This window comes from Arvicola amphibius, chromosome 8, assembly GCF_903992535.2.
Source record: "Arvicola amphibius chromosome 8, mArvAmp1.2, whole genome shotgun sequence".
Lineage (NCBI taxonomy): Eukaryota > Metazoa > Chordata > Mammalia > Rodentia > Cricetidae > Arvicola > Arvicola amphibius.
The window spans coordinates 67,109,594-67,181,682 of record NC_052054.1 but is presented as its reverse complement, the minus strand read 5'-3'; the positions used below and the strand labels follow the sequence as shown (position 1 = coordinate 67,181,682).

The following is a 72,089-nucleotide window of genomic DNA, read 5'->3' as shown; positions in this document are numbered from 1 at the left end:
TTTTTTTTTTTTTTTTTTTTTTTTTTTTTTTTTGGTAAGTGCTAGAGATGATTGAAGCCAGGGCCTCATGAACATGCTATCATTAGAGATTGAAGCCAGGGCTTCATGCATGCTAAACACATACAACCACTAGGGATTGAAGCCAGGACCTCCTGACTGCTGTACACACACCACCACCAGAAGCCAAAGCATCATGCATGATATGCACACACTACCAGAGATGCCAGGGTATCACACATGCTAAGCACACACTACCACCAGAGACTGAAGTCAGAGTCTTGTGCATGCTTTGTATACACAGCCCTAAGGATCATCAAAGTCTAAGAAGTGCAGAGAGCAGAAGGAAGAGGGAAAAGATGAGCAAACAGCCAGGCAAGGAGCTGGAGTCATTCAAAGAGTCTTAGGATAGTTGAGGCTGAGGTGCGGTGGTGCACACTTTACACCCCAACACTCAGGAGGCAGAGGCAGGCGATCTCTTATGAGTTGGAGGCCAGCCTGGTGTACAGAGCTACTTCCAGGACAACACATATGTACACTGGTCTACAGAGCTACTTCTAGGACAACCAGAACTATATAGACCTGTCTAAAAAAAAATTCCTGGACCCTCTGAATGTGGCTGACAATTGGGGTAGACTGAGAAGCCAATGATAATGGCACTGGGATTTGTCTCTACTGCATGTACTGACTTTGGGGATCCTAGTCTATTTGGATGCACACCTTCCTAAGCCTGGATGGAGAGGGGAGGGCCTTGGACTTCCCACAGGGCAGGGAACCCTGCCTTCTCTTAGGACTGGAGGGGGAGGAAGGGAGAGACGGTGAGTAGGGGAGCAGGAGGGAAGTGGGAGGAGGGGAGGAAGTGGAAATTTTGATTGGTATTATTTATAAAGTAATAAAAATAATCTTGCTGAAAAAAATTCCAACTGAAAACTAGTAAAAATGAGGATATCAAGTTGGAAGGAAGACAGGTTTGGGGCCTCAAGGTGACACACGAGAGGCAGAAGGGAGTGAATATGATCACGATACCCTGTGGACATATGTGAAACATTCAAAGAATAAAAGCATTAAAAAGAAAAAAGTTGCTGTTTCTTAGAGCTGAGGAAAACAGATGCAGGAAATTGTAAAATGTTTGTATGCACTAATTTCTTTTATTTTTTTAATTTCATTTTAAATTCTACCCACAGTTCTCTCCCCTCCCCCACACCTTACTTTCCCTCTAGCCTACCCCACCACCCACTCCTCCCAACCGGTAAGGGCTCCCATGGGGAGTCAACAATGTCTGGCACATTAAGTTGGGGTAGGACCAAGTCCCTCCCTCCCACATTAAGGCTGAGCATGACATCCCATGATAGATAACGGGCTCTAACAAGCTAGCTAAGGCACCAGGGATAGATCCTGGTCCCACTGCCAGGTGCCTCAGAGACAGTTCAAGTTTCACCACTGTCTCCTACATGCAGAGGGCCTAGTGTGGTCCTATGGAGGCTCCACAGCTGTCGGTCTAGAGTTCATGAGTTTCCACAAACTTGGTTCAGCTGTCTCTGTAGATTTCTCCATCATGATCTTGACCTCCCTTGCTCATATAATCCCCCCTCCTCCTCCTTTTCGAGTGGATTCCCAGAACACCAATTTCTTTATATCTATCCCCCAAATAACTCAGATGAAATACATCAGAATAGAATTTTTCTAATAACTCAGATGAAATACATCAGAATAGAACTTTTCTTTAAAAGTATATCACACATCTTAGCTGGTTTGAAGTTACTATGTAGCAGAGATTATATTTTCACTTTTGACCCTCCTGCTCAGTGCTGGAATTACAGGCAAGTGGTGCTGGGGATTTGAGGCAAACACTCTACCATCATAATTATCACCAGCTCAGCACCTCCTCTGCAGACCAGGCTGGCCTCGAACTCTCCTGCCTCTGTCTCCCGAGTGCTGGGATTAAAGGCGTGTGCCACCACCACTGGGCTCAAGTACCTCCATCTAAAGTTAGGAACAAGATAAGCAAAGTCAGAGGCTCTCAACTTGTGGGTCACAACCCCCTTCCAAAGTAAAATGACCCCTTCACAGGAGTCATATCCAAAATCCTGCATGTCATATTTTCACTACAATTCATAATAGTAGCAAAATTACATTTATGAAGTTGCAAGGAAAATAATTTTATGGTTGGGAGTCACCACAACATGAGAAGCTGTATTAAAGGGTTGCAGCGTTAGCAAGGTTGAGAACCACTGAGCAAAATGAATCCAATTTACATCCTCTTCATTCTAAAAATATCAATAAAATAATTAGAGGTCACTAAACTTTTAAGTTACCTTGGGGTTGGGGAGAACTGTGGGGGCTGGTGAGTCGGCTCAGCAGGTGAAGGTATTTGCCACCAGTGACTTGAGTTTCACATGATGGAGAGAGAACAAACTCCTCAAAGCTGTCTCTTCGCCTCCACATGAACCACGTCACTTAGGTGCCTCCCCTCCCCCATCCACACACACACACACACACACACACACACACCAGCATGCAGTGGTGGTGCATGCCTTTAATCCCAGCACTTGGGAGGCAAAAGGTGTCTGAGTTCGAGGCCAGCCTGGTCTACAGAATGAGTTCCAGGACAGCCAGAGCTGTTTAATAGAAATGCTGACTCTCAAAAACCAAACCGAACAACAAAAAGACAAACCCCAAACAGCCAAACGAAGAAACAATGGATCTGGAACTGGTAAATGTGAGAAGCAGTGTGAATACTTTTCAGAGTTCTCATCCACAAAGACCACCAGCAAGTTCAAGTTTCTTCAATAAGCAGAAGATTGAGCAAATCATACAACTGTCTGTGGCTTCCATCTACACCTGACGTCATTAACAGAATTAAGGAACATGGGGAGTGTTTCTTGCCTTACTGAGCTGAGTGTGCCTTCAACGCTGCATAAGACACCACTGTTGTGGTCCCTGTGAAGAGGAGCCCCCTACTCGGGGTAAAGGGAAACAGGTACCACCCCCTCAGGGAACTGGACAACAGAACTTGTAAGGGCAAACATCACGAGCAAAGACCACTTAGGACTTGATCAATGCCACATGGGTTCCTTGAAGCCATGAGGCTCTGCACCCTTGGAACACACCCAGCTGGAAATCATCAGAAAAGGGAGCCTCAGTGTGTAGCAGGCTAAACAGGGGTGCAGCAAAGCAGAGAGCCTCTGGGAGATGATTAACACCTGCTAAGGGGCATGGGGAAAATGAGATGGGCCAAGGATAGGGAGAACTCTTCATCCTCATGTCTGTTGATTTTTAAGACACACCAAAAGGTAATCCTAATTTAACCATCATTTTAGTAAAAAGCTAACAGAAATAAACACCATTTCACCAAGATGGTTTATTCCTCACAGCACTGATAACCATTGAACATTGGGGTTTACAGGACTGAATGCTCGCTGAAGGTAGTAGCTCACACCTGTAATCCCAGGAACTGAGGAGGCGAGGTGGGGTGAGGTAGGGGGTGGTGGAAGCAGGCGGATGTTCTGACTTTCAGAGCAAGACCTTGTCTTTAAAAGCCAAGACAAACAGATGAGAACAAACAAAGAACAGACAAATGAAAACCCAACAACCCCCTAGAAAGCTAGGAGAAGTAAACTTTTTCTAGGGATCACTCAGTAGGAAGAATGTTGACTACAGGGTGATTATTAAGGAAAAAAAATTAGCCTGGTGTGGTGACACATGCCTTTAATCTCAGCACTTGGGAGGCAGAGGATCTCTGAGTACCAGGCCAGCCTGGTCTACACAGAGAGACCTGTCTCAAAAAAATTATAATTTAAATGGTTATATTTTTAGTAAAATTAAGATTTTTTTCTAGAAATTTAAATATAGAGATCAAGAAAGTTAACCAGGAGCAAACAAATCTCCCAACCATTGGGTGAAAAGTTCAGTCTGAAGTCTAAATGTCACATTCACACAACTTTAGTTAGCTAGACATATATCCTGCCCCTGGCGTTCCCTCTGAAGGGCTGAAGAGGCAGGAGACCCTGGGTAAACACATCAGCAGGCAGAAGGCATGGGAGCTTTACTTTTTAGAGTGATCTGACCAGCAAGGTCTTCTCCCAGGAAGGGACTCTTTCTTGGTGTTTCTGTCCCCCACCTTGGGGGGAGGGTTTTTACAGTATCTTATTTAATTCCACGTAAGCACGTAAAAGAATTCTGTCATCCAGGGTTCAAAGCCGATGTTCTTGGAAGTCAAATACATGACTTTATAGCCTGGGCTAATGTACTTGAAGACATTCCAAATTTTCTAATAGATCAGATTCCTCCTCCAAGACACAGTAGAGGAAACAGATTTGGCTGAGAAAGCTTTTGGGAAATATGGGGTGGGGAAGTACGGAGGACCCCAAGCTGCTGCGGCTGTTTTCTGCAGAGTGAAGACTCTTATCCAAACAATCTAGCACATTTCTTTTTTTTTTTTTTTTTTTTTGGTTTTTCGAGACAGGGTTTCTCTGTAGCTTTGAAGCCTATCCTGGAACTAGCTCTTGTAGACCAGGCTGGTCTCGAACTCACAGAGATCCGCCTGCCTCTGCCTCCCGAGTGCTGGGATTAAAGGCGTGCGCCACCACCGCCCGGCTTCTAGCACATTTCTTTAGCCTGTATTTCTACTCTCATTCCTGCCTCCCAGACACACCCGTTTGTTCCCAAGTGTCTGGAATGACAGAAGCAGCGAAGACTTACGCCTACCGCCAAGCCTGAGGACCCAAGTTTGACTCCAGAACCCACATCGTGGGAGGGAGAAGCAAATCTTGCATGCTGTCCCCTGACCTCCACATGGGTGCTGTGATGCGTGTATACACAGAAAATAAGAGCTTCAGATTGCTTTCAAATTGGTCAATTTGCCACTTGCTTACCTTTGACTCAGTTTCCTCACTTGGCAACCGCAGCAAACAACATTCCCGTTCATACGGCATCTCACGGACCATAAGTCACAGTAGTTCCAAGTCACCCCGTTAACCCAGCAACACCTCACACTCCTGCAAAGTGTGGTCCAGACATCACCCCCCCCCCCCCCCCACCTCCTGCCTGGGGCATGTCTCCAGTTAACAACCAAGTCTGGGAATGGCGAGGGACCTTCCTAAATGCCCCCAGGTTAACTTTTTTGAAAAACAAACTTGGGGTGATATTATCTTCTTTTCTCATGAGACCCTTTGGCCTCTTAGCTCTCCCGGGTCTAAAGACAGAAGCGGGGAGGGGTCGTGTATATTAACTGGTCCTAGAGCAAAGATGGCAATGCAGAGACCCGGCTGGGACTAAGAAGTTATCCAGAGCTCACCTTCAGCCACAGAGTCCATTTTCTGCAAACTGGCAACCCCCGCAAAAAGAGAGCCAACTCTGTCCCCACTCCACACCCAGGTGGCGACAGCCTTTGAAGAGGCTCACGCTAGCACGTGCTTAATGCCCATTGGCTGCCAGTTCTGACTGCCCTTCCTGAAGTAGATTGGGAAAAGCTGCGCGGGCTGCATGGGCGAGCGTTGGCCTCCGCCCACTCTCGCCCAGCAGCTGCTCAGGGAAAGGCTCATTCCCCGACCCCATTAGACTGTACTCAATATTTTTAAGATTAAAGAAACCCTTAAATTATGTGTGTAAGTATGGAAGCCAGAAGAGAGCCTGGGATCCTTGGAGTTGCATCAGGCAGTTTTGAGTTGCCTAATTCGGGTGCCGGGCATCAAGCTCAAGGACTCTGCTAGACCCAGGACTCATAACCATTGATTCATCTCTCCAGACAAGGACTCTTTCTTCCATGCGGCAGGACCTGAGATATGCTCAACCCCCACTGGGTGTTTCTGAGCAGCGTATATTCAGGGTTCTCACCTTTAAAAAAAATTTTTAAATATAGTACTTGGCATTAATTTTTTTAAATTTTACTACAGGCTGACCAATCATAACTCTGTGTATGTATGAAGTACAAAATGACACTAAATATATTCATTGTGGAATGACTACATTAAGCTAAATATCATTTTCGAATACTTATGTTTTAGGGGTGAATTTGACGTTTATCTTTAGCAAGTTTTGAAATCTTTTTTTGGGGGTGGCAGAGGTTTCAAGACAGGGTTTTGCTAGGTAGCCCTGGCTGTCCTGGAACTCACTCGGTAGACCTGGATGGTCTTGAATTTAGAGAGCTGCCTGCCTCTGCCTCCGGAGCCCTGGGTGTGTGTGTGTGTGTGTGTGTCTACGTACGTGTACTTGAAGGTGCCTGTAGAGGCAGTGATCAGCCTTGGGTGTCATTTCCCAGGTTCGTTCTGTCTGTCTGTCTGTCTGTCTGTCTATCTATCTATCTATCTATCTATCTATCTATCTATCTATCTATTTGGTTTTTCGAGACAGGGTTTCTCTGCAGCTTTAGAGCCTGTCCAAGAGCTAGCTCTTGTAGACCAGGCTGGTCTCGAACTCACAGAGATCCACCTGCCTCTGCTTCCCGAGTGCTGGGATTAAAGGCGTGCACCACTACCGCCCGGCACTATTTATTTTTTTAAGAATTTATTTATTTTATTTTATGAATGTATTCTGCCTGCATGTGTACTCTCTTTGTGTGTATGGTGGCCAGAAGAGGGCATTAAATCCCCTGGAATTGTAGTAATAGGTGGTTGGGATCTGCCACATGGGTGATGGAAACTGAACTCAGGTAAGTGTTCTTAACCACTGAGCCATCTTTGTAGCGCCCATATATTTTTTCTTTTGGACCTAGGGCCTTGGGCTTTCTACCACTGAACTAAATCTCCAACCCTCCCCCATATTTCTTCAATGATAGTGTCTCTGACTGGCTTGGAGCTCACAACCCTCTTCTTTTTTTTTCCATGGGTTGTAGGGCTTGAACTCAGGTCCTCAGGCTTATACAGTGAGCACTATGCAGACTGAACCATTTCTACAGCCCCTACAATTTATTATTCTTAATTTTTAAAAATTTACATTTATTTATCATGTTTGTGTGCATGTGCCTGTGTGTCACTGTGTGCATGTGTATATGTGTGTGCTTGTGCATATGTGTAGTGATATTTCATTTGTATTTTAATAAATAAAGCTTGCCTTAAGATCAGAAAGCAAAACAGCTAGTCACTAGCTCTTACCTCTACCTCAGTCTGAAATAGCGATCCTGCCTCCACGAATCCTCAGAACGAGACCGTTTCTGAGAGTTTCCTCCTCTCTAGTGCTGGGACTAAAGGCATACATCACTACCACTTGGTTCCTATGGCAAACCAGTGTGGCTACTGGGATTAAAGGTGTGTGTCACCACTGCCTTGTCTGTAAGGCTAACCAGTGGGGCTGTTTTACTCTCTGATCTTCAGGCAAACTTTAGTTATTAAAATACAAATGAAATATCACTACATATGTGTGCATGCATATGCATGTGAGTGTATGTATGTATGTCAGAGGACAGTTTGTGGAATTTGATTCTTTTTTTTTTTTTTTTTTTTTTTTGGTTTTTCGAGACAGGGTTTCTTCTGTAGCTTTTGGAGACTGTCCCGGAACTAGCTCTTGTAGCCCAGGTTGGCCTCGAACTTACAGAGATCCGCCTGCCTCTGCCTCTCGAGTGCTGGGTGGAATTTGATTCTTATCATTCTCTCCTTCCACCATGTGAGACCCAGGGATTGAGCTGAGGTCATCAGGTTTGACAGCAAGCACCTTTAACCCACAAAGCTATCTTGTCAGCACAAATTATACCTAAATACGGTTGCTTCCTTGTACAACAGTCTTCCTACTTACTTGAAACATTATACCTTCTGCGTTCAAATTCCTTTCTCCCTAGCCTCTGCTAACTCCATTCTGCTTCCAAGCCCAACTTTCTTGGTGACATGCATTGTCTGTCTTTCTGTGCCTATTATACTTCATTTAGTATCACGTTTTCTATAAACAGTTCATCCATGCCAGGCAGTGGTGGTGCACATCTTTAATCCGAGCACTCAGGGAGGCAGAGGCAGGTGGATCTCTGTGAGTTCGAGGCCAGCCTGGTCTACTGAGTGAGATCCAGGACAGCCAAAGATACACAGAGAAACCCTGTCTCAAAAAACCAAAGGGAAAAAAAGCCCACCACCACTACCAACAACAAAAATAAGTTCATCCATGTTGTTGCAAATCACAGGGTGTTTTTCTTTGTTATGTGTACCACAATTATCTATCCACCCACCTACTGATGGAGACTTAGGTTAATCCCACTTCTTGGCTATTATGAATAATGCTTAGCTATTAGCATATAAGATATTGTATATCATTATGCCATTAAAATTTTTAAAATGTGTTTATATGTATATGAATGTGCCTGTACTAACCTATATGTACTGTGTGAATGCAGGTGTCTGTGGAAGCCAGAGGAGGGTGTCAGATCCCCAGAGCTGGAGTTAAAGCACTTGTGACTCTTGATGTGGGCGCTGGGAGCCAAACGTGGGTCCTCTCAAGAGAGGCAAATGTCCTTAACCTCTGAGTCAGCACTCCAGCCCTCCACGCCCTTACTGAGCAGAGTACTTTAGTAGATTCTCGTTCTCCTTCCACCTTTATTTAGTATGACATATTGATTATCTTGACCTAAATCACTACACAGTGAATTTATAGAACATCACACTCGTGCTGTACACGCTGACCATAGTGACATCTGGTGTCTTTAATATGCTAATAGCAGCTTGACTGCAACAGCTCAAAGGAACTCAAAATAATCAATAAAAAAAGGGAAAAGTTACTTCAATTATTTAGCTAAACTAATGTCAAAACTTTCTGTAATTCCTTTATTTTGTGCGGTCATATGGGATAAGTGAAATGTGTGTTCTGTTTTGAAAAGGGGCTGGGGAGATGGCTCAGTGCTTGCTGCTCTTGCAGAAGATCTGTGTTCTGTTCCCAGAACACACCCAGGGTGTCTCACAATCACCAGAAACTCCAGCTCCAGGGAGAACTGGAACCTTCTTCTGGCCTCTGTCAGTACTCATATACACAACCCTCCCCCCCCCCCCCCGCCTCCGTGCGCGCGCGCGCACGCGCGCGCGCACACACACACAATTAAGAATAAAAAAGTACCGGGTGGTGGTGGCACACCCCTTTAATCCCAGAGGCAGAGGCAGAAGGAACTCTGTGAGTTCGAGGTCGGCCCAGTCTACAGATCTAGTTCCAAGAGAGCTAGAGCTGTTATACAGAGAAACCCTGTCTCAAAAAATTAAACAACAACAATAACAACAGAAAGAATAAAAAAAGTCAAAAACTAGATTGCTTTATACTAATGAAGCAATTGGGCTAAGGGCGTAGCTCAGTGGTAGCGGGCTAGTCTAGCATACATGAAGGCCCCTGTTTGATCCCCAGCATCTCATACAACCAGGCATGGAAGCACAGAATCATAATCCCAGCACTTAGTTCATAGAAAGAGAAAAATCAGTAGTTCAAGGCTAGCCTGGTCTAAATGAGCAGGTGGTCAAACTGCCTTTGACATTTATTTACTTATTCATTCGTCGATTGGTTATGTGTGGGTGTGCCCATGCCATGTGTGCACATGGAGGTCAGAGGGTAGGAGTTCTCTCCTTCCACCATCTTGGGGATGGAACTCAGATCATCAGGTGGCAAGCACTTTGACCCACTGAGCCATTTTTCTGACCCAGACAACTCTACTTAAAATATAATTGCTATGCCAAGTGGTGTTGGCGCACGCCTTTAATCCCAGCACTCGGGAGGCAGAGGCAGGTGGATCTCTGTGAGTTTGAGGCCGGCCTGGTCTACAGAGTGAGTTCTAAGATAGCCAAGCCTACACAGAGAAATCCTGTCTCAAAAACAAAAAGTAATTCCTAGTAAATTGGTGGCTAGCCCAGTTTAGTTATCAGAGAGGTTTCCTCTGGCAGCTGATGGGAGCAGATGAGACCCCAGCCAAACATTAGGTGGAGAAAGCCCAAACAGGAGATCTCCATGGGCTCCCTCTCCTCAGAACTCAGGGGACCCTATGGAAGAGGGGGAGGAAGAATTGTAGGAGCCAGAGGGGTTAAGGAGAACAGAATCAACTAAGCAGGGCTCATAGGGGCTGACAGAGACTGAAGCAGGAATCATGGAGCCTGCATGGGCCTGTGCTAGGACCTCTGCACATGTGTTATGGTTGTTGGCTTGGTGTTTTTGCAAGGTTCCTAACAGTGGGAGTTGGGGGTGTCTCTGACTCTTTTGCCTGCTCTTGGGACCCTTTTCCTCCCACTGGGTTGCCTCATCCAGCCTTGATATGAGGTTTGTGCCTAGTCTTACTGTAACTTGTTCTGCCACGTTAGGTTGTTATTCCTGGGCTGTTCTTTCTGAAGGGAAACAGAGGAGGAGTGAATCTGGGGTTGAGAGAAAGGGGGACTAGGAAGACTGGAAGGAGGGGAAACTGCAGTTGGGATGTATTGTTTGAGAGAAGAATGGGAAAAAAAGGAAGAAAAAAAATGCTAGATCATTTTACTGTGGCAGTTCATGAGCCAGGTCATGGGATCAATAGATCTTGTTTATCCATTTTCTTTATCTGTATATCAGTATGGGTGAAGGGTCCTCAAAGAATAAACTACACTATGATGTAATTGCACTACTTCTGAGTACATAAACCTGGGACCCAGGAGGAGGCTGAGGCAGGAGAATGGTGAGGTGGAGACCAACAGGCACTTTACCCTCTGAGCCATCTTGGCAGTCCCATGATGGAGTTCAGTGGCCATCAACATGGACACACAGGTGTCTCGCTGTTTACATGCTTTGTTAATGTCTCAGGTAGGTCACACACAGTAGTAACACCTCACTTTCGTAGAAGCCCTTGGCCCCTGTGTATCTCTGCCTCTGTTTGTGTGACTCTGTGGGTCCCTGTGTCTTTTATGGGTGTGTCTGTCTGTGTCTTCTACTTTTTTTCTTTCTCCCCATGTGTCTTTGTCTCCCCATCTCTGCCTCCTCACTTGTCTTTCTGTTGTGTCTCTTTACATGTCTTCCATTTTCTTGTTTTTCTGAGTCTTTTTAGCTCTCTGTCTCTGTATCTCTTTGCTTGTGTAGCTCTATATCTCTCTGTCTCTGCGACCTTCTTAAACACCCTGGAGTCACTTCCCTTGGAAATCTCCTATAGCAGCCAACTTTCAGACAAGGAACAGGTTTCTTTCTTCTGAATAGCGTATGTGCCAGGCAACTGGTAAACGAACACTTGCTCACACTGCATCACTGCACACACATATTTAATTTATTTCTCCCAGCAGGTAAAACAGGCATTTCCCAACCCTCTTAGCCACCTGGTCCCACTTAAGTGTCTGATCTGCTTATGAACATAGTGATAGCCCCTAACCTGGAGGGGGTTGTGAAGGCCACGCCCACACCACGCCCCAGCACAAACTGGGCTGTTCCAGGCAAAGAAGGCCCTGCAAACCAGGGCCTGCTTCAGTTTTAATTAGAAAGAATGTGTCTCAAGGGCCTCATAGCATTCTGAGGTAGTAAGAGTTCCAGTCTTCCACGATCTTCAGATGGCCACTCTCTACCTCTGGACCCTTTAGTCTTGTGTACATGTTTAGGCTTTCATTTGATTTCTTCTTCCTGGGAAGGGCACAGAAAACAAGGCTTGGTATTTGACATTTAAGACTGCAAAGTAGCTAGGCGGTGATGGCGCACGCCTTTAATCCCAGCACTTGGGAGGCAGAGGCAGGTGGATCTCTGTGAGTTCCAGGCCAGCCTGGTCTACAGGAGCTAGTTCCAGGACAGGCTCCAAAGCTACAGAGAAACCCTGTCTCAAAAACAAAACGAAACAAAACAAACAAACCAACAAAGATTGTGAAGCAATCCCGGAAAAGCCACAGAAAACTCTAGCACAGGAAGTTGCCACCCAAGAGACCAGTGTGAGGCCAGAACTAAACAAACACTACAGAGACTTGGCTTTTGTCGTGGCCTGGGCTTTTCATCCTGTCACCCGGGATGGGAGGGGTGGGGGGCAGAGGGGACGATCTCTGTGAGTCTGAGGCTGTGTCAACAAAAAATCCAAAACAGTTCTGGGCCTGACGTCCTGTGCAGTGACCCACCTGCTTGGGACACATAGTAAGCAGTGTCCCATCCTGTGCCCCCCGCCCCCCATAGCCCAGGGCCTAGCCTGCCATTCACATCCTGGTAGACCAGGGCTGGCCGGAATGGCCAATAGAATAAAGCAGATGTACAGGGTGCACACCGAAAGTTATAAAGGTCTGCTGCCTTCTGGCTTTTTGTCTATGTGTGTCTCTATATGCGTGTCTCTGTCTCCTTTCTAGCTCCATATCTGCGTGTCTGTCTCCATGTGGCCGTCTCTCTATGTGTCTCTGTGTATATACATGTCCCCATCTCTGTCTGTCACTATATATGTGTCTCTATCTCCCTGCCTCTGTGTCTTCCTCTGTGTGTTGTGTTTTATGTGACGCCTTTTTGCTCTCGGCCACTCTCTTTGTCTCTATGCATCTGTTTCTCTGTCCTTGTCAATCTGTCTCTCTGTGTGTACCTTTGTGAGTCTATACAGTCTCACCCTGGACATATGTTTCTATGCATATCTATTCCACCTCTTTATGTCCTTGTGTCTCTCTGTGGATATCTCTGGCTTTTTCCCATGTATTTCTGTGTCTCTTTCTCTATGACTCTTTATGCACACCTGTGAGTCTCTACCTCCATGGGTCTCTTTCTTTGTGTCTCTGCATCCCTGTCTCCATGTTGTTGTCTCCCTGTGTGTCTCTCTGCGTGTTTCTGAGTCTCAGCTCCATCCATCTTTCCCCGTGTTTCTATACATCTCTATCCCTGTGTGTCTTCCTCTATGCGGGAGCCCATGTGTGATTCAGTTTCCATTTGGAGTCAGTTTTGACTTATAAGTCATCTGAGTTCAAGCTTGCCTGCTCTGCTTTCCCCAGTAATCTCAAGGACTGTGAGAGATTTCTGATTTAGCTCATGGGAAAGAGCATTTTGCCTACGAGGAAAGAACACTCTATCTAGCAGAAAGAACATGGCTGACACCAAACCTCAGGAACATCAAGTTAGAAAGTGAGGCTGTGGGCTGGAGAGGTGGCCCAGTGGTTAAGAGCACTGACTGTTCTTCCAGAGGTTCTGAGTTTGGTTCCCAGCAACTACATGGTGTCTCACAACCATCTGCAATGAGATCTGGCGTCCAATTCTGACCTGCAGGAATACATGCCAGCAGAACACTTCATTCACAATAAATCTGAACAGCAAGCACATGTTAGCTGGAAGACTGCTCACCCATGGACAGGAGTGGTTTTGTGGACAGACACTGACTGACCATCTGTGCTGTGCTTTGTTCTGCCTTTGTATATAAGCAAGTTCTAAAATAAACTCTGGATTGTTTGGCTGTTTTGGCATGACCAAACAGCCCTCCCGGTTCTATCCTGTGTTTTCTGTCTCAGTTTCTTTCATCTGACATTTTCTTAGCCTTTGCGTTCCCCCAGTCTAGGAACCCTGGGATCAGGCTCCTGTATAGGCCCTGTCTCTGCTTGTCTCCTTCTGTGTCTCTGTATGCATGTCTGTCTTTCTATCTCTGCCTCACGTGTCTCTGTTAAATGTCTTTCTCTGTGTCTGTCTCTTGGTTTCTGTATCTCTTTGCATCTCTCTGTTGTATATCTCTGCCTCTGTGTTTCTCTCTGCCTTTCTTGGTATCTTCGTATCTCTCTCTCTCTCTCTGCATGTTTCTCCGAATCTGTTTCCATGTGTCTGTCTCTCTGTGTTTCTGTACATCTCTCTTGTCATGTATTCTGGAAGAAACTAGCTAATGTCATGAGTTACCCTATAGAACAGCACAGGCCAATGGCCACATGTGTGGACAGCAGATTCCTGTCCTCTGGCCAAAGGCCACGTGTGTGGACAGCAGATTCCTGTCCTCTGGCCAATGGCCATGTGTGCGAACAGCAGATTCCTGTCCTCTGGCCAAAGGCCACATGTGTGGACAGCAGGTTCCTGTCCTCTGGCTAATGGTCATGTGTGTGGACAGCAGATTCCTGTCCTCTGGCCAAAGGCCACGTGTGTGGACAGCAGATTCCTGTCCTCTGGCCAATGGCCATGTGTGTGGACAGCAGATTCCTGTCCTCTGGCCAATGGCCACGTGTGTGGACAGCAGATCTCTGTCCTCTGGCCAATGGCCATGTGTGTGGACAGCAAATTCCTGGTCTCTGGTCAATGGCACATGTGCGAATAGCAGATTCCCTGCTCCCATCACATCCTAGGCAACAGCCTCACTGAGACCTGGTGAGACACCCTGATCTGAATGGCTGGTCAGACAGCTCTGTGGCTTTGCCCATCAGAAGGTCTGCTCATTGCTTTAGGTGAAAACATATTGAGGTAATTTGCTGCACAGTATGGGTGCTGAAGGCATCGGTTGCAATGACACCTGCACCCACATCCACCCCTGGATGACAACATGTCAGTGCTTGGTCTCTCACATGTACATTCCCCATAATAATCCTGAAATCTCATGGATGAAGAACCCACTTGAATTCTACCTACAGACAGGGACACTGAGGCACAAAGGCAGACAAGGTGATTGGCAGTCACTCAGCTGGTGAACAGTATAAGTAATACTACAATAATAACAACTCAACAAGTCTTAAATTTGGGATGAAGAGAGGGGCATGTTAATTCATGCCATATCATCCTGGTGCTCAGGGAGCTTGAGGCAGGGGGAGATGAGGCTGAAGCCACCCAGGGATACATAGAAACAAAAAGGAACAAAACCCAGAAATAATTGAAGGAAACAGAAAGGAAAGGATGAAAAGAGAGAGCATAGCAGTCAGGAGAACACAGACCCCTTTCCCATCACACAGGAGGCTGGTCTAAATGGCACATGAAGGGGGCTGGGAGTTCCCAGGAACCGGTTAGACTTCCAGCCATACCCATGGTGCATCTCGCTCTACACAGGAGATGTTGAGTTGTGTTTATGCATAGGAGACCTACTGAGGCCTGTAAGAAACAGAGCATTACTGTCCATTTGTTTAGCGAGCGCTCACTAGAGAAGCAGATAAAGGGGGCCCTGATGCCCTGCCTTCTTAGCTGGCAGCAGATAAAGGGGCCCTGATGCCACGCCTTTGTTAGCTGGCAGCAGGTACCTGCTTGCTGTTTAGGTGCTCTCAGTTCATCCTAGGGTTGGGAAATCAGCCATCTGCCTAACCTGACATCAGAAAAGGAGGATGTACATTAGAGGAGGCCCTGTGCCCTGAACCAATAGGATGGGGGAATTTAGGGAGAAAGCTCCGCTAGACATTTGGAAGCGAGCTCCCTGGAGAACCCAGTCACTGAGGAACTCAGGGAAATGAGATCACAACTACATTAAACACTATTTTGTGACAAAATGACATATTAGCTTTCTGCATTTTCTTTGAGGTAAAAAAAAAGGGGAAAAAAACCCAACAACCTCAAGGCCAGCCTGGTCTACAGAGTGAGTTCCCAGACAGGCTCCAAAACCACCAAGAAACCCCGTCTTGACATACATGGATCCTTCAGGGAAGGGGAAATAGACAAGATCTCCTGAGAAAATTGGAAGCGTGGGGTGGGGGAAGGGAGGGTGGAAGAGGAGGAGAACAGAGAAGGGGAGGGAGAAGAGAACTTGAGGGAACAGGATGGTCAAGATGGGGGAAGGACAGAGAGGGAGAGCAAGGAAAGAGATATCTTGACTGAGGGAGCCAATATGAGGCCAGTGAGAAACTTGGCACTAGGGAAATTCCCAGGAATTCACAAGGATGGTTCCAGCCATCCAGGTACCATAGATTCTAAGCAAGAGTGGAGAGGGTGCCTGAACTGGCCTTCCCCGTAATCAGATTTATGACTACCTTAATCGTCACCATAGAAACTGATGGAAGCAGAGGCAGAGATTCACAGGGAAGCACTGGGCCAAGCTCCCAGAGACCAGCCCAAGAGGAAGGAGCAATAACACGACCAGGGGTCAATACCGTGATATGGATACCCACAGAAATACCTGACCTGAGCTAGTGGGAGCTCAATGACTCTGGACTGACAGCAGGGACTTGCTTAGGACCAAACTAGGCCCTCTGAATGTGGGTGACAGATGTGTGGTCGGGGCAGTCTTTGAGGTCAGGATTTATCCCTAGTGCTTGAACTGGCTTTTTGGAACCCATTCATTTTGGAGGGATATCTTGCTCAGCCTAACTATAGAGGGGAGGGCCCTGGTTCTGCCTCAAAGTGATGTGTCAGAAGGCAGGGGAGTGGGAGGAGGGAAGGGAGTGGGACTGGGATGGGTATGTTAATGAGAAAAGATGGTTTTAAAAAACAAATAAATTAAAAAAAGAAACCCTGTCTCGAAAAACCAAACCAAACCATACAACAACAACAAAACACCCCCCCCCCCCAAACCAAGCAAACAAACAAAAGAACCTCTTCCCAATGGCTACTGAGTCTCTGGTACTCTTATTACCAAACAAGGATCATTTGGTTCTCATGGAACTTACAGTACGACCTCTTCTGCCCGCCTCTGTCTGAGGAACTCCACGGCCAAGGTCAGCATGCCACTGATTCTGATAATGTTCTTGCTCAGGTCCAGGTACCTCAGCTTCCTGTTTCTGCAGAGCATGGATGCCAGAGCATGACAAGAGGCGGAGGTGAACCAACACCGTTCCAGCCTGTGGGGCAGAAATAGAAGGGCTAGGCGGTGGTAGCACACACCTTTAATCCCAGAACTCGGGGAGACAGAGACGGGCAAATTTCTGTGAGTTTGAGGCCAGCCACACGCACACACAGAAGTCACCATGTTTCACTGTCTGAGGGCTCATCTCACACAGAGTGCACAGACCCGAATCCCGCCACAGATGAAGCAGGCTGCATGTCCCTGCTATGCACCAGGGTCTGCAGGGCGATTATTCAGGGGAGGGAACGAGGGTCTAGTGAGATGGCTCAGGGAGTTGAGACTTCTCTGGGAAAGCGTCAGACCCTTAGCAGCTGTTATCTTACAACAGACATGGCTGCAGGAGTTCCTAACCCCAGGGCTGGGGTAGAGACAGGGAGATACTGGGAAAATTGAGGCAGCTTACTCCAGGACCAACAAGTTGCAGTCGGCATCTGCCAGAGCTCCACAGAGTAGGATGATCCCGTCGTCCATCAGGCTGTTGAAGCTCAGGTCCAGACTTTGCAGGATTTTATTGTTCTTGAGAGATGACATTATATATTGACAGCATGCTGAAGTCAAAGAACACTGCCTCAGCCTGTCAGGAGACACCATCCAAATCACTCTTGGACTGTACTTATTTCTTTCATGGTTTTGGTAATTAGGACATCTTGGTTAACTTCTCAGAGAACATGGTGGAAGTGGGAGGGGGGGCAGAAGTAAGAACTGGAAGATGGGAGGGGTGTCTGCCCTCTGGCCACGGCACAAAGACTGCTCTCCTGAACTCACAGCCTCTGCATTGGCCCACACAAGATCAAGCTAGAAATTCAGCACAGAGTTGGGAGGGGCTCACACAACCCCACCAACCAAAGAGCTAGTGGCAGTTGATGGCAGAGGGAGGGAGAGGGTGAGTCATTTTTCTTTGGGTGTGTGGTCGCTAGAAGGTTGCCAATGTTTTAATGGAGGGCCACACACTCATGTGCTTAAATAGCACTAATTGGAGGCAGTGGTGTGTGTGTGTGTGTGTGTGTGTGTGTGTGTGGCAATGACATAACATACATGTAGCGAGGTCAAAGGGCAATTTGCAAGACTTGGTTATCTCCTTTAACCACGTTGGTTCCTGGGCTCAAACTCATGTTGACAGGCTTGCCATCTTGCCAGCTGAATCGTGAGGTTTTAGAGTCCCATTTCCTGTCAGCTCTGTGGTTCCTGCCTAATGACCCAATGTGCCCTTATATAGCAGCCTCATGCGCCTGCTGCTATGCCTTTTCCGTCAGGTTAGAAAAGAATGTAGATTCCCCTCAATCATGAGCCACAATGAGCTCTTGTCCACTCAAGTATCTTCTTGTTGGGAATTTGGTCACATCAACACATCTAGGAGAAAATGACCAATATGGACTCTGAGGAAAGCCATCTAAGGAACCCATGCTTGTGTGAGATAAATGGCCAACAGACTATCATTTAGAATGTATTCTGGCTGGGTGATTGGGGCACATGCCTTTAATCCCAGCACTTGGGAGGCAGAGGAAGGTGGTTCTCTGTGAGCTCGAGGCCAGCCTGGTGTACAGAGTGAATTCCAGGGCAGCCGGACCACACAGAGAACCCTGTCTCAATGCCCCCTCGCCAAAGGAATGCATTCTGGTTCCCAGCAGTGTGTGAGAAACAAGACATTCTTCCTATGGCAGGAAGCCAGGTCTCATGGCACTGTTTTGGTCTTAGAGGCAGACAGAGCACTCACTCAGAACACAGGAGATGGGGAACACAAGTTCAAAGGTTCCTAAATATTCTCGGTTGGCGCCAACCTTAACACTTGGTCACTATTTTCAGGACGAACCTTTTCCCTCATTTAATCTGTAAGATCCCTGTCATCATGACATCACCACGGAAAACACAGCTTTGCAAATACATGATATCTCCAAGGGGAATTGAATGCAATCTAGTTTTCAGACTCAGTGACCTCCAGCTAGCGACTCCTCCAGAGGTAAATATCTGATACTCCTCCATGTCCCTCAAATCTGAGAATTTCCACTCTGTGGCTTCACACTAAGTTTGGAATTTCATCTCACCTCAGAGAACTGGGTTAAGGACTAGATCATTTGCCTCCAAAATGGAAATAGTAACAACTTTGCTCTTTACTGGGAACTCAGGTACCATCTCACAGCAGCCATGGTTGCCTGCATAAGTTTAGCACAAGGTCAAGCCAGCCAGCACTCCAGCACGCTAGCCAGTATCACCCTCTGAGTGAGTACGGTGCCCACTGCTGTGTTCACTTCCCTCGGCTGTGCTTCAGGGAACATCTAAGTAGCTGGAACCTGAAGCAGCTAGTCAATGCACAGTCAAGAAGAGAGAGAGAGAGAGAGAGAGAGAGAGAGAGAGAGAGAGAGAGAGAGAGAGAGAGAGACAGAGAGACAGAGATAGAGAGAGAGACAGAGATAGGGAGAGACAGAGACAGAGAGACAGAGAGACACACACACACAGAATATAAATGCATGCTTGTATTCAGTTCACTTTCTCTTCTTTTATAGAGTCCACGACCCAAGTCAAGGGAATGGTAATACCCGTTTTCAGTCTGAGTCTTCCTAAATCAATGAGCTCAATCAGACAATCTCCCACAGACATGCCCAAAGGCCCACTATTTGATCTAGACAGTCACTCATTGAGAGTCTCTTCTCAGCTGACTACACATTATAGAAACACTAAATCATCACAATACTTAACATACTGCATAAGTGAATCCATAATAGAGTCTCCTGATTGCCCCCTTCTAATCCCCCCAGAGTTTCAGGAAGAAAATTCTTGCAGACTTACACCAGTCTTTGCAAAGGACACATTAAATGTTCCAGAGCATTCCAGATATGCCTTGATCCTGCATCCTTCAAGTCATTCTCTGCCAGGCTCAGGTGGGTCAGCAGCTTACTGTGCCTGAGAACGAAGGCAATTTCTTGACAAGAGGCCTCAGTGAGGTTACAATTCTCCAGCCTGTGAAGAGAAATGCACAGGCAAGGGACAGTTTTTAATGTACATGCATATATAATATATGTTATATATGTATACATACATACACACATAAATATAAATTTATTTATTTATTTTACTTCCTGGCCAAAGTTTCCCTTCTCTCTTCTCCTCCCTGTCTCTCTCCCACCTCCCTATGTTTCTACCCTCCCTTCAACTCCTCCTCTGTTTCTGTTTAGGAAAGGACAGGTCTCCCATGAGTACCAACAAACCATGGTATACCAAGTTGCAGTAAGACTAAGCACCTCCCGTGTATTAAGGCTGAACAAGGTGACCCAATATGAGGAGTAGGATCCTAAAAGTCAGTAAAGGAGTCAGAGACAGCCCCCTGTTCCCATTATTAGAAGTCCCACAAGAAGACCAAGCTACAAAATTGTAACATATATGCAGAGGGCCTAGGTCAGTCCTGTGCAGGCTCCCTGGTTGTTGGTTCAGTCTCTGTGAGCTTCAGTGAGCCCCAGTTAGTTGATTCTGTGAGATTTCTTGTGGTATCCTTGATCAGTCTGGCTCCTACAATTGACAAGGGACAGTTTAAATTCATTTCCACAACTAGCTTTTTTGTTTTGTTTGTGTGTGTGTGCACGCATGCATGCATGTGTATGTGTGTGTGCATGTGTGCATGTGTGCATGTGTGTGCGTGCATGTGTGCATGTGTGTGCATGTGTGTGTGCTCGCGCATGTGTGTGCATTGTGTGTGCATGTGTATGTGTGTGTGTGCTTTGCTGAGGAACAGTCACTTTAACCTGAGCTTTCCTTCTAGAAGCAGAAAGCTTCTTATGGTTCTGTCACTAGCTCTTAGGACTTTCAAGTTTTGTGGAAGAGAGGATAACAGATTGAAGGAATAATGGGGTCAGGAAAACTGTATGACAGAGAGGGAAATAGAGAGAGGGCTCAGTAAGTCAAGCACACTGGCTGGTCTTCCCGAAGACTTAAATTTGGTTCCTAGCACCCACATGGTGGCTCACAACCATTAACTCCACATCCAGAGAATTCACTGCTGCTTTCTGACAAGCATGTTGCATGCAGACATATATGCAGGCAAACACTTAAGCATGTAAAATAAAACTAAGCAAATCTTTACAAAGAGGACAGCAAAGGTGACCGACTCAATGAGAGCTGACCCAGGAAGAGACACAATTCCAGATGTTAGAAATGGAAAGACACACCAAGTGCAGAGATCAGGGCTAATATGACGAATAGAAAGATTATTGGGCCAATGAGATGGTTGGAAGGCAAAGGTTCTTGCTGTCAAGCTCAATTAGTTGAGTTAGAGTTTGGGATCAGCATAGTGTTGGGAGAGAACTGACTCTTGCAAGTTGTCGCCAAACCTTCACGTGCGCCATGATATGCGTGTGCGTGGGTACATACATATGCATTGGAAATACACACATAAAAATAATTAAAAATAAGATCATTCAGAAAAATGACAAAAGTATCAATTAAAACAATAAAGTGCCATTTGCTGCTCAACAGGTTGACAAAACCTGACTAGAGTCAGCTGAGAATTTCAAGTCCTGGGAACTTTGCTATGCAATGACAATAGGCCTGAAAATGTGCATGGCCAGCCACAAAATCTTACAGACTGAAGACAAGCCCTCTTCAACTCTGAAATTCTGCTTCTAAAATGTCCATTTAAAACCTGCTTGTGTGAGCCAGGAGGTGGTGGCACACACCTTTAATCCCAGCACTCAGGAGGCAGAGGCAGGCGGATCTCTGTGAGTTCGAGGCCAGCTTGATCTACAAGAGCTAGTTCCAGGACAGGCTCCAAAGCTACAGAGAAACCCAGTCTCAGAAAACCAAATTAACCAACTAACCAAACAAACAAAAACGTCAAACCAAAAAAACCCCAAAACCAAAACCTACTGATTGAAAAGGAAAAACAGCAGATGCTACCGTCTACATAAAATGTAAGATAATAGAAACCCATGTGCCTGTGTGCCATCCTGCTTAAGGATGTGTATAGTTCTGCCATGGAGTTAAAAGTTTCTAGCCTGTTCAGTTGCATTCAAGACAGTTGATAGGCACAGAGAGGGGAGAACACAGCAATGATAATACTGTTTCGTTCGTTGGACGGAGGACACACAGAGCTCATAATGATATAGTCTATGGTATTAGGTATAAGTATATACTTGTCTCAGGGGTTCTATTGCCCTGAAGAAACACCATGACTATGGCAAGCATTTAATTGGGTCTGGCTTACAGTTCAGAGGTTCAGCCAATTATCATCATGTTGGGGAGCACAGCAGTGTGCAGGCAGTTATGGTACTGGAGAAGGAGCTGGGAGTTCTCTCTCTTGATCCACAGCAGGAAACAACTGGCTTGAGTCTCTGAGACCTCAAAGCTAGCAACACACCTCCTCCATCAAAGCCATACGTATTCCAACAATGCCACACTCCCTATTGGCCTATGGGGGACATTTTATTCAAACCACTGCAATACCATTAAAAAGATTAATTTTATTTTTAAATTATGCATATCTGTCTGCATGGGGGGATGTGTACAAGAGTTCAGGTGACCATACTGGCCAGAAAAGGTTATTGGATCCTCTGGAGTTGGAGTTAAAGGCTCTTTTGAGCTACCCTATATTGGTAGCTAGAGGCTGATCTTGGCTCTTCTGCTAGAATGGCAAGTTCTCTTAACTGTTGAGCCCTAATCAACAGGGTAGGTTTCTATCACTTTGATAAATTCCTGTTTCCAAAAGCAACTTGGGGATGGAAGGGCTTATTTCACCTTATACCCTCCAGCCCATCATCCAGGCAAGTCAGGGAAGGAACACAAAGCAGACCCCATGTTAGAATGTTGCTTACTGGCTTTCTTCCCATGGCTTGTTCAGTCTGCTTTCTTATAGACCCCAGGACCATCTGCTCAGGGTTGGGCACAGTGGAATGGGCTCACACACCAATCATTAATCAAGAAAGTGCCCTACAGACTTGCCTATGGGCCAATCTGATGAAGGTATTTTTTCTCCCCAGAGATGTCTAGATTTGTGTCAAGTTGACAAAATCAGCCAGTACAGGTATTCCTTATCTTGTGCTCCCTCCCTCTGTCACACTTCTTTAATTTTCGTGGCTGCTCATTTGTATACCCACACAATTGCATCAACTGTAAGACTTCCACCCGCTAAATACATCTACCTTCTCCTATTGTGGCCCAGGATTTCTTTAGGGATGCCCTAGAGCTACCAACTGATAATGACAGGAAGAGAATTTAAACTTACATCAGTTCCCTGAGGTAACTCAGCATCAGGTACTTCACTGCATAAATGTTTGGGGAGCTTGCTGTCATTAGCAGAGCCTTCAGGTGCCTGTTCATTTGAAGATTGTTGGTAAGATGAATCCAGTCTTTAAAGCTGGCCTCACAGTGCTTCAGTCTAGAGATGACACACAGAGATGGCAAGCCTTACTCCTGGAGGAAATGGTACCCCCAAAGACCCTTCCCTCTACCTCATATTCTTCTTCAAGGAAGGATAATTCTAGGAGTTAGTTCTAGCTTCTCAGCCGTAAACTGGAGGAGACTCCAGCCAGCTGAGCAGCCTGGAAGGGAACTCTCTAGCGCATTGAGTTCCCAGGAGCTGTGCAGTGAGGTCTAAGGTGCCAGTTTCTGTGAGCCCATGCTAGGGCGGGCTTTCAGTGATAAAACTGGCTTTGAGATGTCTTGCTCCCGTAAGTAGCCCCTCACCTATACAACTGTAAGTAACTCTGATAAACTCATTGGCTCACTGAGTTGGACTTCAGTGCTATTGTTATTTTGGTTTGCTGTCAGTTCCCTGTTTGGGGTAAATGGACATCATCGCTCCCAGGAGCAGGGTCATATAGCAGTGGGGCCAAGGAGGAAATGTGCAGAAAGCTATGTGAAAATGTGGAATCCAGAACCATGGACAGCAAATGCATGCCAGTAAGAATTTAGGAAAAGAAGTCCGAGATGACAGAGTGGTTAAGAGCACTGCCTGCTCCTGCACAGGACCTGGGTTCATTTCCCAGCACTCACATGGCTCACTACCATCTGTAACTGTAGTGCCAAGAGAGCTGATGCCCTCTTCTGGCTTCTAAGGGTACTGCCTGCATGTGGCGCAATACACATAAGTAGATAAAACATCCAAACACATAAACAAATCTAAACATTTTTTACAAAAGAAAAAATCTAATAAATATGCCAAAAATGAACAACTTAGCTAATGTGAGCCAGTGATTCCATTTCTGGGCATTATACAAGGTAAATATCATCAGATTATACTGTTAAAGTTAAATAAAGCTAACAGTAGCTGGACATAAGGAAGCCAGGCTGGCATAGAGCACCTGACCATTCATTCTGCAGAGACCACCCATCCATGTGCTATCACCAATTCCAGCCTCTGCCTTTACCTTACACACTGCAGAAGACACCGGGGTGATTTCGGTGCTATGCACAGGGATTTCATGGCCTCCTCCCCCAGTTTTGTGCGCTCTGCTCCTGGCTGTCTCAGATGCTGTTTTTCACTCAGAACACAGAGGAAGTGACTCACATGCCTCAAACTGGATGACGAAGCAGTACCCCGTTATCAAGGGACTTCAGTGATCTTCGTGTGTGTGTGTGTGTGTGTGTGTGTGTGTGTGTGTGTGAGAGAGAGAGAGAGAGAGAGAGAGAGAGAGAGAGAGAGAGAGAGAGACAGAGACAGAGAGACAGAGAGAGAGAGAGAGAGAGAGAGAGGAAAGAGAGGGGTCAGCACTGGATGCCTCCCTCAGTTACTCTCTACCTTACTTTTATAAAGATTTTATTTTCACTCATGGAAGTATGCGTGTGGTTATGGGTACGTTCACCAAGTGTTTGCCGGGATCCCAGGAGGCCACCAGCGAGCATCGGATTCCCCATGCAGCTAGAGCTCCTGGCACTGTGAGTCACCCAGTGTGGGTGCTGGGAACTGAACTTCAGTCCTCTGCAAGAAGCAAGTACTCTGAACTGCTGACCCACCGCTCCAGCCCTTCTAACTGATTTGTTTCTTTGTTTTTGTTTTTGATTTTTTTCGAGACAGAGTTTTTCTGTGTAGCCCTGGCTGTCTTGGAACTTACTCTGTAGACCAGGCTGGCCTCAAACTCACAGAGATCCACCTGCCTCTGCCTCCTGAGTGCTGGGATTTAAGAGGTGTATCACCACCACCCAGCCTCACTTATTATTTATTATTATTTTTTTTGAGACAGTGTCTTTCATCAAACCTAGAGTTCACCAGTTTGTGCAGACAGACTGGTCATTGAGCCCCAAGGATCTCTGGGATTAATAATAATAATAATAATAATAATAATAATAATAATAATAAATCCTATGGGTGCCAGGGATTTGAACTCAGGTAGTCTTGCTTTCAGGACAGGCACGTTACAGACAGACTTCTCTCCCCAGTTCCTACCTATACCATTTCTGTAGTCATCAGACTCAAAAATCATGCCATCTGATGCAACAGGAAGGGTCTTGGGAGACAAACTTTAGAACAAAGTCACTTAAGACAGGCACAAAGGCAGTCACTCAGTGCCGTGACTGAAAACAGTAAGCAAGAATGAATGAATAGCTTAGAGAAAGCATGAAAAATGCTTTGCACCTGCTCTCATCTCTTCCTTCAACTTCCTCAGTAGGAGGACCTTGCATAAGTTGTTCAATGAGCATGGAACATTTTCCCCTTGCAGTACATGTGCAAATTTACCTACGTGATCCCAGCAAAGCACCCAGCATCCTTTTGTGTGTATGCCTGTATGAGTACCTGTGTATGGAGGCCAGAGGTTGATGCTGAGTGGTGTCCTTGATCACACTCCACATTTTTGAGACAGGGTTTTTCTGTAGAGCCCTGGCTGCCTTGGAACTCACTCTGTAGACCAGACTGGTCTCGGACTCACAGAGATCCGTGTACCTCTGCCTCCCTCAGTGCTGGGATTAAAGGTATGTGCCACCACTGCCTGGTGCCATATTTTTAAAACATAGAACCCTTTACTAAACCTGGAGTTTACTGATTGGCTAGACCAGCTGCCCAGAGAGCCTAGTGAACGCTTTTGTCTTCCTTCTGTTTTCCACTGCTGGGATTGTAGGTGTGCCTGGCCCTGCCTGGTTTTTATGTCGGAGCTGGGACTCAGAACTGAGATCATTGTGGTTGTGTAGCTAACACTTTCCTGACTGAGCCAGCTCCCCAGCTCCCCAACTCCCTCAGCATCCTTCTTGTGCTATGGTAGGCATTCAGTTCATGGGAGCCAATAATAGCGATTGCATGACCTTAAGTGTCTTTTGGCCATTTGGACTTCTTCTGTTGAGAATTCTCTGTTCAGTTCAGAGCCCCATTTTTTAATTGAATTAATTATATAAGGAACTCAAGAGACTAGACTTTAAAATGCTAATTAACCCATTTAAGGTCATGCTCAACCTCCTTAGCTATCAGGGAAATGCAAATCAAAACAACTTTGAGATATCATCTTACACCTGTCAGATTGGCTAAAATCAAAAACACCAATGATAGCCTTTCTGGAGAGGTTGTGGGGTAAGGGGTACACTCATCCATTGCTGGTGGGAATGCAAACTTGTGCAATCACTTTGGAAAGCAGTGTGGCAGTTTCTCAGGAAATTCGGGATCAACCTACCCCAGGACCCAGCAATTCCACTCTTGGGAATTTACCCAAGAGATGCCCAATCATACTACAAAAGCATTTGTTCAACTATGTTCATAGCAGCATTATTTGTAATATCCAGAACCTGGAAACAACCTAGATGCCCTTCAGTGGAAGAATGGATGAAGAAGGTGTGGAATATATACATATTAGAGTACTACTTGGCGATAAAAAACAATGACATCTTGAATTTTGCATGCAAATGGATGGAAATAGAAAACACTATTCTGAGTGAGGTAACCCAGACCCAAAAAGATGAACATGGGATGTACTCACTCATAATCGGTTTTTAGCCATAAATAAAGGACATCGAGCCTATAATTCGTGATCCTTGAGAAGACAATAGAAGGTGAAACCAAAGAAAAACCATATAGTTATCCTCCTGGATATTGGAAGTAGACAAGTTTGCGGGGCAAAAATTGGGAACTTGGGGGTGGGGTGGGTTGGGGGTAAAGGGAGATGGGGAGAGAAAAGCATGAAGGAGAGGATAGGGAGAGCTTGGGGGAATGGGATGCTTGGGATATAGGAAGGGTGGATATGGGAGCAGGGAAGCATATATCCTAATTAAGGGAGCCCTCTTAGGACTATTAAGAGACTTGACTCTAGACGGGTTCCCAGGTATTCAGTGAGATGCCCCCAGCTAGTTCCGTGGGCAGCTGAGGAGAGGGAGTCGGAAAATGCCAGATCCTATAGCCATACTGATGATTATCTTACATATCACCATAGCACCTTCTTCTGGAGATGGATCGAGGGAGACAGAGCCCCACATTGGAGCACCGAACTGAGTTCCCAAGGTCCTGACGAGGAGCAGGAGGGAGAACATGAGAAAGAAAGTCAGGACAGTGAGGGAACCTTCATCTGGCGATGGATGGAGATAGAGACAGAGCCACACATTGGTGCACCAGACTGAGCGCCCAAGGTCCAAATGAGGAACAGAAGGAGGAAGAACATGAGCAAGGAAGTCTGGACTGCGAGGGGTCCCCCCACCCACTGAGATGGTGGGGCTGATCTATTAGGAGCTTACCAAGCCCAGCTGGACTGGGACTGAAAAAGCATGAGATAAAACCGGTCTCCATGAACATGGCGGACAATGAGAGCTGCGGAGAAGCCAAGGAGAATGACACTGGATTTGGATCCTACTATGAATACTGGCTTTTGGCGGGGGGGCCTGACCTGTTTGGATGCTCACCTTCCTAGACCTGGATGGAGGGGGGAGGAACTTGAACTTCCCACAGGGCAGGGAACCCTTACTGCTCTCTGTACAGGAGAGGGAGGGGGAGGGGAGGGGGGAGGGGGGGTAAATTGGAGGTGGGGAGGAGGTGGAAATTTTTAATAAATTAAAAAAGAATGACTTTTAACTCCTTCTCCTGCCTCCACCTGCCAAGTGCTACAATTACATGCTGCCATGCCCAATCTTGAGTGTGTGCAGTGTGCTGTCCAATCTTGAGTGTGTGTAGTGTGTGCTGCCATGCCCAATCTTGAGTGTGTGCAGTGTTTTCTGGCCAACCTTGAGCGTGTGCAGTGTGCTGCCCAATCTTGAGCATGTGCAGTGTGTGATGCCCAATCTTGAGCATGTTCAGTGTGTGCTGCCATGCCCAGTCTTATTCGTGTGCAGTGTATGCTGCCCAATCTTGAGCGTGTGCAATGTGAGCTGCCCAATCTTGAGTGTGTGCAGTGTGCTGCCCAATCTTGAGCATGTGCAGTGTGTGCTGCCATGCCCAATCTTGAACATGTGCAGTGTATGCTGCCCAATCTTGAGTGTGTGCAGTGTGTGCCATACCCAATCTTGAGTGTGTGCAGTGTGTGCTGCCATGCCCAATCTTGAGTGTGTGCAGTGTGTGCCATGCCCAATCTTGAGCATGTGTAGTGCATGCTGCCATGCCCAATCTTGAGTGTGTGCAGCTTTACTACAGTTCTTGATACCCATAGCTCTGCAGCTGCACGCCTTATCTTTTATTTTCATCCGTGAAATGGGGTTCCAATTTAGTATAGTTGTGAGTTTTAGGAGTGCCCCACACAGGCAGTTACTATGCCATAAAACTTTGCTGCTACAGTTTGTGTGAGCGAGGGCTGATGTGATTGTTCAGTAAAGGCACTTGCTGCCAAACTTGATGAGCTGAGTTTGAACCCAGGTCAGAGATGGGGAAGGATAGAACTGATTCCAACAGGCTGCTCTCTGTCCTCCATATGTGCACATGCATGTGCACACTTACACACACATACTCTTGCACACACACACACTCTCTCTCTAACACATGCACAGACACAGTATAGTTTGTATGACTGAAAATGAAGTCATGGTGATGCTCCTGCCCATTTCCCTGGCTGTCTATGTATGGATTTAAGTAGGATGGAATAAAAGAGGAAACTTTTGGGAGCCAGGGATACATGCATTTCCCATTATAACAGCTTGCTAGGCTGTAACCATGATCTGTTTCATCCTATCTCCTCCTCTGAGAAGATCTCATGCTTGCCAGCGCAGCTCCTTGGTGACCACATGTGGGCAGCTGCTGATGCTGGTGCAGTAGAAAGGCAGGGTGTAGGGACGGGAGATGAGCTCTTGAACTGCTAGGGGGCAGCAGTATTCTCTAGTGTTTATAGGTAGTTGATCACAGACTTGAAATTCTTCATTTGTGTGCATATGTGCATGTGGGTGTGTTGTGACGGTAAATGCACATAAGGGTGTGATCACAGAGGACAGAAGGGGCATTGGCCTCTCTGGAGCTAGAGTTACAGGCATAACAAGTTCTAGAATGATACACTCCTTCTCTTGGGGATGGTTCTGTGGGCTCGACTGTATAACTATTTTAACCTTCTCATCATCATTATTAGCCTTGAAAATGTATTACTATTATTAAAATGTTTATAGTAGTAGTAGTAGTAGTAGTAGTAGTAGTAGTAGTAATTTTTGTTTTTTTTTTTTGAGGTAGGATCTCACTCCCCTGGCTGGTCTGTAATTCATCATGCAGAACAGGCTGGCCTCTAGACAATAGGGATCTACCTGCCTATACATCTTGAATGCTGAAATTAAAGGTATGTACTACCACACCTAGCTTTTGTTATTTTATTATTATGATGTATGTTTGCATTCATATGTGTTGAGAGTGCTAGTGTGCGCATGTGTGTTGAGTGAGTATGTGAGTCTGTGTGCATGCTTGTGTTGAGTACATGTGTGTTGAATGTGTGTGCTTATGTGTTGAACATTGTTGAACATTTGTGTGTGGTGCATGTGTGTTGAGTGTGTGTCCCTTCATTCACATGTGTCATGTGTTGAGTGTGTGTGTGTTGAGTGAGTGTGTGATGTGTATGTACATGCATGCACATGTGCAGGTACCCACAGAGGCCAGGAAAGGACATCTAATTCCTTGGTGCTGGAATTATAAGTAGTTGTGAACTGCCTGATATGGGTTCTGGGAACTACACTCAGGTCTTCTGCAAGATCAGTACAGCTCTTTCCTGTCACAAGCCCACAAGCCTATACAGAGAATACACAGCAGACAGACCAATAGACAGATATATATGTCCATATGGAGAACCCAATGGCAGAGCTTTGGGAACACTTGTCTTTTGGATAAATTGCTGTCAATTCTGTAAAAACCTTGTGAATCCTTGACTCTTCTCCCCTTCAAAATGGGATTCGTTCCCAAACTACCTCAGCCTAGTAACTTCCTCCTATACAGGCAATGGAGTGACCGTCCACTGGGCCTTAGAGTAATGACATTCACTCTTTGTTCTAATAGTCAAATCTACATAAAGTCAACCTCTCACAATTACCTTTGCTAATAGATCACATAGAAATTTCAAAAAGAGAGGAAGAAAGGGTGCCTGCCCTTACGGACAAACAGGAGTTCGGGAGGAAGGGAGTGGGTGGGTCCAGGGTTCAGGGATGTCTAGTGATCTCCTCTAATGGTTTGGAATGTCAGCTGTTTCCACTTGGATGCTGGCCCTTCCTGGGTGGGGTCACCTTTTCTTGAGCTGCTTTGCCAGGTTCTACCTGTTATTTTGTGATTCTGAAATGCTGTTGATGTCATTGTTTTCGTCTGTGAAATTTTTTAAACTATTTAAAAACCAGGTGGACATCATCCCTTCTCTCTGCGTCTTCACCCAAAGAATAAAGAACATGCAGAGGTAACGTGCTTGAGTTAATTTATTTACCCTGAGACCTTAGGAGTCAGATTTTTCTCTTGTTGGAGATGTCCTGCTCTGAGCCCTGAGGTGGTGCTGAGGCTGGTACTCAAGAACCCTGACACTTCCCCACTGAGCCACTGCTTCAGCCCCCATTATCATCCTTTTATGGATGTGGGCACACTGGCACACAATAGAGTATATTAGCAGAAACCCAGTATTCCATTGTACCATCTATGCCCTGGGCATTCATGGACCTGGTCACTGGCAAGATAGGAACTGACGTGACTTCTGGCTCCCGAGTATATGGTTTCATTCACCCGCCAGCTCAAATTCACTTTCTGAACACACTAATCATCCCACCGAATGCTGAACATGGCACACCCTTCAATACATGAACAGATAAAAAGAAATGTAGTACATGTACACTGTAGGCTATTCAGCCTTCAAGGGGGCGTCAGGGCTGGGACGATGACCCAAGCATAAGACCTGAGTTCAGATCCCCAGCACGTGAATGGGAAGTAGGGTATTTATAACCCCAGTGCTTTAGAGAAAGAAACAGGAGGATCTCTGGGACTTTTGGCAAGCCAGCCTAGATGAACGAGTGAGCTCTATGTTTGGCAAAAAAGAGGGAGGAAACAAAAAAGATCCAACATTGACCTCTGGTCTTCACACTCACATACACACATACATGCATACATACACACACATACACAACTTATGCATACAACAACAAAAGAAAATATGTATGAAAATGCCATAATGAAACACACTACAAATATAAAGCATTGAGAGCCACTAAAAATGATGCAATTATGTAACAAAATAGTTCAGTGTGTGTATTTCTTGCCCATAGGGGTGGGAAATAGAAGAAGGAATAAGGAAGTTAAATGGAAATAGATATTTCCACGGGCTTCCTTCCAGCCAGGAAGTGGTCACTATTCTCTGGGATACACTTCTGTTTGGTACTTGTAGGGATTTGAATATGAAATTTCAAGTCGTATAGGTTCATGTGTTTGAACACTTGGTCTGTGGTTGGTGGTGCCCTTTGGGAAGGTTATGGAACCTTTAGGAGGTGGAGCCTCACTGGATGAAGTAAGTCATTGGGGGCGGGCTTTAAGGTTTCATAGCCTAGACCCTCTTGTTCTCTTGCTCTTTCCTGTGCATGTGGTTGAAATGTGGACATCTGTCTTCCTGCTCCTGCATTGTGCCCTTCCTCCATGTTGCTCAGTCTTCCCCAGCATGATGGGCTCCAGGCTGGCTTTGTGTCCATGTATTTCGTAACATAGTGACAGAAGAGTAAACAAATGTGGAATACAGTACTCACTGTAACCTTTGCACTTTACACTGGGGCTTCTGCAGGGTGGTGGTGACTATCTGTATGAAATGGGCCTCCAGGACGCTGTCAGTCACCGACAGCACTTCCAGGCCTTTATTTGTTTCAAACACAGAGCAGATATCTTGCCACCAGCTGAAGATCTTATTCTCTCTCAGTCTGAGTGAAAGCAAGGGACAAAAAAAGGGTAAGAGCCCAATATTGACATTAAACTCAAGGAAAATTCAAGTTTAAAGTTGAATAAGCAGCCTAGGAGCCTGCAGGCCACTCCAGCCAGGAAGCAGACCTTCACCTCTCCTTCAGCGCCTCCAAAACCAGTCCCTCAGTCTTATCCAGCACTCCGTAGCAGACACCTGCTCCAGCCTCCCACTCCCAGTTCTGAGTGGCTCAAACAGATCTTTCTCCAAACTCACTCCCTCCCGTTCAATGCTTCATGCCAGCTTCCAGCTCCCGCAGGCAGGCAGGCATTCTCAGGGAGTCTGCAGACTACTCTGGCCAGCAAAGCTGGAGGCTAATTGAAAACCTCACCTCTCTCTCCAAGTTCAAACCCCTAGTTTCATTCACAGCCCTGTAGCAGACCTGCCATGACCCTGTCTCACTCTCTGCCCCCATTTCCAGTGGAACCACTTTCCTCCCTACTGCTCCCTCACATGCTCCCCTTCCTTCCTGAACCCCATTCCTAAGTATCAGCTCCAGACACCTAGAAATGCATTCTACCTGGGACTCCCAGTGGCCACAGTGGCCCAGATGAATTTTCTACTAAGCAACACACAGCCACCATATTCTCCTAAGAACCTGAGAAAGCAACCAGAAACCAAGGAATGAAACACCCACCCAATAAAGACAAGAACAGATATTAGCACCTAGAATTTATAGTCTTCTCAACCCCAGATGCCTAGATGCCAGCACAAAAATACAACCGTAACAACCAACACAATATGTCTTCACTAGAGCCCAGCAAGCCCTGAATATTCTAACATAGCTACAGAACAATCAAAAGATCTTAACAGCCTGTCTGAAGATGGTACTGATCCTTAAATAAGACATAAAAAAATTCCTTAAAGAAATCTATGAAAACACAAAAACACCATGGAAGGAAATGAATAAAACATTTCAAGGCCTGAAAATGGAAATAGAATCAATAAAAAAATCAAACCAAGGAAAATCTAAAATAAAAACTATGGGAACTAATACAGGAACCCTAGAGGCATGCTTCACCTAGAACACAAGAGATGGAAGATGGAATCACAGGCATTGAAGAGACGACAGAAGAAATGAAGACATCAGTCAAAAATGCTAAGTCTAAAAAATTCTGTCACAAGGCATTCAGGAAAACTGGGACACTATGCAAAGAAAAATCTATGAATAACAGGGATAGAGGAAAGAGAAGAAACCCAAGTCAAAGACAAAGAAAATATGTTTAAAATATCATAGAAGAAACTTTCCTAACGTAAAGAAAAAGATGACTATCAAGGTAAAAGAAACATATAGAACACAAAATCGAATGTACCAGAAAAGAAAGTTCCTTGGCACATAAAGGAGAAAATGAGACATTCCAAGATAAAACCAAATTTAAGCAATATCTATCTACAAACCTAGCCCTCCAGAAGGTGCTAGAAGGAAAACTCCAACCTAAAGAGTTAACTACACCCCCCAAAACACAAGGAATAAATAATACCAGACCAACAAATGAAAAGAAGGGAAGTGCACGCACACACACCACACCAAAATAAAAACAGGGATCAACAAACATTGCTCATTGATACCTCTAATCATCAATCGTCTCAATTCCCTAATGAAAAGACACAGATGAACAGAATGGGTTTAAAAAAAATGACCCACCCTTCTGCTGTAGCCAAGAAACACACCTTAGCATCAAAGATAGACATCACCTCAGGGTAAAAAGATAGAAAAAGACATTCCAAACAAATGGATCTAAGAAGCAAACTGGTAGCTGGGCACATGCCTTTGATCTCAGCACTCAGGAGGCAGAGGATTTTTATGAGTTGTAAACCAACTTGCCAGCCTGATCTACAGAGGGAGCTCCAGGATAGCCAGAAATACACAGAGAAACGTTGTCTCAAAAAACCAAAAAAAGATTATCAATGGATAGTCACATCGATGAATATCTTGAATATCACCATAGTACCTTCGTCTGGCGATGGATGGAGATAGAGACAAAGACCCACATCAGAGCACTGTACTGAGCTCCCAAGGTCCAGTTGAAGAGCAGAAGGAGGAAGAAGATGAGCAAGGAAGTCAGACCGTGAGGGGTTGGTCCACCCACTGAGACAGTGTGCCTGATCTAATGGGAGCTCACCAAATCCAGCTGGACTGGGACTGAACGAGCATGTGATCAAACCAGACTCTCTGAATGTGGCTGACAAAAGGGGATGACTGAGAAGCCACTGATAATGGCACTGGGACTTGTTTCTACTGCATGTACTGGCTTTTTGGGAGCCTAGTCTGTTTGGATGCACACCTTCCTAGGCCTGGATGGAGTGGGGAGGGCCTTGAACTTCCCACAGGGCAGGGTATCCTGACCTCTCTTAAGACTGGAGGGGGAGGGAGGAGGGGGGGCGGGGGGGGGGGGGGGGGGAGTGTGGGAGTAGGGGAGTGAGAGGGGAATGGGAGGAGGGGAGGAAGTGGAAATTTTTGAATGGAAAAAAACAAAAAAGAAGATGATGAAAGAGGAGAAGGAAGAGGAGGAGGAGGAGGAGGAGGAGGAGGAGGAGGAGGAGGAGGAGGAGGAGGAGGGGGAGCAGGAGGAGAAGGAGAAGAAGGCGACGAAGAAGAAGAGGAAGAGGACGAAGAAGAAAACGAGGAAGAGAAGAAGAAGAAGAAGAAGAAGAAGAAGAAGAAAGCTGATGTAGTCATTTTAATAGCTGACAGACTTCAAAACAAATTTAACCAGAAGAGATACAGAAGGACAGTATAAACTCATTAGAAAAAAAATCCACCAAGAGGACATTGCAACTCTTAACATCTCTCCCCCAAACACAAGGGCACCCCTCCCCCACACTCTTTTATTTTATAAAAGAAACACTACTACAGCTTAAATCCCATATTGACCCTCACACTCTGATAGTGGGAGACTTCAGTAGCCCACACTTATCAATAGACAGGTCATATAGACTGAATCCAAACAGAGAAATGCTGGAGTTAACAGACATTATAAACCAAATGGATCTAACAAATATTTACAGACCATTTCACCCAAGCACACATGCACACACACACATACCTCCTTCTCAGCATCTCATGGTATTTTCTCCAAAATTGACCATGTACTCAATTACAAAGTAAGTCTCAACAAATACAAGAAAACTGAAAGAGCCCCCTGCATCCTATCAGACCACTGTGGATTAAGGCTGCATAAGAACAACACAAACAACAGAAAGCTGACAAACTAATGAAAACCAAACAAATCACTACTGAATGAAAAACTGATCAAGACAGAAATTAAAAAAGACTTCCTAGAATTGAGTGAAAATGAACACACAACATACCCACACGTATAGGACACAATGAAAGCAGTTCTGAGAGGCAAGTTCACAGGGAAAGTGCCTCCATTTTAAAAAAAAGGAGAGATCTCATATTAGCACATAACGGTATATTTGAAAACTCTAGAACAAAAGGGAGAAACCACACCCAGAAGGAATGAACTGAAAGAGTCAATCTCAGGGCTGAAATCAATAAAATAGAAACAACAACAACAACACCTAATAAAAAGAATCAATGAAATGAAGAGTTGGTTCTCTGATTAAAATTGATAAGATTGACAAACCTTAATACAAATTAACTACAAGGTAGAGAAAGGATATTCAGGTTAACAAAATTAGACATGAAGAGGGGACACAACAAAAGACACCAAGAAAGTCCACAGAACTATATGGACATGCTTTTAAAGACCTGTTCTCTACCAAATGGGAAAATCTAAAAGAAATGGATAATTTTCTTGATACATACAGCTTACAAAAGTTAAATAAAGATTATATAAATAATTTAAATAGACCTATAACCTCTAGTGAAACAGAATAAGTCACTAATTATCCCAAACCACAAAACAAACAAACAAACAAACAACCCCCCCAAACCACCCAGGGCTAGATGGTTTCAGAGAACTCTATCAGAATTTGAAAGGAGAGTTAATGCCAATACTCCTAAAATTATTAAACAAAATAGAAACAGAAGGAACATTGCCAGATTTACTTTATGAGGACACAGTGAACTTGATACCCAAATGGAGTAAAGAACCAACAGAGAACAAAGAGAACTGCAGACCAATTTCCCTCAAAACACAGATGTCAAAATGCTCAATAAAATACTTGAAAACCGAATCAAAGAACACATCAAAAATATCATTTACCATGATCAAGTAGGCTTCATCCTAGAGAGGTAGGGATGGTTCAACACACAAAAATCAATAAATATAATCCACCATATAAACAAATTGAAAGAAAAAAATCACATGATCATTTCATTAGATGCCGAAAAAGTCTTTGATTAAATCTAACACCTCTTCATGATAAACGTCTTGGAGAGAACAGGGATACAAGGAACAGACCTAAACAAAATAAAGGCAATATACATCAAACCTATAGCTAAAACCAAATTAGATGGAGAGAAACTCAAAGCAATTCCAGGAAGAAGAACAAGATAAGGTTGTCCATTCTCTCCAAACCTAATAAATAATAATAATAATAATAACAATAATAATAATAATAAATACTTGAAGTATTATCCAGAGCAATTAAGACAATCAAAGGAAATCAAGGGGATACAGACTGGGAAGGAAGAAATCAAAGTATCTTTATTTGAAGATAGTATAATAGTGTACACCCTAAAAATTCCAGCAGGGAACTCCAACAACTGATAAACACTTTCAGCAAAGTAGCTCAATACAAAATTAGCTCACATAAGCTCTGCTATCTACTCTGCTATATAAGTGAAAAATGGACTAAGAAATCAGGGAAACAGCTTTCACCATAGCCTCAAACACTATAAATACCTTGGGGGCAACTCTAACCAAGCAAGTGAAAATGACCTGTATGATGAAAACTTTAAAAGACACAAGAAAGAAGTTGAAGATGATGTCAGAAAATGAAAAGATCTCCAACGTTCATGGATTGGTAGGATTAACATAGTAAAAATGGCCATTTTACCAAATGTAATCCCCATCAAAATCTCAACATAATTCCTCAGTGAACTTTAAAGAACAATTTTCAGCTTCGTATGGAAACATACACACAAAAACCCATGGCAGATAAAACAACCCTGGATAATAAAAATACTGCAGGAAGTATCACTAACCCCAATTTCAAATTCTAATAGCATGGTATCTGCCCCAAAACAGACACAGTGGTGTAGAAGGAGCCGTGGGCTGCATTCCCGCCCAGCTCCCGGCCGCCTGGCTAGCTTATGCCCCGAAATAACAACAAACAAATTGTATTCTTTTAAACACTGCCTGGCCCATTAGCCTCTTATTAGGTAATTCTCACATCTTGCTTAACCCATATTTAGTAATCTGTGTAGCACCACAAGGTGGTGGCTTACCGGGAAAAATTCAGCAAGTCTGACCTGGTGGCTGGCTTCATAGCAACTGTCCCAGAGAGGAGAGGTATGGCGATTGACTAACTTCCCTTCTTCCCAGCATTCTGTTCTGTCTACTCCACCTATCTAAATCCTGCCTTATCAAAAAGCCAAGGCAGTTTCTTTATTAACCAATGAGACTCCTCCATCACAGTGGGCAATAGAATGGAATTGAAGCTCTAGAGATAAATCCACACCTTTGGATACCTGACTTTTGATTTAAAAAAAGCCAGAAATACACAATGGGAAAAGCAGAAATGGAACCCATACCTGACATTGCTTGGGTGACTAAGAACCAGAGACTAGATAGCCCAGAGACCTAGGATAAAACCAAATCCTACTAGTCTAAAGCAAAAAAGAAGCAATAAAATGACTCCCAGTGACATTCTGCTACACTCATAGATCAATGGCTTGCTCAGCCATCATCAGAGACGCGTCCTCCTGCAGCAGATGGGAACAAATACAGAGACCCACAGTCAGACATTATGCAGAGAGTGGGAGACCTCAGAACACTCGGTTCTAAATGGGGCATCTTTATCAAATCCTTCCCTTCAGGGATCAGGGAACCCTTAGGAAGGGGAGGTGAAAAGAATGTAAGAGCCAGAGGGGATGGAGGACACCAGGCGAATAAGGTCCTCTAAATCATCACGAGCAAAACTCATATGAACTCACAGAGGCTGAGGTAACACACACAGGGCCTGCATAGGTCTGCATCAGGTCTTCTGTGTACACAGTATGGCTTCCAGTTTAGTGGGATTTTTTAAATGGGCTTCCTGAATGTGTTTCTCGTGCCTTCTCTTGGGCTCTTTTCTTTTTACTGGTTTTGTTCAATTCCAACATATTTGCTTTTGTTTTCTCTTATTATATTATATTTTGTTTTATTTTATTATTATCCCTTAGAAGCCTGTTTGTTCTAGAGGAGCAAAAGGAATGCATCAAGATGGAAGAGGGGGTAGGGGATTAACTGGGAGGTGGACAGGAACGGGAAATCATAATCAGGATATATTATGTGAGAAAAAAATCTATTTTCACTGGGCAGTGATGGCACACCTTTAATCCCAGCACTTGGGAGGCAGAGACAGGAGAATCTTAGTGAGTTCAAGGCCAGCCTGGTCTACAGAGTGAGTTTCAGGACAGCCAGGACTATTACACAGAGAAATCTTGTCTCAGCACACAAGCGGGCGGGCGCGCGCGCGCGCGCACACACACACACACACACACACACACACACACACATTTCAAAAAAATACATGAAAAAATATAGGGCTGGCATTTGAGATAAAAGCATCAAGCATCAAGGAATCTTCAATGCCAGCATTCAGGAGGCTTCTAGAGGCAGGTGGATCTCTGTGAGTTCAAGGACAGCCTGGTCTACAAAGTGAGTTCTAGGACAGCCAGGGGGAGGGAGGGAGAGAGGGATGGAGGGAGGGAAGAAGGGAGGGAGGGAGGCAGGGAGGGAGGGAGAGATAGAGAGAGAGACTCAAAAAACCAAAACATACCAAGACCAAACCACAAATAAGTTAGAAGAATCATATAAACTAGAGAGCAGAAAGATTTGGGGTCTTTACTAGCCTAAATTAACATTGACTCAGCAAGATGGTTCAGTAGGGAACGGCACTTGCCACCACACACTTCAACCTGAGTTCTACCCCTGCGACTCACGCTGGAAAGGGAGACCTAACTCCTGCGAGTTGTTCCCTGGCCTCCACTTGTGCACCCTGGTAGGCATGCACCCATCTCTACATTCAATAAATAAAACATAATTTAAAAACTACCCAAGTGGCTGGAAAGGGTGTCTCAGAGAACTCGCTGCTCTTATAAAGGGCCAAGTTTCACTTCCCAGGCCCCACATGTTGGTTCACAACCAACCCTAACCCCAGTTCCAGGGGATCCAGTGCCCGCTGTTGGCCTCTTAGGGCACCGGACACATGTGGTACACAGACATACATGTAGGCAAAGCATGCACATGCACCCAATAAAACCTAAATGAAAACAGAACAATAACAAGATCAGAACACAACTGCTTCCCACATTCCCAGGAGGTAGAAACCCTAGAGCGCAGCAGGCTACTACCAAAGACTAAACACTCACTGAGTGCTGCTCTGGGAAGGATCTGATGAGTCCTGCCAGAGCTCCTGGTGGAAGGCTCTCGACAGAGTCAGTTCTACTTTCTCCAAATCTTGGCAGTACTTAAGGCAAAACGCAGACAGCTGAAGGTCCTTCAGGCTCCCGAGTTTCAGAGAGACTTTCTGGTAGCTTTTCAGGGCACTGTAGACAAAGCTCTTCTCCCCGACTTCGGTCAGGCAGGGGAAGAGCTGGGAGCAGTCATAGCATCCACTGTCATTCAAATGGGTTATCACGCTTATGGCCTTCAACTTGTTACCCAAGGCCAATCTGCACTTGAAGGACCTCATCACGATGCCAGCACACGCTTCATTTAAAAGACCAAATAAGAAAAGCCCCATCTGAGTCTCACAGTTTTCTCTGGATTGTGACATTGTGATCAGATCCTGGATGTTCACTTGGCTCAGTGGGTGATAATATATAATTCTTTGGGGGAAATAGAGAATATAAAACAGGGCGCCAAAAAACTCCTGGAAGATAAACAAGGCAAACACGTACCGGTCTCCTTGGTCTTCTAGCTTTCGAAGAATGTTCACTTGAAGGAAAGTGTCTATGGTGGCCTCATCCACCTTGACATGCCGAAAGTCCCTCTTATCAAACACACTCTTCAGGTCCCATATACCCCGGGCAGCCAGACAGCACACACCTTCCAATTGCTTTTGGTAATTACTGCCGGAAAGTTTCTTACATATGGTTGGGAACAGGGTAGCCAGATACAACACACACACAGATGTTGCATTTGGACAAGCCTTTGTGAGATTTACCATTTTCTGCATTAGTTTTCTTAGACAATGGCACACTATCCAGCACACCACAGGGACCCGACACATGGACAAGAGAATGGTGTTTTTCATGGCAAAATCCACAACTTGGTTCCTTATCATCCTGTCTCTAAAATATGACCTGAGATAGTTGAGCGTTTCAGTCCTCCTAAATCCAGTCAGGGTGACATGGGAAGGTCGCTTGACTAAGACTTTAACTCCTCTCCAGGAGGTCGGTCTCACCATGATCAGGAGTGTGGCTTCTGGAAGCATCCTTTTGCTTAACAAGCTGCTCAGGAGAACAGCTCCAGGCAACTTCTGGTTCCAGTCTTCCACCAGATCAGCTGGTCTTGTGATGAGGCAAGACGTGAGCTCCTCAAAGCCATCCAACAGGAGCAGAAGTTGATCTGGTCTGGATAAAATCTTAGACACGAGAGCCTGAGACCTAAGCCCTTGGTCCTCGATCAGCTCCGAGAAGCTGCGCTCTCCCACCCAGTTCAGTTCCCGGCAGTGGAAATAGAAAGCAAACTTGAATTTGTGCGCGTAGAACTTGTTTTGCGCCCACATCAGCATCGTCTGTCTGGCCAGCGTTGTTTTTCCAATACCAGGAATTCCATGGATGACCACTATCTTAGGCTGTCTCCCCTGGGGACTCCTGGGTAGAAAGAGACATGGCAAGATTGCCGCGTGGTTTCTCACATTGATGTACAAAAAATCTGCTTGGTTTCCAGGCCAGACGGTGGTGTCCCACACAGGGAGGCTCTTTTGTACCACGTGCTGTTTGTACTTCCGTATTTTATCTAGAATCATGAAGAAACACAGAGAACTCCTTTAGAGTTGCTTAAAACACTGGTAAAAAACACAGCTGTGTAAGTCCATGGCAACCTCCATGGGATGTTTGGATTTCCTCTGGGAACCCTTCTTCCCACCCTCAAGCCCTTGAACTGGATTGCAAGTCACATAACACAGACATACAGCCACATGGCTATTCCTGACAGTGTTGTTCACAATAGTTCCATGATGGAACCACCCAAGCTAGGGTCTAGCTACAGCAGGCATCTTAATTCATTCTTCCATCCCTCAGATTCTAGAGATATCAGAAAGAGGATCCTGGTAGGGGGAACAAAACAAAACAAATCACACTAATGTGTAACAGATTCTCTCAATCAAATTGTATGAGGACACAGACACAGAGGGAACTGAGGGCCAAAGGAAAACTTCTTATAGAGGTAGTCAGACTATCACAGTCTGTGGTTTCTGCAACATGTATTCAATTAGCTATCGATTGAAAATACTTTTGGAAGTTGTTTGTGGTGAATATGTACCTCCTTTTAAAGAATCATCATTCCCAAACAATTCAATATAATGGTGATTGGCAGGTTTGGCAAGACAGCTCAGTGGGGACAATCTCATGGTGTCAAGGGTGATGACCTGAGCGTGATACCTGGGAGAGAAGGGATGCCAGCAAATTGTCTTAGAACCTTCACATGCATGCTGCAGCATGCTCACGTGTGTGTGTGTGTGTGTGTGTGTGTGTGTGTGTGTGTCTACGTGTTCCCACACACCACAACATAAATAAAAGAGAAACTCAATTAGTTATTTGTAGAATTGACATTACAGTAGGTACCAAATGGGACATCTGAAGCACGTTCCCTTCCTCCAGGGCTCAGAGATCACTGAAGAAGACGGGGCAGAAAGATTGTAAGAGGCAGAGGTAGTGGACATCTGTAGTGGAAATGTGTTTGCATGGTTCTATCAGGGCCATTGCACACATCGGCTCACAGAGACTGGGAGAGCATGCACAGGGCCTGCACAAGATCAAGCCAGCCCCAAATCTCAGCATGGAAGGGGGAGGGGCTCATAAAATCCCACCCCTCGACGAGAGCTATTGGCTGCTGGTGGAGCAGAGCCAGTTTTCTTCAGGCGTGGCGCCCGAGAGGCTGCCTGTGTTCTGGTAGGTGGCTTTTGTCTTAGGGAGGGTTTTCATTGCTGTGAAAAGATGCCATGCTCATGGCGACTCTTCAATGGAAACGAGGTGACTTGCTTACAGTTCAGAGGTTCAGTCCATTATCATCGGGATGGGGAGCATGGCAGCCTGCAGGCAGATGTGGTGCTGGAGCTGAGAGTCCTCTATCTGACTCAGAGGCAACAGAAAGTTGATCTGACTGTCATAACGAGTGACGCTTGAGAAGAGAGACCGCCCCCACAGTGACACACTTCCTCCAACCAGGTCACACCTCCTATTAGTGCCACTCCCTTTGGGGGCCACTTTCTTTTAAATCACCACAGCTCTCTAGCAATGGACAGATCAGAAGCACTAAGTGTACCCAGTGAGTTTAAAAAAACGAGCAACTGAAGTTAGGAGAGAAAAGTGACGTGAGGTTTGGGAGGACTGGAAGGGAGGGAAGGGAGGTAGATCTGATCAAACCACAACACATGTGTGTATGAAATTCTCAAGCAGCAAGAAAAGAAACAATCAGCTGACAATTTTAAGTGCACGGGAGGGATGTGTGGAACTTAAGTGCAGGTACTGCATCATTACATATAAGAGACTTTAGCATCCGTGCATGTTGACAAACTCCCCTAAGATATCGAGAGATAACTATACACTAGTTTTTCTTAACTAACTGGAGTTTTTTTTTCTTTTTCTGGAGTTTTTTTTAAATCAGCGAATATGACATTTTTCGTTCACTGGCCCCAATTTGAGGAGTTTTGATGGAAGCATTGGAAAATATACTCTTAAGCTGGTGTTCTTTAAATTAGCTGGGCGTGAAAGTGGCTACTGTGCAAGGGAGAGACTGCTTAGAACCAGCTTCTACAAAAGGCTGACCCATAAGGAAGGCAGAAAAGCATCTTTGTTGATGGTTTCAGAGCTCCTGCATCGAGGTGGCATGGAGGCTGGGCTTCCTGTGGTCATGTGAGTCCACAAACACTATTTTTGCCTAAATTTTGATGAGTAGAAGAGAGACTACCCACTTTCACGTACAGTCTACTCTGACGAGGTGTCCGAGCTTCTTGCTCCAGCCCGTACCCGTACCCCACTTTTACCAGACTGGCACAGCTAGCACATACCACATTCTTCTTTTGTCAGACTCAGCGGTGTCTTCCTTAGATGGGAGTCCACTGGTTCCAAGGTAGGAAGAAGGTCTGCAATGGATGGAAAAAGTGACTAGCCCGTCAGAATGAACTCCCACAACAGGGTCTGATGGACATTATACTGGTAAACTGTCACATGCGATTTAAGGTGACGGAGAAGTTGGCTCTGAAAGTGGGGTCCTTTCTCTACACTTGAGACTTAAGCGTATGTATGTCAGGTGCTCTTCTTCAGAACCCTTTTTCTGTGGGAGGGACTTTTTACTCTAACTCCATGACAGGGAGAGAATAAAGCAGCTCGAGAATAAAAACACTACGTCCTCAAGAAGAGATAGAAGGTGAGTCCCATTCGATATAGGTTTATTGTTTTCCTCAATATATAAAAGTGTCCGTAGCCGGGCGGTGGTGACACCCGCCTTTAATCCCAGCACTCGGGAGGCAGAGGCAGGCGGATCTCTGTGAGTTCGAGGCCAGCCTGGTCTACAAGAGCTAGTTCTAGGACAGGCTTTAAAAAAGCTACAGAGAAACCCTGTCTCAAAAAACCAAAAAAAAAAAAAAAAGTGTCCGCAGTGGGAAATAGAAGTTTGGAATTCAGCCATCGGAAGCTCAGTTATGGAGAAAAGGCACCGTTATGAACCCCAGCTGACTGTGTTAATTTCTCCAGTGGGTTTCTGCTGGATGTTGTAAGCTCCCGATTCAATGACATTATCTCTATCTATTACTATTTTTCTTTTTGCTTGGAAGCCTCACCCAAGGGGCTTCTCTCCTCTGCTAGAGACTTGATTTCTGTCGGGAAGTCCAGCTGACTGCCTTTTCACTCATTTATATTTCCTAAGCACCTTATGTACAATCTAAAGGTAGTTTTAAAAAATTAGAGAGGGGGGGGGAGAGAGAGAGAGAGAGGAGGGCACGAGTTACAGAACAAGTGTGGAAGCCTTTTGAGAGTCAGGGTTCTCCCCTCTGTGTTATTTTTGAGGCAGGGTCTCTCTCTGTATCTCTGTATCTGTGCTGTATGCGCCAGACTAGCTGGCTCAGAAGCTACTGGCCAGTTCTCCCAGTTCTGCCTCCCAAGCTGCTGTAAGAATGGTGGGATTTCAGATGTATGCCACCACATTTACCTTCTATAAAAGTCTGGGTTCTAGAGGTCAAAAACTCAGGTTGTCAGGCTTACTCTGCAAGGGCATTTTCCGACCCCCCCACAACCATTTCCCAGCCCTGAAGATACAATGATTTTGTATAGGTCTTATCTACGACCGATAACATGAGTTCAGAAGTGGAATTTTCCACTTGTGGCATCATGTTGGTGACTCAAATGTTTTATATTCTCAAGCGTTTCATATGAGTTGTTGGGTTAGGATGGTCAGCCTAACCCAGTATGATATGCACACTCTAGCTGGTGAGATAGCTGTGGGTAGGGGTGCCCACACGGTGAGAGGAGAGCACTGACCCCCCAGTCTTGTCCTTTGACTATCCCATGTGCATGAGCATGTGTTCACGTCACTTCCACATACAATGAAAACTGTACTAAGATAACCGAAGCACATCAATACATCCATATATGTGCAATGCATGCACACATCTATGCATATGTATGAATGTGCATACACTATGTGTGTTTACATATGTAATATGCACATGTATTTACAGTCATTGGGTTATCTACTACCCACAGTTGCTATGTTCTCTAGAATCACCATAAGCACTGTGTTAGCCAGTACCATGGTTCCCATGAGAATTAAGAGTGAAGATTAATTTTTTGCTTTTTTGAGACAGGGTCTCGATGTAGCCCTGGCTGTCCTGGAACTTGCTACATAGACCAGGCTGGTCTCAAACTCACAGAAAGCCATCTGCCTCTGATTCCCAGGTATTAGGATTAAAGACGTGTGCCACCACACTGAGCTTAGTAAGTTAGTTTCTTTTTTTTTTTTTCTGGTTTTTCGAGACAGGGTTTCTCTGTAGTTTCTAGAGTCTGTCCTGGAACTAGCTCTTGTAGACCAGGCTGGCCTCGAACTCAGAGATCCGCCTGCCTCTGCCTCCCGAGTGCTGGGATTAAAGGTGTGCGCCACCGCCGCCCGGCAGTAAGTTAGTTTCTTATGAGATTCTGGTCATTATATTTTTATCAATTGATTAAGATACAACATTGTTTTGCATATATCTTACATATATCATATTTAGAGGTATTTTATTCAGCATACTATCCAAATATATTTGCTTAATACATTGTTTAAATGTTTTATCAGATATATTTCATTTGCTGTATTATGTTTAGATCTCTCTGATTCATTAACACTGGACTCACAGACAGTGTTACAAGTCATATCTAACAGACAGTTCTCTGACATGAAGAATTTCTTCACAAGAGCACAGTCACCTTATGCTCAGGATCACTGGATGATTATTTAACACTACATTTTGAACGATAAAGTCAACTAAAGCACAGAGATGTGGTATAGCCTGGACTGGAGAGACTCGTGCATAGGACAGGAACTTAATGCATTGCCTTGCATGAGCTCAGCTGAGAACCATAGCTCAGCTTGCTGCTCTGCTCAGGCCTACAAATGACCCAGAATCCTTGTCTTCTGAGATAGGGTCGCATGCATTTATGACCTGAAACTCACTATGTAGCCAAAGATGAATTACACATCTCATCTTCTTGTGGCCACCTCCCTAGTGCTGGGATTGCAGATGTGCACCACCACATCTGGCACATGTGGTCCTAGAGATTGTCCATGCTGTGCACGCCCTCCACCAACTGAACTACACCCTAAGTTTTCGGTGTTTTTAATCACAGACTATCTCTTATAAATAGTATATGGTTAAGGTTTTAAAAAGATGAAATATAGGGAAAGAGAGATGGCTCGGTGGTTAAGAACACTTACTGCTTTTGCAGAGGACCTGGGTTCACTTCCTAGCACCCACACTGGCTCCCCACAACTGCCTGTAACTCTATGATCGAATGCCCACTTCAGGCCTGTGTGGGCCCCCACATGCATGTACATGCATGCATGCACACACACAAAAGAAAAATGAAAGTCTTAAAAATTTACAAAGGCAACAAAGTAGGTTTTGCGGGGAGGTTCGACCCACCGTCTGACTTCACTCTGTTTTCCTTTGCAGGGGAACGGGAAGTCGCAGGGCAGGCAGCCACTCTCTAGTTCCTCAGCCCCCGCCCATCTGTGTGCTGTACCGCCACTCACCCTTTAACTCCTTCTGTAGCAGGGAACAAATCCTTCTCTGGTTCATTTTCTGGAGGATTTCACAAGCCACATTCCAGGCCAGTGCTCCAGGTAGGGAGTCTACTAAGAGATGAACCGTCTCTGCCCAGCTGGCTCTGTTCAGCTGCTCCCAGGTGATGCCTAGAGAGTCCGGCAGGAGCTTCTTATCCATCAACAGCGTCTTAAAGATTTGTAGCTCCATATTGCTTAAATAACTCATGTTCACCATGACCCCATTAGCACATGGGGAGTCAAGAGAGTTAGTATGTGTCCAAGTTTGGGTAGAAGTAAGATCGGTAGAGTTGGAAGGGGTGTTGAGGCTTAGGCAGGATCTTTGATTTACCTCACTCATCCTCATGCAAGGTGAACAACACTTCTCTGTCAGTGATAAATACAACTGAGCAGGAGAGAACAAACAAGACCTGTGAAGACACAGCACGGTCATCAGCGGTAGAATCCAGACCACCCTACAGTCAGAGAACTTCAACATCTCACGAGAAGCCCGCCACCATGGCTCAGCATTCCTCCTGAGTCTTCACTTTGGGTCTCATGCTGCAGATGGAACCCAAGGCCTTGCGCGTGCTAGACAAGCCCTCTATTGAGCAACACCCCAAATCTCGACCCTTTATTATTTTAAAAAGTATTTATTTTTTTGTTTTATATCTTTGCCTGCATAGATGTGTATCATGCATGTGAAATGCCCAAGGAGGCCAGAGAAGCGCCCCTGGAAGCGGAGATACAGGCAGTTATGAGTCACCATGTGGGTGCTGGGAGTTGAACCCATGTCCCCTTGCAAGAGCTGCAAGCACTCTTAGCTGCTGAGCCATCTCTCCAGGTCCTAATCCTTTATTTTTAATTGTACAAAGAATGCCATTGTTTTTTCAGCAAACATTTTTATTTTTATTTACTTTTATCAATATATACTCATTGCATAAAATTATAAATTTCATTATGACTTTTCAGGTGCATGTCTCACATGCATTGATCTTCTCAGGCCCTTCATTACCATTTCTTGTCTACATTCTTCCCAGATAATTCCCCTTCTGCTTTCACATATAAAGTAGGTTTTTAATTTTTAACATTAATTTCTCCTTAGCACACAAATGATGAGTTTCATCATGACCTTTGCAATGTGTATTATTGTTCTTAGCTACTATTTGGCCACTTGAACGCTCTTGTTTATCTGTTTTCCAACTGTTCACTTCCTCCCTTAATAATCTTTTTTTCTGCTTTAATACCATATACATATTTTTTGAGGCTCTTTCCATGAGCCTTGAATCCACATCAATCCTCTTGCCTCAGTTTCCAGAGTTCTGAGGTTATAGGGATATATCACCACGCCTGGCTTCATCTATCTCTTTATATCTAGATCCACATGTAAGGGGAAGTGTGTACTATTTGTGGAGTATTTGTCTTCCTTGACCCTCTCCTGTTACATCCTCCTCCATAATGGTCCCCTTCTCTCCTGCCATCTAAAGCCATGTGTACTCTATCATCCACCTAGCTACCCACCTGTTTACCCATCCCAGAGCTATCACCACCTACCACCCATGATCTGTCTACATATCTATCACCCACCTCTATCCCTTCTATCCGTCTGTCATTTATCTATCAATTCTCTATGTCTATTGGCTGACATCTTCATCTGTCAACCATCTATCAAGCATATATATCAATCATCTATCACCTACCTACCAGTCAGTCATTTTTATTTATCTACATATCACCTACCTAGCCATCCCCTACTTATTTATCAGCAATCTATTATTTATCTACTTATCACTTTACCATTAGCTATATGTCTACCTACCTACTTCTCTATTAATCATGAATATCTGTCATCTATTTTTATCATTTATTATTTTACCTACCATCTATCTAGATCTATTTATCAACTATTACCTATTTATTATGTATGTATGTCATTTATATCCTGCTGTCTTTCTATTCACCATCTGTTGATCTATCCATCAAATATTATCTGCCTGTCTGTCTGTCTATATATCCATCTATTTAGATTCTTCATATGATAGAAAATGTGGTATTTGTGTTTCTGAGTCAGATTTAATTCACTTAACATACCAAACTGTTCTGACTTTCAGGCAACAGCTGAGCCTTAGAAGCAGCAGCTGAAGCCTGGCTAATGCCCAAAGGCTGAGCCCTGGGGAGAAACTAATGCTTTTCTTAACTAAGGAGGAGTCATGTAGGGAGGGGGTGTGAAAGTCTGCGTTTCTCAAGCCTCTGCTCCCTGCTCTTTGCCTAACTCCCGTCCTGTCTATAACATTTGATTTTTCTTAGCACGTGTGCCAGTGGTTAACCTAACTCCCTTCCTGCTTATAGCGTTTGATTTAACCTAACACATACGCCAGTGCTTAACCTGGACCTCTGAGCATGAGTGAAGATGGCCTCTTTGGGGCTTTAGGGAGTTGTCAGCTTTGGCCAGTCTCTTGGAGCCCAGGCCTCAGAACTGGAATTTAGGATATTATGTCAGAAATGGGGACACTTGGGGAGGCCGGCAAGGATTTTATCTGTGAGAACCGTTGAGTTCAGAGATGAGTCTGGTTGTATTTTATATTTTCAATACAAATTTTCATCTGGGTTTGGTGAACTCTGTCAATAGAACTAAAAAATTGAGATGATGAGAAAAATTCGAACACTCACCTCTGAAATGGATCAGACTTCTAGGCTCCTTCTAGCAAAACATATCTTCCCAAGCAGATAGAACAAACCTTTCTTGGCTCCTTCCCAATCCCTTATAGGCTCTGGGAACCCAAGCCAATGGCATCCATCCTTTCCATTGGCTGGGACTGGCTCAGGTTCCTTTCCCACAGTACCGATTGGTAAGCACTTAGTATATCACCCCCCCTCTCCTGCCCCCACCAAGTTAACTGTCTTCCAGGCTTGCTCTGCCAGGTGCATCCAATGCGAGGCAGGACTTCTCCCCAACCACTTCTGCAGCAGAACAAGCTGCACGAAGTTACCTACAGAGAACTGCATCTACCCCGTTTGCGCTACTTACCCTTGCAATCGTTTTGAGACATCCTCAAGGTGGTCTTTCTTCACTTGTCCTCTGCCTTTACACAAAGTGTAATGATGTTGAGTGGAAGGAGGGTTTCACAGTCCTCAGGGTTGGCAAGATGGATCTGTGGGTCAGGGCACTTGCTACCAGTCCTGATGACCTGAGTTCAATCCCTGGAGCCCACCTGGTAGAGGGAGAACACCGACTCCCGGATGCTGTCCTCTGACCTCCCTGCACAGGAACACTGAGGCACACAGTGCCTCCTCCAAATAAATAAGTGCAAAGTACATGAAACATGATTATATGCAAATAGGTTACACTTTATAATACTCTCTTTTTTAACCTTGTCTGACATACTTCTTAAATATAAAGTTCAGTTGGGAGGGTGTAGATATTCACAGTAGTCATTTCGAGAAATGTGCCTTCCCTCCCAAGAAGCTCACAAAGTGGTTGACATACAGGGTAAAAACTATTTTAGAAGTCATGTAGTTTTCAGATCCTCCCACCCTCAAACTGAAAGGGGCACTACGGTGGGTAAGAAGGAGGCGGCGACGGATCCGAAAGGAGGTGGGAAGGAGATGAACACGGTCGAAATGCATGATAGGAAATTCTCAAAGCACTAACAAAAATGAGAAAAAGATGGTAACATTATTCAGCTGAAATATTTGAATATGCGAAATATTGAAATATATTTCTTGGCTAGGAATAGGAACCCATGCCTAAGATCCCAGAACTTGGGAGGTCGAGGCAGGGAGATCTTGAATTTTGGCCAACCTGTCTTGGTTTCACGGCAACATTCTATCTCAAAATAATTCTCATTGGTAGTGCTTGCTGGACAAGCATGAAGTCACGAGTTTGATCCCCAGAACCCACATAAAAATTGTGAGCATGTCAGATCATGCATGTAATCCAAGTTCTGGGGAAGCAGAGACATGGGCTCCCTGGGGGTGGCTGGCCGGTGAGCCTAGGCGAATTCCAAGGCAGTGAGACCCCGCCTCCACAAGACTGGCAAAAGTTGAAGCCAGTCAAACTTCAGTACCGGTGGGGTGGGTGCGGGGCGGGCTCCAAAAGCCTTCTAGCTAGTGATAGGGCTCTTTCAGAAGCTCTTGGTGAGAGAGAATTGTCTTTCCCTGGTAAATGGAACTGCTTGTAGGGCTGCTCATACCCTACATACCCTGGTGCCTGGCTCCACGCTTATGCGCACCTATACACACATGGGTCAGCACTAATTGGACTCGAAGAGCAATAATAATAATAATAATAAAATAATAATAATAATAATAATATAAAAATTTAAAAGGTCATGAAGTCCTTAGGGAGAGCTGCATGGTCATTCCATCGTGTCCCAGGTGAAAGTCAACGCCTCCCATTGGCACACCACTCTGCGTCCCTTTTGTGTAGTTTGCGCATGCGTGTGTATGCCGGTGTCTGCACCAGTGCTCTCGGAGGCCAGAGAAAGATGTTGAGAGTTTTCTCTTACTGCTCTCCTTTATTGCCCTGAGACAGGATCTCTCTCCAAATCCGAAGTTCACTGTTTCTGCTAGGCTGGATGGCCAGCGAGCTCCTGATGAAGGGACACTGGTCCACACAAGCATGTGGTTCTGGCAGGCCTTGTCGCTCTCCCTCATCCCCTCTGTCTTACTGAAAACCGTTAGATCACTTTCCTAAAGCAAGCCACCACAGTCTGTTCCCTTATTTGGCCACTTCCTCCTCCTAAGCTTGACTACCAAGGTTCAGCTATGGAAACACTGAAGCCCAGCAATCAAAGGTCCTCCATTGGCTCACCTAATTAACATGCCCAATTAAAATTGAACATCTTATTCTAACACAGATGTTTCCCCTTCTACCTTTATAAACTGCAACTTGCCTATAGGCCACGTCTGTCTCCTCTCTTTCCAGAGGCAGTCCTTTGTTCCTCCGGGACAAACACCCCTCCCCGTCCCTTGTTCCCTTCCCCTCTCTCACCCTCCTTCTCCTGTCTTTGTCTCTTACTCCCTGCCCTCTGTTCCTCTGGGGCAAATAAATCTCCTTTGTGCTGAGAACTTAGTCTTGGGGTATTCTGGGCCAATACTTTTCCTTTCGTGTGGTTGTCTTCACTCCCCAGCATTGCACAACATGCCATGCCGATTTTTATGTGAGTGCCAGGGATTTGAACTCACATTGTCCCGTTTTCACACATGGTCTCTGCTCCCCCTTTTCTAGAGACCTCTGCCTTGGAGGGGGAGAAACTTGTTACGAGATGTTACTGTTCCCTGCAGGGGTTGGAGCAGCCATCCCCTCAGGACATCTGCCTATTCTTTCACTTCCTTCTGCCACCTCAAGCCCCTAATGCTCCAATTTTTGATTACCTTGGAAGATGTCTATTTTGTGTGTGTCTGTGAGTGTAAGTGTAATGCCCACAGACGCCAGAAGGTGGCAGCAGATCCATGGAACTGGAATTACGGGCAGGGTGTGAGGCGCCTCATGTGACTGCTGGGAATCGAACCCCCTTCCTCTCTGAGGGGCTGAGCCATTTCTCCCGCCACATTTGGCTGTCTCTAAATTAACTATTTATATCTTTAGTTACCTTAGGGAGATTCATATATCAGAAGTTTACAGGGCTGTAAACTGTAGTGATATGCATAATGCTAAATATTAGAAATGGCCTGACCACTTTGGAAAATAGATACAAAAACCAAGCATCTGCATTCATCTGCATTCTACATTCTAGGTTAACCGAATAAGGGTTAATACATATATCAACATTTTTCTCATTTATTAGCTCTTTGAATAGTTTGTACAATGTATTTTGATCATATCCGCTTCCCCTCCACCCCTCCCAGCTCCAGCCCTCCCTTTCCCACGAAGCAGATTCCTGAGGCTGAAGCCTGCCATCTTGGAGTGAAACTTCCTAAGACCCAGGATGTGAAAATGAGGTGAAAACATGATATTTTAGGACAGTTTTTTTTTTTTTTTAACAAAGAAGAGTGTTCTAAGAGTTGAAACCACTCCACCCAGTAGAATTCCTTAAAATGGGAAGCGAGCCAGGTGCTGCAGGACTGCCTAGAGGAGACAGAGCAGCGGCTGCCTGAAGGACACCTTCCAACCTTCCCAGGCTGTGCAGTGTGCGCTGGGTGCTCAGTGGTTGTGAGCTGTCACTCGTGCTGAGTGGGCTTCAGCGATGCTCAGACTGAGTCATTTCTGCTTCTGTAAGTAACCTCAATAAAACCCACTGGCTCACCGGGCAGTGTGGCACACACCTTTAATCATCGTACTTGGGAAGCAGAGGTGGGAGGATCTCTGTGAGTTTGAGGCTAGCCTGGTCTACAGATTGAATTTAAGGTCAGCCAGGGCTACACATAGAAACTGTCTTGAAAAAATGGAAGAGAGGAAGGGAGGAAGGGAAGGAGGGAGGAAGGGAGGGAGGGAAGGAGGGAGGAAGAGGAAGCAAGCTCGCTCGCTCCCTGGACCAATGCTGGACTCTGCTGGTGTATATTTTGCTCTCTCCTTGGTTCCCATATGGAGCGAATAGAACTTGCTCATGTCTTCCTAGGAAGAGTGTTACACTTTGCCACTAAACTTGGTGTCTTTTTTTTAATATCCTGAAGTACAATTTGTGCTGCCCACATTCTCTTGGATGCTTGGCATTCCATTGGAGACGGTAGCCTCACCAGTGCCCATGCCCATAAAATCGACTCTCTCCCTCAGGAGTTATCGGTTGCCAACGGCTCTTTAGCTTGAGACAGGGTCTCATGTTGCCCAGGCTAGCCCTTAAACTCTCTTATGCAGCCAAGGATAGATAACCTTGAACTCCTGCACTGCGCGCCTCTACCTCCAGAGTATTGGGATCATGGAGTTGTTGACACCATACCCGGTCACACAAATAAAGAGTTTTTGTACATTTATTTTGTGTGTCTGTGTGTGGCCAGAGGACTACTTTGGGGGGCCTGTTTTTCCCTTCTCCCATCAGAGATGGAGCTGAGGTTATCCATCCTGGTGTCACTTACCTGCTAAGCCATCTCACCAACCATACATAAGCATTTAAAACACCACTAAAGATGGCATTATGAATGTATATATATTCTTCATACTTTTACGTTTAGTCTGACCAGAGATAGATATATGCACATGTGTATATACACATTTAAACGTGTTGTTTATGTTTTTTTCTAACTATATCTGTGCCGTTAGGCACATACAAGTAGCTACAAAGCCAGACTCACAATATTGACAACTTGAAGAATGGTATCTTCGACATAATAAAAACAAACCCCACCTCAACGTTTGAAGTCACTGAAAGACTTGGTCAACTGTGTATGAGTGATGCTGTAAGATCATCCACTTGCCTTATGACAGGGCTATTTAGGAAGCGAGGAATAAGATAAGGTGCGATCAAAATGGGCATTTGCCTGATTTGTAGTTAGAAGGGATGAGTGACTTCTACAAAAATGTTCTTCTCAGCTGGGCAGTGGTGGTGCACACCTTTAATCCCAGCATTCGGGAGGCAGAGGCAGGTGGATCTCTGAGTTGGAGGCCAGCCTGGTCTACAAGAGCTAGTTCCAGGACAGGCTCCAAAAGCCACAGAGAAACCCTTTCTTGAAAAACAAAACCAAAACAAAAAATGTTCTCACATGCAAAAGACCCATGTAAGCTCAGAATGCTAGCACAGAGAGTCACGGTTAGCTGCTGGAAGGGTCAGCGCTAAGGGAGTAGCCCCTGGCCATGCTCTAGGAAAGACCACAGAACACATACTGGCACTGATGGGAGAGCAGGGTGACCACACAAGGGTGGCAAGAGAAGAGGGATGGGTCTGGGGGGAGTCAGAGGAAGAACTATGATCAAAACGCATAGCATGACATCCTCAAAGAACTGATAAAACTAGAAAAGACATGCTTTTTAAACACCTTCATCCAGAAAGAGAAGAGGAAACAGTCCTAGTAAGCCTCCTAGAGAACAAACAGAAAAGTCAAGTCAGACCAGTGTTTCTTGGGCTCTCAGCCTGGCCATCATCTTTGTAAGACAGATGAGAGTTTAGAGAAGGCCCAGCTGTTAAACTCAGGCACTGCTCATGGTGGTTTGAAAGAAAATGGCCCTCAAAGGGAGTGGTGCTACTAGTTGTGCTCTTGTTGGAGGAACTGTGCCACCATGGAGGCTGGCTTTGAGGTCTCATATATGCTCAAGCCACACTCAGTGAGAAAGACCACTTCCTGTTGCCTGCAGAAGATGTAAGAACCCTCAGCTCCTTCTCCAGCTCCATGCCTGCCTCACCACGAGAATGGAGTGAACCTCTGAACTATAAGCCCGTCATGCCAACAAAATGCTTTCCTTTCTAAGAGTTGCCATGGTCATGGTTTCTCTTCATAGCAATACAAACCCTAAGACATTGCTCTTCTAGAGGGCATAAGTTCAACTCCTAGAACCCATGTTGGACAGCTCCAAGGGCTCTGATGGTTTCCTGTGGCCTTTGCAGGAACCTACACTCATGTGCTCTTATCCACACAGGCACACACAACTAAGAAAACACTCGCATGTTAGCAAACTGGAATATGTAGATCAAATTCAGCTCTTAGCCTGCTTTTCTAAATAATTTTTATTGCAACACACACAAATATTTGTAAAACAGTAAAAAAATTGACTATGTATGCATTAACATTTGAAACTAGAAGTCAGTAGATTTGGAAAATGCCTAAATTATTATTTAATACAAAACAGAAAACAGCAACAGTTTCCATTATCCGACTGTCTGGTCTAGGCCCTCTGCCACAGGTTTCTCATGCATAGCCAATTAAAATTTCCCCAACAATTCTCTAGGGTATCATTATTACCTATCAGTGCTGCAGTAACCCAACAGGCAAATCTCATTGAAAGAGATTTCCAAAGCATTCCAAGATAAAACACTTTATCAGGTGCTTAACATACCAGTGTGAGAAAAAGGTCATTGGAAGGTAGCCATTTTAGCATGTGGGTCTTTGAATGGCCTGCAAATAAAACACCATATCTGTCTTATGAAACATCTGGACGGGGCGGGGAGGGGCAAAGAAATCCTATCTAATTGGAATGTTAGTGATCTGTTAATTTTTGTATACAAGTGAGCCAGAAGAAGGGCTTCACTCTTTTGGAGGTTTCATGGGGTCAGAATACATCCGTGTCTCCTGTATGGAAACATTCACTCCTGACCTCCTCTTCGCTTACGATGAACAAGTAGGGATTTTTCTCCTCCTCGGCAATCAGAAACTCCTGGGTTTCCTTATCAAAGTCAGTAATTCGCAGCCTAGAAAGATACACAAAATTGACAGCTCTAATTCACTCTTCTAAGGTTTTCTTGTCTATGTATATGTGTGACGAGTTTATGTGCACCATTTGTGTGCAGGTACCTGTGGAGATCAGATGAGGCCATTGGACCCTCCGGACGAGGGTACGGCAGTTGTGAGCTGCCGTGCTGGGTGCTGGGGAACTGAAGTTGAGACCCCTGGAAGAGCAGCAAATGCTCTTAACTGAGGAGTCCTTTCTCCAGCCCCACACGCTTCCTTTTTGTGCTTTCCAACATTTCTTTTTCCTTTCATAATTTTTCTTTTCCAAGATCATGTTCAGGAGACGCTGATGTTGCCTCTAAATGGGGAGACATACCCATGATATCTACATTTCTTCCATACACACTGATTGGGGACTGGAGAGGTGGCTCAGTGGTTAAGAGCACTGGCTGCTGTTGTAGAGGTCCTAGGTTCAGTTCCGTACATGGCGGCTAACAACCACTTGTAACTCCATTTCCAGGGGACCTGAGACCATCTTCTGGCCTCCAAGGCATACATGCAGGCAAAATACCCATACACATAAAGAATTTTAATTGAGTTGTTGCCCATGTTTGCGTGCGCATGCATGCACCTGCCAGAGGTCAATGTCAGGTGAGTTCAGTTGTTTACCACCATGGTTTTTTGAGACAGGGTCTCTTTCTGGACCTGCCAGTCACGGACTTCAGAGAGGTCCCTATCTCCACCCTTCTCTCAGCAGCAAGGTTACAGACATGAGACCACAGTCAACTTCTGAATGTGTGGGCTGAAGATCGGAACTCAGGTCCTCATGCTTCTGCTGAGAGTACCTTACTTGACTGAGCTTCCCTTCAGCTCTTATTCGGGCCATTTCTGTGGGATGAATTCTTCAACCCAGCTGTGGTCTATTTCAGTTTGATGTCAACCCCCCAGAATAGTGATAGGAAGCACGGATTCCATCTAAGCTTTAGGATTTTGGATAGAAGACGTGGAAAAGGCTTAAGAGGTTTTTCCCCTTTCAAGGCCCAAACAATTCTTTCCACGATCTGAGTGTCTGGTCTTAGCCCTCTGGCTGTTTCTTATGCATGTGCACACACCTACAATCACAGTCAGACACCACAGATGAAAACACCCACAGACACACACACACACACACACACACATGCACACACTCACGCACGCACACACACACCCTGGTTCTGGTCTCTGTTTTGGTTCTGTATTAATTGCTTTTCTATTATTGTTATAAAACACCATGACCAAGGTAACTCACAGTACGAAGGGTCTATTTGGGTTTACAGTTCCAGAGGGATAAGAAGCTGCCATTGTGGCAGGGAGAGTGGTGGCAGCAGCAGCAGGAAGCTGAGTGCATGCCTTGGACCATAAGCATAAAGCATAGAAAGCACACTGGGAATGGTCCAAGGCTTTGCAAGTTCAGAGCCCACCCGAGTAACCACACTTTCTCAAGCAAGGCCACACCTCCTAAACCTACCCAAACAGCACTATCAATTGGGGACCAAGTATTCAAACACTTGCGCCTATGGGAGGCGTTTTCATTCAAACCATCACATGTGCATATTTTATGTTCCAAGCACCTCTGTAGGAAAGAGTCATGTTCCTAGGGCATATGTTAACTGCAGTACAAGTCTCTCTGAGACTTTCCATGGTGGTGTAGGACAAAAAGAAACAGCAACAACGAAAACTTACTTGGTTTTGTAATATTTACCACATTATCGGACACCTGTATGTATTTGAATTTCCCATGTCAAATAACGACCCCTACTTTGCAGATCAAAGCCTGGTAATCAGAGGGACTAATACCTGGCCCCAGGGTGCAGCGTAAACATGCCTGAACTGGAATCAAATGCAGATCTGGATGGCTCTGAACATGATAGACAACTTACCTCTTTCTACCTCCTACATTCACTCCAGCTGGGGCCACCACATGCAGCCAAGGGCAGCTAGGAAAAAGTCTAGCACAAATTTACAAACTTACTCAAAACAGAAGATTGTTTTGTACACCAGCTGCACAGGTTTGAGTGTGAATGGTGTTTGGCCATGTTGTGACATCAAAAGCATGGGCACTCCTTAAGGGTTTGATTTTTCCAGAAAAGAGTGCCCTAACCTACCTAAAATGACCCGATCTTGGAGTCTGGGGAAGATCGCTCTCTCAGTAAAGGGTTTGCTACACAAGCTTGAGGACCTGAGACTAACCCTCAATGCCCACATAAAAAGCTGGGAACAGCGGCACACACCTGCGGTTCAAGAACCCAGGAAGCAGAGATTGGCAGGTTTCTAGGGCTTGCTGGCCAGCCAGTCTAACAGAACTGGTTAGCCCCAGGTTCCAGTTATTCAAAACTATCGGAGGCAGATGGCATCTGATGGTGGATGGCAGAGGAGGCTGTCCTCTGGTCTCCACACTCACATGTGCACAACCGCACACACATGTAACCTGAACTCAACTACATGCTTTCACAAGTTACCTTGATCTACGTGGGTTAGAAGACCATAGGGGGGAAATGAATCACAAAGATAAATGCTGAGGGTTATAAAAATAATATACAATACATTTACAAATATTTTATGCTAATATAAAGTAGTCTGAATATATTTATTTGATATATATTTATGTTTTATGTCATATGTTCATATGATAATTGCATAATACAAACCATTATCTATAAGCAGATCACCCTGGCTCGCTTAGCCTACCTTAAATATTCTCAAAGCAGCCACATTAGTCCCCAGGCGGGCACAAAAGTCAAATCACCTATCACAAAGCCCATCCTATATTAAAATGTTGAGTCTCTCATGTAACTATTAACTACTGTGTTACAAGAAAAAAAAATGAATGGCTGTAAGGATACGCCCTCATATTGCAGAGTTGAATGATGTTAAATCAGGGCTGCCTGCATACACGTAAGTTATATTTACAAGTATATTTATGTATTATTGTTAGAGCAATGATAGTACCAAATGTCACCAGTACTTGGGCACACACCAGTCACAGGGAAAGGAAGGGCTTTACACTTAGTCTAATACTCCTGCTACAGCCCCCAAGTGAGAGAATACTCGAATTTATTTTTAATTCAAAATTTTAATATTTTATGGCATCTCCTCCCCAAATGCCAATTAACTACCCATAGTCCCTCAATTGAGAGACCCCTATCTGAACAATCAAGAATGATCTCTGAGGTTGACACCTGTCCTCAATGAGGGGTGGGATTTCATGACAATATATGCCTATTGCTACAGCAGCAGCATGGTTACTATTGGTGCAACCAACCACCTTACTATTGAATTGTTTGCATGTACGTGTGTGTGTGTGTGTGTGTGTGTGTGTGTGTGTGTGTAAGCACACAGAGGACAGAGGTCAACATCAGATTATCATTCTTGATTTTTGAGATGAGGGTCCCCTCATTTGGCCTGGAACTCACCAATATGACTAGACGGGCTGGCTGCTGAGCATTAAGGATGCTCCTTCCTGTTTTTACTTCTCCAGGACTGGGATTATGAGTGTAAAACTCATATTTTTTTTCACATACTTTCTGGGGATCAAACCCTGGTCCTCATGCTTGTGTGGCGAGGACTCTACGGACTGAGCCGTCTTCCCAGCTCTTATTTCTATGTTAAATTATTATGTTATGTTATTAGCTGCACACTTCAGATCTCATCCCCAAGGCCCGCTCACCCAAGTACACGCTGGATATTCCTGTGCTGTTGCAGGGCCTCGCACAGCATGGCCAGCCCACTGCGGTTCAAGGCATTCTCCACCAGGACGACTGCCCGCAGGGTCTGACTGTGGGTAAAAGTAGAAGCCAGGTCCTCACAACAGGCGTCACTTAGCTCACAGGCTTGCAACCTGCAATAAAGAAGAGCTCCATGTCAGGGTTGGAAGGCAGAAGACAGGCTAGAAGTAACTTGGTCGTTTAGCCTACACTTACTCCATAGCCTTTAAGGACAGTTTCTTAAAAGCCCAGTGTTCATGATGTCGCATTGCCCCTTCTGTTAGATGTGACCACAACTGCCCATTCTCTGTATCTGTGTCTGTGGGGAACTGAACTAGCCCTCTCCACTCTGTCCCAGCCCTTGAACCTGGGGTGAAATTTTACCTGGCACTGGGTAATACAGTGGAGGGTTGGTGAGCTCTGAGCCTACACCTCAGGCACCATGATACCTTTTGATTTGAACCCTTGAAGATTCATTTTGCTATGAATTAAACTATGTCCTCTCAAAATTCTTATGTTGAAGTTCGAATCCCCTGTGTCGCATGAGACTGGGACTTGAGACACAGTTTTAGAGAGAAAACTAAGTTATAAGGAGGACACTAGGGTGGGAACTAATCTTGTATAACTGAACACACAGGGAGAAGACAGCCATTTTCAGGTCAATGAGCAAAGCCTAGACCGTACCCCTGTCTTGGTCCTCTATAGGAACCAGCTGACAGCAAGCTCTCACTTCTAGCCTCTACAACTGTATCATCACTAAATCTCTGGTGTAGGAGCCATTCAATCTATGTTTCTCATGGCAGCCAAAGCAGTTGCCAAATCAGTTAGTCCAGACAAATAAGTCAATGAGATGTGGGCTAGCCACACTTGTCATTGCCAGTGGACATCCTTCTGTGCATCCACATATGCACCCATCCATAAAAACAGCCACCTATCACATGCTTCAATCCATTAATACCATATATCTATGCCTGCAACCTTCAATAACCTATCCATTCACCCACCCACCCACCCACCCACCCACCCACCCAGGCATCCATCCATCTATACACTCATCCAACCAAACATGCATCCATCCATGTAATAATCATTCATTCCATGCATGCAGCAATCAATCATCCACCCATCCTGCATCCGTCCGCCCATCCTGCATCCGTCCACCCATCCTGCATCCATCCGCCCATCCTGCATCCATCCGCCCATCCTGCATCCATCCGCCCATCCTGGCATCCGTCCGCCCATCCTGGCATCCGTCCGCCCATCCTGGCATCCGTCCGCCCATCCTGGCATCCGTCCGCCCATCCTGGCATCCATTTGTGTATCCATGTTATCTACCCACCCATGCATGCACCATCCACTTCTCCTGCCTCCATTCCCAACAGTGAGGTTGCCCCATTATCACAATTCCCTGGATGATCAAGTGTTGTAAGTATGCCCAGTTGAGATAAATCATACCTGGCTTGACTAGCAATGAGCCAGTAGTAAGGTTAACTGCTACGCTGTCCCTATGGAATTTTGATTTCTCTTTCCACACATTTATCTCCTACCTTTTGTCACCCTCAAGGACACAGCTATGACCTCGATGACACCCACCCGAGAATCTCTAAGTGGCAGTTGGGCTGTTTGATAGCATCACACAGAACCTTCACGCCAGCATCTTCTATCTTATTGTTGGAAATATGAAGGTTTTTCAGGTTCTGGTTGTTGCTGAGGACTTCCGACAAGTCTTGGCAGCTGCTAGCGGTGATGAGACAGTGCCTCAAACTGCAAGGGAAAAATCACAATACGGTGGTTACTCCCTGTTACACAAGACTCAGCGATGCCCGAAACTACAGACAGCACTGAGTCCTTCAGATAACACATCATCATCTCAATGGCCCACAGAAGACAAAGAAGTCCAGGCCCACTAAGGCATTAATGATGACGGAGCACATCAAATACAATGCACTGTAATAAAAGTTAAACCGGGACTGGAGAGATGGCTCAGAGGTTAAGAGCATACTGCTCTTGCAGAGGACCCAGATTTGGCTGTCAGAACCCATGTCAGGAAGCTCACAACCACCTACTACAGTTCCAGGGGATCCGATTCCCTCTTCTGGCCTCCTTGGGTACTTGCATGCCCATGATACACATACATACACTCAGAAGCACAAACACACAAAATGAAGTAAATAAATCTTTAAAAGCTGGAACAAGCTGGGCGGGTATGGCACAAACCTTTACTCCCAACACTCAGATGGCAGAGGCAGGTGGATCTGAATGCTAGGGACAGTCTGGTCTATAGAATAAGTTCCAGGACAGCCAGGGCTACAGAGAGAAATCCTTTTCCAAAAAAATACACACTGTTCCAAAAAAAAAGTTGGAACAATATTATATTAAATAATGATTTTGAGCAATGATTGACTATGGGTGACCCCTGTGAAAATGGAGTGGGTACTGACTATGGGTAACTCAAACCATGGATAAGGCAGGAGTGGGAACAGCTACTGTGCAGCGTTCAGGAGTCTACACTTGGGAGCAAAGAAGAAAGATGGCGTGATGTTACAGCCTTTGCCACCCACACTGAAGGGTAGCTGAGTGGGAATGCTTGAAGCCTGCTCTTTTCCTGGACTATCTTTGATCCACTCGATTTTATGAAACACCAGTGGATGAGCTTGTTTCTGAGGAGCTCATTTCTGATTTCCCAAATTCCTGTGCGAATCTAACACAGCTTTTAGAAAATGTTATTTGTGTGTGTGCCTGCCACATCTAAGTAGGTGTTCACAGAGGCCAGAGGCAACAGTACAGTCCCCCAGAGCCGGAGTCACATGTGGTTGTGAGACTCTGACTTAGGTGCTAGGGACTGTACTTAGATTCTAGTCGAGAGAAGCACGGGCTCTGACCTGCTGAGCCATCTCTCCAGTTCACACACAACGAATCTCTCAAAGTATTTGGAGTGACGCTGTCTACCTCATATTCTTAAGGTGTTTTCTGCTTTTGGCTTTTTGAAAGTACCATATACTTTTTATGTTTGGCCTTGAACTCCCAGACGATCCCAAGTGCTGGAGTTACAGGCGTGAGTAAGTTTTAGGATTTGCTCTTCAAGTACAACAACCCAAATAAACAAGCATATTTCTATTAGTGTTTCATTAAAACCACAGTCTGTCTATGGGAAAATGACTAAATACTATGTCAGTATTTGAACATCCATTTTTTCATTTACACTAAAAATTAATAATATTGTATACAAAAGTCTCACCTGTTGTGACGGTCTTATTTCTACACAATTGCATTTTGATATTACATATGTAATTCTACAGCTTACTTCTTGCTGACATACTGTATGTGGTGGTTTGAATGAGAATTGCCCCCCACGGTCTCAGGTATTGCAACAGTTGTTTTCTAGTTGTTGGTGGCATTGTTTGGGGAGACTTGGTGGTACACCTGTGCCCGAGGAACTATCTGTATATTTTTGGGATTATATATATTCATTTCTGTCATCTGAGTAAAATGAGTGGTTTCTTCCTTTGTTGTTCCCTTAAGGATGGGTTTAGAAATTCCTTCCCACCTACTCTCCTGCCAAAAGAAACCTTTAGTTCTCACTCGGATCTCCAGGACTCTCTTGAACGGAAGGGACGACAAGCAATCTTGTTTTGGAATGGAGTGAAAATCTCATCTCTATCGTTAAATGCTTCAGTGAGAGTTTCTTTATTTTGGTATTTGGGATTGGAGGCAGGACCTGGTGCAGTCAGGGCAAGCATTCTGCCGTAGAACTACTGACTAAGCCTCTTGTTACTATTGAGCTGGAGCCGGGCTTCACTAATACACTAGATTTTTCTAGTCTCTCGCAATTTATGCATTTCTCTCGCCTGTCTTCTCGCCCCCTGTGGCCTGTCTTCAGTTCTGCTGACATGTAAAGTGTCTTTTTTTTTTCTAACTTGTCAACCCATGCCACTAGGGGTTTAATACTGATATTTATATATTTCTAGACGCTCCATTTTATTATTTTTAAATTGTGTGTGTCTGTGGGGCTATGCACATGTGAGTGTGGGTGCCTGTGAAGTCCAGGATGGAGTTACAGGTTGCTGGGAGCCACGCGACACTGCCGTTAATCCATTAAGAAAACCGATCCCCCAACAGATTTTTTTTTTTTTTTTTTTTTTTTTTTTCGAGACAGGGTTTCTCTGTGGCTTTGGAGCCTGTCCTGGAAGTAGCTCTTGTAGACCAGGCTGGTCTCGAACTCACAGAGATCCGCCTGCCTCTGCCTCCCGAGTGCTGGGATTAAAGGCGTGCGCCACCACCGCCCGGCCCCCAACAGATTTTTAAACACATATTCAGTATTTTTAGAGACCTCAAGTGGCTTACACTTTTAAAAATACTTTTTCTTTATTCTTTACAATGTTGGGGAAAGCTTTAATTTTTAAAATATATGCTGACATTTTCAGTTTCTAAAAATAGCCAAAGCCATCATAGAGGACAAAAACCTCGTCACCTAAGTCAGAGACTCACAACCACGTGTGACTCCGGCTCTGGGGGACTGTACTGTTGCCTCTGGCCTCTGTGAACACCTACTTAGATGTGGCAGGCACACACACAAATAACATTTTCTAAAAGCTGTGTTAGATTCGCACAGGAATTTGGGAAATCAGAAATGAGCTCCTCAGAAACAAGCTCATCCACTGGTGTTTCATAAAATCGAGTGGATCAAAGATAGTCCAGGAAAAGAGCAGGCTTCAAAATGCTCCACTTTGTGTTTTCATTCTGCGCCTTAACCCCTTCTGGTGAGGATAACGTTGTGACGCTGAGGGACCACAGCAGATTAAGTAACATTGTTCTCCTAAGTCCCACAGGTCAGGACTTCTCACAGAAAAGCCATATGATCAAGTCATACTAATCTACTTGGCATGATCAAAACAAGAACCACATTACCCAGGCACCCCTTGATCTTATAATCTGAAATAAAGAGTTCTGTCATTTCTCTTCCCATAACTGTTTCTTCTTCCCAAAGCAGAATTTTCACGAACATAAACTAATCCACACACGCGTTTTTAAATCCTCTCGTCCATGTATTAACTCTTCCTTTGGGTTGAATGTCTCCCTGTAGGCTCATGCATTCAAACACTTAGTCCCCAGACAGGAGCACTGTTTGGGGAGGTTGTGGGACCTCTGGAATATTGGGTCTGACAGGCAGATGTGGGTCACTGGGTGTCGGCTTAAGGGTTATATCCTTATCTCTGCACTTTCGGTTCCACTCTCTGCTTCCTAACCCACAAAGATGCAAAGAATTTCACACACACACACACACACACACACACACACACACTGCCACCATGAAGTGTGAAAAATTTCACACGCACGCATGCGCCATGAGGCCACTCTACCATTTCTTCCTCCACCAGGAGAGATTAGAGTATCCCATACCATAACCTACAATGAACCCTGACTCTCTTAAGTCCCTTCTGTCAGGTGTTTCAACACAGTCACAGCAATAAGAAAAATTACAACAATATCCTTCGATCCCGAATTCGGGGTCTAGTTCTCCACCTCTTGATATCTACTCACTGTCCAGTATCTACTCCAAACGTCTTAACCATCTATTGGACCCGAGCCATAATTCCTTTTCTTCAGTCCCTTGTGTCTATATTCTGAGAGGCTGCCCTGCCACATACCAACTCTGTGACTCAGAGGTCAAGTGCAGGTTTGTCCTTGGGAACAGCTCATCTGGAACCTGACGTGAGTGATCCTAACCTCCATATTCTCGGGTATAGATATTAAGGATTCCTAGGTAGGGGCCTGCAAAGCCAAGTTGACAGAAACCTACTGTAGTGTCTGTAGGACACTGTCCGGAAGGCTCAGAGGCTTGCAGAGAACCTTCAGTCCTTCATCCTTCAGGTCATTGGAGCTGATGTCTAGGTGTTCCAGGGTTCTGTTCTGCTTAAGAACATCAGAAAGGTAGTCCCAACACTGCTCACTGAGGGAGCAGTTAGCCAACCTGTGGACAGGAAAGAATCATGTGAATGGGAGTGTAGCAATGCCACACACAGTTACAAAAGACTCAAGCAAGACAAGGAACTGCTAGCTTATTGTTTCTTCAGACTCACGTCAGTTCTAGTATCCAAACCGAATAAAATTCACTGAAAATGCTTACGTTTTGAAGACCTTCCCCAATGTTAACCCAAATCATTTATATTAACAATGCCTCCATCACCTGGCTTTATGATACTTTTTATAGCTACATGGTTACCGTCATGGAGACAACCACATCCATGGTGTCTTATATAATGAAGGATATGAAAAAGGTGCTTCAGTTTCGTTTCTGTTTCTGTGACAAACATATCCTTATAGAAAGCAACTCTGGAAGCCGGGCAGTGGTGGCACACACTTAATACCAGCACTTGAGAGGCAGAGGCAAACAGACCTGTGAGTTCAAGGCCACCCTGGGCTACATGAGACTGATCCAGTTTAAAAGAGAAACAGAGCCAGGCGGTGATGGCTCACACCTCTATTCCAGTATTTGGGAATCACATGCCTTTAATCCCACCACTGAGGAGGTAGAGACAGTAAGGGATAGGACTGGGCAGAGACATGAATATAAGGCAGGAGGAGACAGGAGCTTAGAGCCTTCTGTCTGAGGATTCGTAGAGACGGGATCTCGCCACTTTAGGCTGAGCTTTCCGAGAGGTGTAACACTAGTGGCTGGCTGCTCTGCTTCTCTGATTTTTTTCAGCTTTCACCCCCTAATATCTGACTTCAGGTTTTTATTTAATAAGACTAAGTAGGATTGTCTTACACCCTCCAAAGCACCAATCCATCTGTTTTCTCCTCTGCGTCTAAAGACCCCAATTTCCTTCTGTGTTAGCCTACCCACTTACTCTACCCACAATCACGAGAGGATCATTCCGTGTGGAATGAGGCGCAGGGGCTCACAGGCATTCTGCTCAGACCGTCCCAGCTTAGAGCCCATGCTGCACGCCAGAAGCAAGTTACTGACACAGGTCTCTGTGTCTGTTTCAGGCACTATAATCAAACCTAACAGCTTTTGAAGTTTAGTACATTAATCCTTTGGTATTTATGGGTAGCAGGGGTGTGTATGGGAAGGCAAGAGGGCAGATTCACTGCGGATGCAGAATCACACAGGTGCTCAAGAGCTGTATGTACAATGGTTCAGGATGTGTCCAGATGCTGTCCACTCTCCCATGCACCAGCTCCAACTGCCTCCAGACTCCTTATAATACGCAATACAATTTAAACACCAACTGCTATGCAATGTTGACAAGGGAATAACTAGAAAAATAATCTGCAGATATACAGGTCAAACCCAATGAAAAATTTAAACATTCTGTGTGTATGTGCCATCTACGATGTGTGCGGGCACACACCACAGTATGTGTGAGGTCACAGAGCAACTTTATGGAGTTGTCTTCTCCCGCCTTTGCGTGGGCTTTTTCAAAGGTTGACCTTGCAATCCTCCTGTCTCATCCTCCTGAGCAGTTGGAACTACAGGGATGTGCAGCAACCAAGCCTGGTGTGTGTGCTGTGTGTGTGTGTGTGTCTATGTTTTAAATCATGTGTGTGCAATGAGTGGGTTTGTCTGTATGACCGAGGGTGCCTGTGAAGGGCAGCAGAGGCTGTGTGATTCCTCGGGCTGGGGACAAGTGGCCTGACCTGGGTGCTGGAAACAAAACGATTCCCTGCACGAGCAGGATGCGTGTTCTTATGCCGCCTCTCCAAGGCCTTTCCTCTCGGCTTGTCTGCAAATCTTAGGTTTAGGCTTTGAAATTTCTGCTATGGGGCTCTTTCAATGGGCAGATACTAGAACTCATTAATTTCTCCATCTGGTGTGTGAGGGCATGCCTTAGTCACCAGGCAGGATTCCTACAAACACCTCACTCTGGTGAGAGTGGGTAAGCACAGGAAGGTACGGCAATTCAGGGAAAGAAAGGAGGTGGGCCCGTCAAATCACCCTATGGCTGCACCCTAAACCCAAGCGGAGCTGCCCTGGCTCCTTATGGGTGCAAGCACCACTCACGCGCCATTCCTGTGAAGAGTCACAGCTACCCACACAGGTGCCCACTTTCCCACAGGAGACTGTCTATCCTTTGCTGTCTGTCAAGATTAGGCTCCAGTTTCTTTCTCTTTCGCCTGCCTCTCTATGCTGACTCAGGAATCTAACAGCGTGTATGCTATATGGTGGCCCTGCGTGACTTCCTCAGTTGCTGTCTCATCTGTCACCAATATGGCCGGTCCTTCAGCTTTAGGACCCACCTATCTTCGCCCTTCAGCTCTAGGGTTTCAGACAGTGCACACCATTGTCAGAATGGCAAGTACTCTTCCCAGTGAGCCATTCCCAGTCATGGTTTTTCCACAGCACACCCTCCCCCCACACCATGCCAGCTTGGTCACTTACACTAAGTACTTGAGAACACAGTCTGGCTGGCACAGAGCCTTGCACAGTGAGGACACCCCTTTGTCCAAGCTGTTGGATGCGATATCAAAATGATCCAATGTCTTGCTGTTGGTCAGGACAGAGGCAAAGATCTTGCAGTCCTCAGAGGAAAGCTGGCAGCCTGCCACCCTGCAGAAGAAGGAGGTCATATTTTTCTCTGTCTTCACAACATGTCCCCTTGCTAGTCCCATGAAGGTTTGGGACTTCTCAGGCTTTGACACTGTTCTTAAAACAAACAAACAAACGATGATTTGGAATGTGTATGAGTGTTTGCCTGCATGTGTGTATGCATGCCACATGTGTGCCTGGTACCGACAGAGACCAGAAGAGGGCATTATATCCCCTAGAACTAGAACTGCAGGTGGTGGCATCATTGTGGGTGTTGGGACTTAAGTATGGGTTCTCTGCGTATGAGCAGAAAGTACTCTTAGCTGCTGAGTCATCTTTCCAGCCCAGTTTTTAAACTACATTTATTATTGGATGCATGTGTGTGCACGTGTATATACACGTTTAATGCCCTTGAGCTACCAGCTGTGGCATACGCTATATTGGTAAACTGTGTTGTGCCATCTGTTGAAGCTGGATGTGGGAGCGAGGAGGGCTTTCCTGCCCCAGAGTCTAGCTCGCTTATTGCAAATATCCTCTAAGACGCCTCCTTATCCAGGGATGGACTGGCCCCTGCGGGTCTGTAGGAAGAGGGTAGAGGACTCAGTGTAGAAACACTGTGTTCTGGAACAGCTGGACCAGCTGGCCCATCCTGCTGGTTAGCCGTCAGTGAATAAGGCGACTGAGTTTGCGCAGGAACGGTGGAAGGACACGGATGTAAGTGCAAATTAAAAACTGTAGTCTTCCTGTGACAAGGTGGCTTTTTAAGACAGGGTTTTTCTGCGTAACAGTCCTGGCTGGCCTGGGATTTACTTTTTTTTTTGTTTGTTTGTTTGTTTTGTTTTTCGAGACAGGGTTTCCCTGTAGTTTCTAGAGTCTGTCCTGGAACTAGCTCTTGTAGACCAGGCTGGCCTCGAACTCAGAGAGATCCGCCTGCCTCTGCCTCCCGAGTGCTGGGATTAAAGGCGTGCACCACCACCGCCCGGCTGGGATTTACTTTTGCAGACCAGGCTGACCTCAAACTCACTGAGATCCACCTGTCTCTGCCCTCCCACGTGCTGGGATTAAGGCATGCGCCAGCACCGCCCCGCCCTCCTGTGACAGTTTTAATCGTCAACATGTCACAATCTACAATCACACAGAAAGGTGTCTCAAGGAGGGGTTCTCTAGATAGGGACAACCTGTGGGCATGGCTATGGGCGGTGGTAAAACCTGCCCCCTGTGGGGGGCACCAGTCCTCAGGAAGGACAGTCCTGAGCTCTGTACTGGCAGGGAGAGTGAGCTGAGCACTAGCAAACATCCATTCATCTACTCTCTCTGCTCTCGACTGTGGACTGATGAGACTCTCTGCTGCCCCGACCTCCCACAGCAGAGCCCTGTGACCTGGAATTTTGAATGCAATATCCTTTTACTCTGACGCTGCTTATGCCAAGACATTTTTTTTTTTTTTAAATCACAGCCAGATGGACCGAACTCCAATGCCTCCTCTGCAGGGCGTGCGAGCTGGTGGACACACACAGGGACTCACAGCAGCTTCACTATGTTGCACTCTTCCCGGTTTAGCACCTCACACAACAGTTTCACATCGTCGTGGGAGAGGGTCGTGAGGCTGAGATTCAAGTAGCGCAGGTTATGGTTCTGCGCCAATAGCTCAAAGAACATGTAGTTACTGCACAGGAAGGTCACGTTGTTTACCCTGCAGAACAAAGAGACCCATCAGTTCCCATCCAGTCCAACCATCTCCTCCTACGTCCCGCAATGACTGGGTATTCTAATTTTGTGACCCGGTGATATAGCTCATTGGCTCTCAAACTGGGTGATTGTCTTCCTCTACGTGGAACTCTGAGAAATGTCTGCAAGCGAGGCTGGCTGTCAGAAGAGGAAGCATCTAGAAAGAGGAGCCCACACACACTCTCGTCATCCTACAATTCACAGGACACCCCCAGTGAAGAATGGTCAGCAAGAGACATTTGTGGTACCACGATGGCTAGACCTGACCTTAGACTGTAAGCCTCCATCTGTGCAGTTAGTGGGAAGATGGTGGTGAGCTGAGCCCCTTACTTCCGTGATAGGACCCTATCAAAGTTGCCCTTTAACTTACTCGAGTATTTGAGGGGTACAGCTGGGATGCTTGAGATGATTATACAAAACCGAAAAGGCCGACTTGCCCAGATTCGTGTCTTTCATCTGGAGTTCCTGGACTTGCTCACTGCTAACTAGCGCGGAACATACATGTTGCCAACAGATGAGTAGTTTTTCCCTGTAGCAGAGGGGAAAGGAATACATTCCGTTGTCGAAAAGTTAACTCAAGGGGCTGGAGAGACGGCTTGGCAGTTCAGAGCCTTTGTTGTTCTCACAGAGAACCTGAGCTCACTTCCCAGACCTGACGTGGTGACTCACAACCATCCCTAAACATCCCTTTCCAGGGTAACGACTTCCTCTTCTGGCCACCATGGGTACTGTATGCACACGATGGATGTGAACACACGTAGGCAAAACATTTATACACACAAAATAAAAATAAATAAATGATAAAAAATGCCAGGGCTTTCAGATTCTACTTACTTACAAAATAGTTAAGGCAAGACATCCACAGCACACAAACACAGCAAAGCAACTCCCCGAACAGTGTGAGAGTGGCCAGCTAAGTTCATGCCTGCAGTTCTTAGCCAGACACAGGGCAAGGTTTGTGGGGGTAGAGATACAGCTTGTATCTATTGGGTAAGGACCAGAGGTGTTTGAGAATCTTAAAATTTGGAACCAGGTTTGTCTGGGACTTTGTCCTATACTCCCTGCTCCCACAGCAGGACAAGCAACCCGGATGGTTGAGAAAACCTGCCTTGGAGACAACCTTGCTGGTTTCAGAATGAGAATGGGACAGGATGCCAGAGTCACCGAGTCAAAAGTTAGAGCAAGCATCGCCTGGGCTCAGACTTAGCTATGGCTACTTGTGTAGTATATGACCTAGGATAACATACTTGACTTCTGCTCACTGTCCTCATCTCTAACAGGACAATCAAATCAATTAACCTTCCCCCCCCCTCCCCTCCCCCTCCCCCCTTCTCTCTCCCTCCCTTCCCCCCCCCCCGTGTCAAATGACAACTTGCAGAAATCATACGGACTAAGGAATGGAACGTAGGTCATCTGACTTGAGTGTGGCCACCTTTAACCGCTGAGCCATCTTGCCAACTCACCTTACATGATTTCTGAGTATGAGTCCATTTTTAACACGTTTTTGTGTATAAATGTTTGTGAGTGCATGCACACATGTATGTGTGTGCATGTGTGTGCTTGCGTGTCTGTCTCCCTAGTGCTGCTGCTACATACACTTCATACAACCTTTTTTGTTTTTTTTAATGTGGATCCTGGGGATAAAACTAGAGTCCTCATATTTGTGCAGCAACTGAGTTAACCCCATGCTCCCTATAACATTGCTCTTTGATGGTTTTTCAAGACAGGGTTTCTCTACGTAACAGTCCTAGATGTTCAGGAACTCACTCTGTAGAACAGGCTGGCCTCAAACTTAGAGATCCACCTGTCTCTGCCTCCCGAGTGCTCGGACTAAAGGCATGCGCCACCACCACCTGGCAACATTTAACGTTTAAAAGGCAGTTTGTGGAGATCAAGAAAGTCTGAGGAGGAGGGGAGAGAAGAACCTGAGTGTGATGCTCAGATCTTAAGAGGGGCAGAGAACACAGGGCAGGGGCCATCACACCCCATCTTCACAGAGCAGTGGGTTTATGCGACTGCTGCTTTGATAATGAGGTCACTGTCCCCGAGGACAAATCCCTGAGCTCCTAAACAGTCAACCCAGACTGCGTACCGCTGCAGAAGGAGCAGTTCGAGGGCAGCCTGGAGAACACAATGGATGCAAGGCTGGGCCATGTCTCAAAAAAACAGAGCGGGGGTGGGGGGGGCACAGTTCCTGGCAAAGTGCCAGCCCAGTATACACAAGGCCCTGGATTCTAACCTCAGGATAGAAAAAAAAAAAGAGTCAAGAGATCCCAAATTATACACATGTATTTCTACTGATTTTTTTTGTGTGTGTGTGTGTTTGGGGGAGGGGAAGACAGGATTTCACTCTTTAGATCAGACTGACCTGGAAGCCACTATGTATGTAGCCAAGGCGAGTCTAAAATG

The 72,089-nt window shown here is 45.4% G+C and overlaps 2 protein-coding genes across 2 annotated transcripts in view; both read right to left on the bottom strand.

Moving 5' to 3' along the window:
• Window positions 1–13,726: 13,726 nt before the first annotated feature.
• Window positions 13,727–47,254, bottom strand: Nlrp8 (NLR family pyrin domain containing 8). The gene is made up of 12 exons (XM_042055585.1): window positions 47,185–47,254; window positions 46,410–46,805; window positions 43,192–43,266; window positions 39,326–40,919; window positions 31,634–31,801; window positions 27,689–27,904; window positions 23,926–24,075; window positions 22,782–22,934; window positions 19,358–19,528; window positions 16,977–17,147; window positions 16,398–16,568; window positions 13,727–14,108 (listed from the first exon to the last, which is right to left on the bottom strand). The coding sequence occupies exons 1-12, from the start codon at window positions 47,252–47,254 to the stop codon at window positions 13,727–13,729; spliced, it is 3,717 nt and encodes a 1,238-aa protein (XP_041911519.1).
• A 22,219-nt stretch (window positions 47,255–69,473) lies between these two features.
• Nlrp4 (NLR family pyrin domain containing 4) overlaps window positions 69,474–72,089 on the bottom strand; it is a 7,738-nt gene continuing 5,122 nt past the window's right edge. The window contains exons 3-4 of the mRNA XM_038340107.1: window positions 70,051–70,209; window positions 69,474–69,645 (exon numbers count right to left, since the gene is read on the bottom strand). Coding sequence (XP_038196035.1) covers window positions 69,474–69,645; window positions 70,051–70,209 — 331 coding nt within the window. The remainder of the gene's footprint in view (window positions 69,646–70,050; window positions 70,210–72,089) is intronic.

Coding starts and splice junctions, on each gene's coding strand:
- Nlrp8 (XM_042055585.1), bottom strand. CDS start 47,254: ATGGCTCAGCAGCTAAGAGTGCTTGCAGCTCTTGCAAGGGGACATGGG. Junction 40,920..43,191: donor TCTGACAAAAGAAGAATGTG/GTATGTGCTAGC, acceptor TCATGATTCTAG/ATAAAATACGGAAGTACAAA. Junction 17,148..19,357: donor TGTCCTTTGCAAAGACTGGT/GTAAGTCTGCAA, acceptor GTCTCCTGACAG/GCTGAGGCAGTGTTCTTTGA.